The 63,608-nt window shown below is 48.1% G+C and overlaps 2 protein-coding genes across 4 annotated transcripts; both read right to left on the reverse strand.

Moving 5' to 3' along the window:
* Positions 1 to 8,568: 8,568 nt before the first annotated feature.
* LOC101400591 (cytochrome P450 4F3) lies at positions 8,569 to 26,042 on the reverse strand. The gene is made up of 13 exons (XM_087443667.1): positions 25,973 to 26,042; positions 25,273 to 25,471; positions 20,241 to 20,385; positions 18,824 to 18,877; positions 18,606 to 18,733; positions 16,656 to 16,777; positions 15,591 to 15,861; positions 14,456 to 14,522; positions 14,150 to 14,279; positions 9,699 to 9,832; positions 9,538 to 9,602; positions 9,279 to 9,361; positions 8,569 to 8,912 (listed from the first exon to the last, which is right to left on the reverse strand). Exons 2-13 carry the CDS (start codon positions 25,468 to 25,470, stop codon positions 8,735 to 8,737), a joined length of 1,575 nt encoding a protein of 524 aa, XP_087299793.1. The 5' UTR covers position 25,471; positions 25,973 to 26,042; the 3' UTR covers positions 8,569 to 8,734.
* A 13,031-nt stretch (positions 26,043 to 39,073) lies between these two features.
* On the reverse strand, positions 39,074 to 59,617 carry LOC101397141 (cytochrome P450 4F3-like). Of its 3 annotated transcripts, none has more exons than XM_087443668.1 (12): positions 58,978 to 59,617; positions 52,897 to 53,041; positions 51,181 to 51,342; positions 50,961 to 51,088; positions 49,458 to 49,579; positions 48,456 to 48,726; positions 48,046 to 48,112; positions 47,726 to 47,855; positions 40,866 to 40,999; positions 40,721 to 40,785; positions 40,486 to 40,568; positions 39,074 to 40,308 (listed from the first exon to the last, which is right to left on the reverse strand). In XM_087443668.1, the coding sequence occupies exons 1-12, from the start codon at positions 59,173 to 59,175 to the stop codon at positions 40,131 to 40,133; spliced, it is 1,683 nt and encodes a 560-aa protein (XP_087299794.1). In that variant the 5' UTR covers positions 59,176 to 59,617; the 3' UTR covers positions 39,074 to 40,130. The 3 variants fall into 3 exon arrangements, with proteins under 3 accessions (XP_087299794.1, XP_004443601.1, XP_004443596.2); XM_004443544.3 differs by lacking the exon at positions 52,897 to 53,041 and adding an exon at positions 54,642 to 54,803 and having other exon boundaries at positions 51,181 to 51,217; XM_004443539.3 differs by lacking the exon at positions 52,897 to 53,041 and adding an exon at positions 54,686 to 54,803 and having other exon boundaries at positions 51,181 to 51,285; positions 58,978 to 59,616.
* Positions 59,618 to 63,608: the final 3,991 nt, after the last annotated feature.

The following is a 63,608-nucleotide window of genomic DNA, read 5'->3' on the forward strand; positions in this document are numbered from 1 at the left end:
TGTATCGATGTTCATCAGTGATATTGGCCTGTAATTTTCTTTTTTGTGTTGTCCTTGTCTGGTTTTGGTATCAGGGTAATGTCGGCTTCATAGAATGAGTTAGGGAGCTTTCCCCTCCTCAATTTTTGGAAGAGTTTGAGAAGGATAGGTATTATGTCTTCTTTGAATGTTTGGTAGGAATTCACCAGGGAAGCCGTCTGGTCCTGGACTTTTATTTTTGGGGAGGTTTTTGAGTTACTGTTTCAATCTCCTGACTGGTGATTGGTCTATTCAAATTCTCTACTTCTTCTTGATCCAGTTTTGGAAGGTTGCATGATTCTAAGAATTTATCCATTTCTTCCAGATTGTCGAATTGGTTGGCATATAGCTTTTCATAGTATTCTCTTATAGTATAGTATAATCTTTTTGTATTTCTGAAGTGTCTGTTGTAATTTCTCCTCTTTCATTTTCTGATTTTACTTATTTGTGCCTTCTCTCTTTTTTCTTGAGTGAGTCTAGCTAAAGGTTTGTCAATTTTGTTGATCTTTTCAAAGAACCAGCTCTTGGTTTTATTAATTTTTTCTATTGTTTTTTGGTCTCTATTTCATTTATTTCTGCTCTGATTTTTATTATTTCCCTTCTACTGATTTTTGGGCTTTCTTTGTTCTTCTTTTTCCAGTTCCTTTAGATGCATTGTTAGATTGTTTATTTGAGATTTTTCCTGTTTTGTTGAGATAGGCCTATATTGCTATAAACTTCCCTCTCAGAATCGCTTTTGCTGTATTCCATAAATTCTGGTATGTCGTATTTTCATTTTCATTTTGTCTCCAGGTATTTTTGATTTCTTCTTTGATTTCTTCATTGACCCAGTCGTTGTTCAGTAGCGTTTTGTTTAATCTCCACGTATTTGTGGCTTTTCTGATTTTCTTCCTATAGTTGATTTCTAGTTTCCATACCGTTGTGGTCAGAAAAAGATGCTTGGTATTATTTCAATCTTCTTAAATTTATGGAGACTTGTTTTGTGGCCTAATATGTGATCAATCCTGGAGAATGTTCCATGTGCATTTGAAAAGAAGCGTGTATTCTTCGGTTTTTGGATGGAATGCTCTGTATATATCTACTAGGTCCATCTGTTCTAGTGTATCATTTAAGGCCAATGTTTCCTTATTGATCTTCTGTTTGGATGATCTATCCGTTGGTGTAAGTGGAGTGTTAAAGTCCCCTACTATTATTGTGTTACTGTCTATTTCTGTTTTTATGTCTGTTAATAATTGCTTTATATATTTAGGTGCACCTACATTGGGTGTGTAGATATTTACAAGTGTTGTATCCTCTTGTTGGATTGTTCCCTGGATCATTATGTAATGCCCTTCTTTGTCTCTTTTTACAGTTTTTGTTTTAAAGTCTATTTTGTCTGATATTAGTGCTGCTACCCCAGCTTTCTTTTCATTGCCCTTTGCATGGAGTATCTTTTTCCATCCCTTCACTTTCAGTTTGTGAGTATGTTTTAGGTCTGAAGTGTGTCTCTTGTATGCAGCATATATATGGGTCTTGTTTTTTTATCCAATCAGCCACCCTATGCCTTTTAATTGGAGCATTTAGTCCATTGGCGTTTAAAGTAGCTATTGATAAGTATGTACTTACTGCCATTTTTAACTTTTTCTTCTCAGTGTTTTAGTAGTCCTTCTCTGTTCCTTTCTTCTTCTATACAGAATTGATGGTCTCTTTAGTTTGACTTCTGTCTGAAAGCTCTACTCTTTAACTCCCCTCCTCCCTCCTTTTATGTTTTTGATATCATATCTAACCTCTTTTTACCCTCTTATCATGGAAATAGATAATTTTTCCTATTTGTGGTCTTCTCTTTTCCCCTTAAATCAGTCCCTTTAACATTTCTTGTAACACTGGTTTCTTGGTGACAAGCTCCTTTAATTTTTGCTTGTCTGGCAAATTTTTGATCTCTCCTTCCATTTTGAATGATAACCTTGCTGGGTAGAGTATTCTTGGCTATAAGTTTTTTCCTTTTAACACTTTAAATATGTCATGCCATTCTCTTCTTGCCTGTAAGGTTTCTGCTGAGAAGTCAGCTGATAGCCTTATGGGGTTTCCTTTGTATGTAACTTGACTTTCACTTGCAGCTTTTAGGATTCTCTCTTTATCTTTAATTCTGGACATTATGATTATGATGTGTCTTAGTGTGGGCCTCTTTGGGTTTACCTTGTTTGGGGCTCTCTGGGATTCCTGTACCTGGATGTCTGTTTCCTTCCTTAGGCTAAGGAAGTTTTCATCTATTATTTCTTGAAATAGATTCTCTGCCCCTTCGTCTCGCTCTTCTCCTTCCGGGACACCTATAACACGGATGTTAGTGCGCTTGATGTTGTCCCAGAGGTCTCTTAGACTGTCCTCACTCTTTTTAATTCTTTTCTCTTTTACCTGTTCACCTTGGGTAATTTCTTCTAGTCTTTCGTCCAGCTCACAGACCCGTCCTTCTGTATCCTCTACTCTGCTTTTTGTGTCCCTCTAGTGATTTTTCATTTCCAGTATTGTATTCTTCATTTCTGATTGGTTCTTTTTTATATCTTCCATTTCTTTGTTGACATTCTCACTGAGTTCATCTATTCTTCTCCCCAGATCAGTGAGCATCCTTAACACTCTTTGTTTGAACTCTCTGTCGGGTAGGTTGCTCATTTCTGTTTCACTTAGTTCCTTTTCTGGGGTTTTGTCCTGTTCCCTTACTTGGAATGTAAGGGACATTACATTCCTTTGCCTCCTCATTTTGCCTCTTTCCCTGTGCTTGTGTCTATGTATTAGGTAGGTCAGCTACGTCTCCTGCTCTTGGATAGGTGACCTTATGTAAGTGATGGCTTAGGAGGCCTGCAGTGTGCTTCCCTCAGTTCTCAATGTTCCAGGGGTGACCCCTATGTGGGCTACGTGTGTCCTAGTGTTGTGGCCTGTTTGCTCTCCCTGTAGGCGCCCAGGGAGGCCGAGTTATGCTCCTGGCCAGCTGTTGTAATGCTCAGCTGCTTGTAGTTGCTGTGGGCCCTTCAGTCTCTTTATCAGGTGTGGGGAGCCCCAGCACAGTTGGCTGCAAGTTCTAATATCACATTTGTGTTGCAGTATTTCTTTTAAGTGAGTAGGCCCCCAGCGTGGCAGGTTGTTAGGCTCAGGGTCTTACAATTGCTATAAGCCTCCAGCCTTTAGGTCTCTCGTCAGCTCTCTGAGGATTGCAGCTGGGTGGGGCTGGCCTCAGGCACGGGAGCACCCAATTGTTTCAGGCTTTGGAAGGTGGGGCAAACCCCCTATGTAGGTCTTTGAGAAGCACAAGTCTTCTGAAGCTTGACAAGCCCTGCCGCCCACTGGTCCACACACACAGTCAACACAGTCCTGCCCCGTGTGCGCGCCCCGACCTCCCCAAGTGCACCCAGTCTCTCCCCGGCAGGAGCCCCACACACTCCACCACCGCCCCACACTCTCCACCCGCTCCTTGTGCACGCCCTGCCCCACTGAAGTCGGTTCAGTTGCCAGGCTGCAGAGAATACAGTCACCAGTCTATGCAGGCCCACAAGTTGCCTGAGGGCTTGTTGTTGGGTGGGGCCAGTCTCTAGGGTGGGCTGCCTGCCCTGGCTGAGCTGGATTAAATCGGTGCTCTAGCGGGTGGGGCAGACCTGGACTAGCAGGCCTCAGGGAGAACTCCAATGGCGTCTGTGTCAGCACGCCCACACCAGGCCACAACCATGGCCGCCACCAATGTCCCAGCCCCTGCAGAGGTCTCACCTCTCACCGAGATGCACACAGGGCCTATTAGGTGAGTCTCTTTTCACCAAAGCACTGTGCACCTTTCTTTCTGGTGATTTTAGGTTGCTTTCTGAAACGGGTGAGTTTGCGCATGGGCACTTTAAGAGCCGGTTTTAGTTTCTTTGTGAACCAGCTTTTCTGGGGCTACTCCCCAATGTTTTAGTAGCAGGCAAAGTCAGATATTCTGCCACTCGTCTCGATTGTGCTGGGTCCACAAAATGCCCACAGCGGGGGCACTCCCCGGCTCAGGGCCCCACGCCTCCAGGGAGGGCTGCGTACCTGTGAGCTGCTCCCGGGTGGCCCTGAGGTGCTGCGGCTTGTGAAGGCGGCGTTTTTCCTCTCCAGAAGGGAGTTTCTGCCTCTTCTACCTCAGTTAGGATTGTCCGTTGTTGCAGGAGTTCCTCTTATCCAGTTTTCAGTTCTGTCTCAGGGTAATTTTCCACGAGTAGTTGTAAATTGGCTGTGTCCTTGGGGAGGAGGTGAGTTCAGAGTCTGCCTACGCCGCCATCTTGACTTCTTCTACTTAATAAACCTCTAATGGAAGAATTACTCCTAATATCACAGTGAATGTAATTGGGTCTTCACCAATTAAAAGAGTTCTTAGATTGATTAAGTAAGAAGGAAATATCTCACAGTATGGTGTATACAAGACACTCACTCAAAAGCGTAAGAATACCGAGAGGTTTATAGAAAGGGATAAGGAAAGGAGAGAGTGACTGCTTAATAGGTGCAGGGTCTCCTTTTGGGTGATGAACATGTTCTGGAACTAGACGGAGGTGATAGTTGCTCAACATTGTGAATGTGCTAAATGCCACAGAATTGTTCACTTTACAATTGTCGATTTTACGTTATGTGAATATCACTTTTTAAAAAAAAAATATGGAAAGTTGTAACCGACAAATATTAAACAAAATAAACCTGGGGTAGCAATCTCAATATTAAAATCTGATGAAACTAATGGAAAAAGCATCTTATGTTACAAATAAAGCTGTCTTGTACTTTTAAAGGGTCAAAACAGGTTGTAAATAGGCGCAAACTCAACATACATAAAGCAGTGAATGAAAATCCATAGCTATATCAACACAGCTACAACCGTACTGCGAGATTTTACCCCGATTTTTACTCGTAAAAATTGATAAATCAAGCACGCAATACTCATACTGAGAAATAGATGATCTAAATGCTACATCTTAAAAGTTTGAGATATTAAATATAGAAGAAATGTACACTCAGGAGAAACAAAAACATTTTTCCAAGCACACATGGAATATTTGTAAAAATTAATCACATCTCTGGCCCATAAAACATTCAATGAATTCCAAAGCAATCTACTAGCTATGTGTTTGACTGCATTGTGGTAAATTAAAGAACCAAAAATAGCTTTAAAAATGCACGTCTGGAGACTGAGTCAATGAAACCACTTTGAGGATCAGCAGAGGGGCAGGTCTGGGAGTGAAAATCAAGAATTTAGTTTGGACGTATTGAGTCTGAGATGGCTATCAGACTTCCAAATGGAGACAGCCATTGAGAGAGGTGAGTTCTTCTGTCTGCCAGGTTTCTGGTGGACGAGTCAGTGTCCCTCTGTCTCTGTCCCAAAGCATGATGGGAAGGTCAGGCATCCTCCTACCTCACTCTGTTGGTTTCACTGAAAATTTTGTTTCATTAGGAAACAATTTAGATTTCCTAGCTCTCTGGGTGTTTTGCGGTTTTTGTTTTTATTTGGTTTCCTTTCTCTTTTCCATATTTTTGTATTTGATATATTACATTTAAACCTTTTTGGTTTATTAATATATAAACCTGGTTAAAAAGAATTCAGAGCAGATGGATGGATAGATAAACTGTGGTACATCCAGACAATGGAATAGTGTTCAGCACTAAAAAGAAATGAGCTATGGAACCGTGAACAGACATGGAGGAAACTTAAAAGCATATTGCTAGGTGCAAGAAGCCAGTCTGAAAAGGCTACATACTGTGTGATTCCAACTACATGACATTCTGGAAAAGGTGAACCAGGAGACAGCAAAAAGATCCGTGGTTGCTGGGGGTTGGGGGAAGGATGAATAGGCAGGCGTAGGGGTTTTAGGGCAGTGAAATATTCTGTATGGTATTGTAATAATGGATACACATCTTTATCTATTTGTCAAAATCCATAGAATGTAGAATACCGAGTGAACTCCAATGTAAACTATGGACTTTGGGTGATAATGATGTGTCCATGTAGGTTCATCATTTGTTACAAATGTACCACTCTGATGCGAGATGTTGATAGTGGGGAAGGCTATGCATGTGGGAGACATGGGGTATATGGACAGGGGGCTGGCAGGCAGTCTGAATATCCCTTGCCAGGGCTGAATTTAGAGAGACTTCACTTGGGAGGCTGGAGTTTAAGTAGTATGCTCTTCTTTGTTCTATATTCTCTCTGTTCATCATGGAGATCTGGAGTGACCACAGGTTTGAATTCCTTCTCTCTCAGACTCCAATACCCATTGAAAGCACCCTCCCACAAAGAGACAGAGAGACAGAGAGAGAATCTGTCCTTTTGGAGGAATTCCTGGGTTTATCCCAGAAACAGCTTTCGCAACCTGCCTGGATGTGCTTTTAGGGGGTGGGGCCCACCTCTACCAGATGTTCCCAAGGAGGTTCTCTACTTAATTTACTGATGGGTACCACACTGCCCCTCCTATTCCTCCCATGGGCTGGCTTTAAGCTTACAAGTTCTGCAGGGCTTTATTTAGGCTCATAACTCCTAATTCTGTACCTCAGATCTGCATTCAAACCCCAGCTTCCCTCATGGGCTAGGAGACATGGGTCTCAATTTCCACTACACATTGTAGGGCTTGTGCATAGTAGACTTAGTAAATATTCAGCATCTTGCTTTACTTTCCCTGTTTGCAAAATAGTCCATACTTGGGCCCTTTTTCAAAACTCTCAGCCACATTAGAATTTTAAATGCTCTGAGAAGTTCTGCAGGAAATAAATCTATTCACCAGTGCTAAACTCAAGGGTTCCAAACTTCGGTAGCTGTGGCTCCACTTTTTATGCCCCAGAACAGCTACTGATGTGTTGTTTTGTGTGGCATGATGTATCTTACATGGCAGACCCTACCATCGAGATTTCTGAAATTTCGGTCTGGCGCTGAACCTTTTAACTGAGGTCAAAAGGATCACTGGGCCATTTATCCAGTTCTAGCTTTGGGCAGCTTAGCACCAAAAGCCCTTGCAGTTTCTCATGGAGGTAACTATAGATATTTTAACCCTGGTAAATATTCCACACGATTCACAAATAAGTTTATTTCAGATGATGATGAGACCTATGAGGGAAATAAATTGAGTAATGAGAGAGAAATTAACTGGGATGGGTGGTCCTGAAGCACTGAAGGAAGAAGCTCTACGAGGAGGTGACATTTCAGTTGAGTCCTGAATGATGAGACCCAATCACAAAAGGTCTGAGAGAAGAGCATCGCAAACAGAGGGGAACAGCCAGTGCAAAGGCCCTGAGGAGAGGAAAGACTGGGTACAATAGGAGATCAGAATGGAGGCCAGGGTGACTGAGTGCAGTGAGGGGCGGGATGAGCTGGAGAGGAGGTTCGAGGGAGCAGCAGGGGCTCAGGTGTGCAGAGTCCCTTTGGCTATGGAAGGAGATCAACGTTAAGTAGCAGGATGTTGCTTTGAGACATTAACTGAGGTTCCTCTCATTCTCCCACTTCCTCGCACTCCCAGGTGCCCCATGACTCTCAGAAGCAGTTGCTCCTATATGCATGGCCCACAGCGGGGGAGCTGATGCAGTGAGCACACATGCTAGAATGCTTGCCTTTGGATTCCAAGACACACTCCTCAAACTCATCCCAGAAACAACAGTCTTGAAAGGCTGACACACTTGAAGAGCCAGGCTTTCTGAGAGAAAAAGTAATAATGGCCACATTTATTGAGCACTTACTGTGCACCAGGCACAGCTCTAAGTCCTTCACGCGTAGTCCTTGCAACAACCCTGAGGCGGGCACTGCTGTTGTCTCCATTACATAGTTGAGGAAACCGATGCACAGAGTGGTGAGTAGACTAGCTCAAGTCACACAGCAGAGCCAAGACTTGAGCCCAAGCAATCTTGCCCCACAGCACACGATCTTGGGGGTGATCTTTGTTTCCAATGGTCTGGCTTTGAATCTCAAGAGTCATGGGATGACCCTGCCCCCCAGCCCACCCCAAGATGGGCCAGGGTGGCCTGTGATGGGAATGAAGGAGGAACCTTCATTCCCATCACAGAGATGGAGTGGGGATGATGGGGATGAGCCCTCTGACACCCTTGTGAGAGCGCCTGGCACACCGTGGGGGCTCAGCCAGTATCTGTTAGCCAGGCTGCCTGGGTGGCATCAGGGGTCCCAGAGAAGGAGAGAGAAGGGGTTTCCTGAAGGCAGGCAAGAGGTCACGAACGAGACCGACTGGGAGGGGCAGACACAGGAGTGGAGCCGTTAGCAAGAACAGAAATGGACCTCAGAGACCTGGACGGCTGCCGGCCCTCCTCGCCTGTGCCCTGGGCTGGCCAGCGGTCTCTGGCCTGAGAAGCACCCCCAGCCCACGAGAAAGAATCTGGCACCACAGGTTCTCCTCCTGGCTCAAGAGGGCCCCTTAAGCCCGTCCTTAACCTTGGTCCCTCTCCTGCTCAAACACCTGCCGTGACTCCCTGTTGCCCACGGTTTAAAAATCCATGATTCATTTCTAGAAGAATTCTCGATCAGCATGGGCGCGCTCTGGTCAGCTGGAGAGGCACTCAGGGTGTTGGACTCGCAGACACCAGCCCGCCTCCACCCAACCACGCCCCCTGGCCATCCTCCGCTGTCACCAGGCGCCCCCTGCTGGCTCTCGGTGAGGCTCGGGCACAGGTGACAGCACAGTTTTATTCCCGGGAATCTGCAAAGCTGTGTGAGGTGTGTGAGGTCAGGGTGGATCCCAGGCCAGGAGGCGGGGGGTCATTGCGGGCCCGCGCTCAGCGGCTCCACCCGCAGCCAAAGTCCGCCCTCGGCGCGCAGGATCAGCTCTGGCTTCCTGCGCGGCTCCTCCTCGTCCGGCAGGACGCGGAAGCGCAGCAGCGTGAGCGCCAGGACCACCTTCATCTCGGTCATGGCGAACGTCTGCCCGATGCAGTTCCTGCGGGCGGGAGTGGGGCTCTGACGGCGCCAGGAACCTGTCCCGGGACCCCCGTCCCTGCCCGCAGGAGAGAGGAGGGGGCTAACCGTGCCTGGGACCCCCACGTGGGCTTGCGTATTACCTGAGCCTAGCCCGGACTCCAGCCCCGAGCTCAGACCAGCAGGGGGCAGGGGCTCAGAGCACACCGCGGACCGCATTCCCCAGACCATCACCCCTTACCTCCGAGGGAGGGGAGGGAAGGAGAGCCCGAACTCTGACCACCTTCAGTTTTCGCCCCTCCCCGCCCCCACAGTCATGCCTGGGATCTCAGTCCCAGACCCCCGCCCCCATCATCCCATCCCCTCCTCAGATGCCCGCTGCCCTCACCTGGGCCCCGCCGAGAAGGGAATAAAAGCCAGAGGTGCCCTCTCCTTGATGTTTTCTGGGTCAAAGCGAAAGGGATCATAGACCTGGGGGCAAGGCCAAAACAGGGCTGCTGAGTGGGGTCTCCCAGGACCGCCAGCCTTGGAGAGGCAGATGTGTGTATGATGGGGGGAGGAGATGCCTGGTTTGCCAGGTCAGAACTGCACCTTCCCCTGGGTCCCCTTACGGGAGTGGACAAGGATGGGGGTCAGGGCGGCAGCACCTCAGGGTCTGGCCACACGGATGGGTTGTGGTGGGTCCCAAAAATACTGATGAGGCAGATAACACCTGTGGGAGAGGAGGGGCCAGTCAGGAAGCGATCCCGCCTGCCTGCCGGGCCCCTCTTCCTGCCCAGGATGCTCCTCCGTCTGACATTGTGGGCACCTTTGGGGACGACTCGGCCATCTGGGAGCACAATGTCCTGGGTGCAGCAGCGAGAGATGATTGTCACAGGGGGATGCAACCGCAGACTCTCCTTGATGCACATGGTCAGGAAGGGCAACTGGGCCAGGTCCTCCCTAAAGAAATCCCCCAACAATCATACAGAGAGCAAAAACAGAGACCCCTCAGCCCTCCTGCTGCCCCATGAGATCCTCTCTCCCTATAAAAAAAATAAATTCTAGATGGATCAAATATATCCAAAGTCATTAAGTTGTGTACATTAAATATGTACAGCTTTTTGTATGTCAGTCATACCTCAATAAAGTGGTTTACCTAAGAAAAGAAAGGAAGAAAAGAAAGGGAGGGAGGAAGGGAGGAAGGAAAGAAAGAAGGAAGGAAGATGGAAGGAAGGGAAGGAGGGAGGAAGGAAGGAAGGGAGGAAGGAAGGGAAGGAGGGAGAAAGGGAGGAAGGAAGAAAGGAAGGAAGAGAAGGGAGAAAGGGAAGGAGGGAGGAAGGAAGGAAGGAAGAAAAGGAAGGAAGGAAGGAAGGGAGTGAAGGAAGGAAGGAAGGAAGAAAGGAAGAGAGGAGAGAGAAAGAAAAGCAATATCACAGAAGTGCCAGACAGAGAAAATTAGTCAGATATTTTTAAAAGCTTTTCTGAGCAAAACACAACACCCAAACCAAACCATAAAAAGGTTTTCGAACTTGCATAAAAATAAAATAATATTTATGGCAAGAGAGCAAAATCAAAAGGCAAATGAATGATTAAGAAACAAAAGAAACAGATCCAATGTTTTACTCTTATTTATCACAGTATTAGAGATACCAGCTAATGCAATTAGACAAGGGAAAAAAGGAGAGTAATGCAACTTGAAATGTGAGGGTAAACATATCATTTTTGACAGAGAGTGATTTTGTGCTTAGAAAACACAAGAGAATGCACTGGAAAACTTTTTAAACATTGAAGATCCAGTAACAGGGCTAAATTCTTTTTCTTTAAGCCCCTTCTTTTGTGTGGTGTTTTAAATTTTTAATACCTGATACAGTTAACTGGTTCAAAATCAAAAAACTGTAAATCACCACCCCTATGGCACAATATCACTCATATTCCGTCCTCACAGTTCGCCCACATTATTATTTTTTATGTATCCTTCCAGAGTTATGTTTTTGCATCTTAAAAAAATTATAAAATAGCATATGATAGACTATAAACACTGTATCTTTTTGTGTGTGTGTGTGTGTGAGGAAGATCAGCCCTGAGCTGACATTCATGCCAATCCTCCTCTTTTTGCTGAGGAAGACCGGGTCTGAGCTAACATCTATTGCCAGTCCTCCTCCTTTTTTTCCCTTTTTCTCCCCAAAGCCCCAGTAGACAGTTGTATGTCATAGCTGCACATCCTTCTAGTTGCTGTCGTGGGGCGCCGCCTCAGCATGGCAGGAGAAGCGGTGCCCTGGTGCGCTGGGGATCAAACCCGGGCCGCCAGTAGCGGCGCGCGCGCACTTAAACGCTAAGCCATGGGGCCGGCCCCTCTGTATCTTTTTCATTTAACAATGTATCAATCTCTTCTTGTATATCTCCCTGGATTTGTGTCACAAATAGGGCCTCCCTACCCTGGAACTATAAAATAATTTTCCCATGGTCTGTAGAGCTTTTAAGACACCTTTGTTTTTTATCTTCAACTCATCTGCACGTTATCTTGTTATGAGACATGAGAAGCAAGTTGAATTAACTTTTTTCCAAGTAGCTTCCCAGTTGTTCCAAGAGCTTTATTAAGTGGTCTTGATTTTCCTATTGATCTGAGTCTCCCTCTTTGGCATTTACTATGTTGACTAGGCACAAAATTTATATCGTAAATTATTGGCTTTTCTATGTAGAATTAACAACCAGTTAGAAAAGATAATAAAAAGAAAAGATTATAATAATATAAAATATCTGGATTAAATTTAGCAAGAAATGTGAAATCTGTATGTTCCAAATGAACTTATCAACTTCTCTTAATCCAAATAGAAGATATGATTCACCATAACAACAAAAGTGTCTAAGGGTTAACTTAAACAAAATATGTGTAAGATCTCTATGCAAAAATTTTAGACTCTATTAAAAGACTAAAGATTATTTGAATATCCAGAAATGGATATCCATTCCAAACTCTGAGATAGTGTGTGTTAATATTATGAAGTAATCCGTTTTCCACAAGTCAGTCATATATTCAAGTCAACCAATAGAATATACTCAGTTAAAATGAAAATCTACTTGACTTTCTTAGAAACTTGATAAACTTACTCTAAAATTTTTTCTGGAAAAATAAAAGGTCATGAAGAGCTAGGTCAATTTAAAATTGAAAGACTAAAAAGAGGAAGAACTCTACCAGATATTAAGACCTATCAGAAAGATGCAAGAATAAAAAAAAATAGTGTGGCATCTCTGCTAGGACAGGAGAACAGAGCCACGGAACAGAAGAGAGAGCTCAGAGACAGGCATGTGAATAAGTGAAAACTTAACATCTGGTGAAGGAAGCCCACAAAACCCTATGATATAGGTGGATAGAATGGCTGCAAAAGAAAATTTGGACAAATTTGACTTCATAAAAATTAGCACTCCAAAAAGATGTAGCATTATAACATGGTGAGTACAGTTAACAATACTGTATTATGTATTTGAAACTTGCTAACAGAGTATATCTTAAAAGTTCTCATCACAAGAAAAAAAAAGTTTGTAACTATGTGTGGTGATGGATGTTAACTAAATTTATTGTGTCAAGGATAACCCTAGTCTTATCTGCAATGTCTCATTTAGTGCAATAATAACTTGCCCTTATCATTGTTTTTGTAATTCAAAACTACTTTTCCAGAGCTCATATTTTGAGCAAAAGTAAAGATCTCAGAGATGTATGTTTAATGTACAGACCTTAAATCCCAAAGAGAGAGAGGAATCATAAATGTGGGTATAAAGATAGATGTCTTCTAAAGGACACACAGGAAACCATTGATGGGAGTCACTCCTAGGGTGGGGACTAGGAAGGAAGGTCATTTTTATTATAAACCCTTTTGTACTCTTTTTTTTTTACCAAGTGCATAATTTTGTTTGAAGTCTTTGTTTTAAAAGCATAAAAGTGTTTCTCCACCTCACAGGACTGCTGTGCTGAGCAAAGACTTGGAGTGGAGAACACTTCCTCCAAAATGCCCGTCAAGTCCAACGCCTCCTCACCATCCCCCAGCCCCTGACCTGATCAGGCCTCAGAATCTCCTCCCTGGGCCCCCATTCTACAGGTTGTCCTCTCCAGTAGGTCCCCCACACAAGTGCTAGAAAGATTCTCTGGTGCCCAGATCTGACCTGTCTTCCTGTTCAAATACTTTCCGTGGCTCCCTATTGCCTTTGGCTTAAAATTGGAGCCATTGACATTGCAGTCAAAGTCTTCCACAACCAGACTCTGCTGCCATCTCCCCACCTCATCGTCTCACCATGAGTTAGGTGCTCCCTCGCTCCCCCACTCCCTTCACCCCTCCATCCCTCAGTCTCTCCCTCTCTTCCTCCCTCCTTTCCACTCCTTTCTCTCTCTCCCCTTCCTCCTCCTCCCTTCTCTCTCTCTCTCCCTCTCTTTCTCTCTCTTTATCTCTTCCTCCCTCCTTCCTTCCCTCTCCCTTCTCCCTCTCTCTCTCCATCTGCACCTCCCCTCCCCTTCACTTTTGCCCAGGCTATCTTCTTGATATAACTCCACCCCAACTACACCCAAATATCTACTGATCAGCATTCAAGGTCTCAGCTGAGACACTCTCTCCACCCTCAGCCTGGCCTATCTTACTCTGAACCCAGCCCTGCCCACGTGGACTGAGAGTGTCCTGACCCGGAACTATTGCCCCACCAGGCTGGGAGCTCCTGGAAGGCAAAGGCCAGGTCTGAGTCCTTCGCAAGTCTCCAGGACACAGGGTGGGGCTGGGAAGAACTGGAGATGGCACAGAATTGGGGATGGGAAGGCAGTGTGGCGGTGTCTGCCGAATGCGGACTGGATGGGTGAAGATGCAGGTGTTCCTGGACAAGAGCTGAATGACTTTAACCCCCAGGTGTCCTCTGTGAATCCTGGACTGCACAATGTGATAGGAATTAGGAGGCAGGAGACCAGCAGTCATTCAGGCAGTGAGGATGTTTGAAAAAACCTGATTTCAGAGAGACCAGTAAGGTAGCAGAGGGAAGGTCACTCACTGAATATGCCCTAAGGGGCACCATCTGCCCTCACACATTGTCACTAATTCTCTCAGCAGCCCAGATCTTTCTGTCCCAAAGGCTGTAACCTTTCCCCTGCTCTCCAGGCTGGGTACCAGACTCTGCCTGTGGGCTCTGTTCCTATTCCCACTAAGAAAAAATGACAGAATCGGCAAAAGATCTTCCCCTTCCCAGCTGGGGAGCAGAGCCAATGAGAGGGGTTGGGAACAGACCACGTGAACCCGCACTCACCACTCAATCTCCTTAGGCTCACGGTCCCTCAGGAGCTCTTGCACCTCCTGCCGGCAGCGCTCCTGGTACTCCGGGTGCTTCGCAAGGTTGTACAGGACCCAGGAGAGGCCGCTGGCTGTGGTGTCATGCCCTGAGAGGCAGGCAGACAGGCTTGGGTCTCTGGGCTGCTTCAGCACCGTAAGGTGGACAGCGCCCTCACATTAAGGCCCTCAGGGAGGACGGGGAGGATGGGGGTGAAGGAGTGGTCCAGGGCTCACCCACCAAGTCCCTGGGATAGAGAGACCCCTGCTCCCTCTGTAATCTCACCCCCAAACATAAAGGTGTCAGCCTCAGCTCGGATGTCCTCATCTGACAGTTCCTTCCCATCTTCATCCTGGAGAGAAAGCAAGATCCCCCAAATCACACCAGTTCCGAGGGCTCTGAGACAAGCTCGGAAGTGCCGTCATCCACTCAGAAACCCAAGCCCACCCTGCACTCCTGGACCTCCTTTGCTCCCTATCGCCAGAGGCCCCACCCCACAGGCCACCTCCTTGGCATCCTTGCCTCCTGTCTTGTCCCTGGTGGGAGGAATCAATGATCCATGAATATCTTCTTCTTTCTACATGATGACGGCTTTCTGAGAAAAATTTATTGGCAACCTGGGCTACAGGATGATTGACTGGTGCCTTGTCTTGGAAGTTAGAGATTGAGTATCACTCCAGACCCATTTACTCACATTCTAGGATAGTAAATTCAGAGATTCCTTACCTCCCCTGGAGATAAACCTACAGAACCTACACACTTTGTCTTCTCACTAAGATTTGTTTATACTCCAGCTTCTCTCTCCCTCTTTCTCTCTCTCACCGTAAGAAAGAAGGGGCAGCTGAGTCAGCTGTCCTATACAAGTTCCAAGATTCATAATGTGGAGGTACCACTCCTGTGATGCAAGCATGGCTGCAAGTACAGGTAAAAGCATCATGTCACCCTCAGAGGAATTTGGGAGTGTGGAACCAGAGCTACAGTTCTACTCTGGCTACTGTTACTGCTGAAAGTAATAAATGGGCTGGTCTGACCCAGCGTTCTGAGATGGATAGATAGATAGATAGATAGATAGATAGATAGATAGATAGATAGATAATAGACAGATAAATAGATAGATAGATACATATATACATACACACATACATACATATATATACACATATAGTCTAACATATGTATATGACTAACTTCTTAAGTAGAATAAAATTGCACACCCTTCACAGTTTCAGTTTTAGACTTAGCAGTCCCCTGGAGGCTGCATTCCAGTCATCTCTAAAACATATGCCTGAACTGTCCCTCCCTTCCTCAAGCACCTCCCATGGCTCCCCAGGACCCTCCAGATCGAGTCCAAGTTCTTTGATCTGACATTTGAAATCAAGGTCAATTCTACCTCTTGAACTCAGATCCCAGAGAAGCCCACCTTGGTCAGCAGGAGCACATCAATGAAGTCCAATGTCTTGACCTTAGCCTTGGCCTTGAGGAAGTCATCAAGACCCTGATCAGGAAGGGTACGGCGCCGCTCCTGGATGATGGCATCTGTGAAGTCGTGCACCAGGCGACAGGCCCTGCGGAAGCGTCGTCCATCAGGGGTGAGGTGGTACAGGAAGTCCACGTGCAGGAAGATCTGCTGGTGCCGTTTTGTCACAAGGGCACTGAGCTCCAAGATGGCAGCGATATACTCACTAGGCTTCCTGCAGGATGAGGGTATAAAGGGAGGCGACAATTTAGCTCACCTGAAGCCCAAGAAACACGTCCCACTGGAAGCCAGGAGCTACCTCCCATGAGGAAACTGAGTATCCAGGAACAGATGGCCCCACAGATACATGGTGGGGATGATCCAGGAGCCACAACTCTCCAGACACTCTTCTCTCCCTGGCTCCTGTCTCCGTGAGCTGCCTCCATGCCCCAGGTACCCAGGGCACAGCTTAGACATCACGCCTCTCTCCTCTCTCTCCTACACAGTGTCTGCCCCTTCTCCTTCCCACAACTGTCCACGCAGCTCACACCTTGTCCTCTCCCAACTGATCAATGGACCCAGCCCCTCCCTGGTCTCCTTGCATCCAGTGTCAACATCACCTGTGCCTACATGACAGTCGGTCTTTTCTAGAGTCAGATGTCCAACTTGAGCTTTGACCATGACCCTCATCTGCTCAAACACCTTCCATGGCTCCCTGGAAACCTCAGGATAAAGTTCATATCCCTTTGCCTGGCTTTTGAATGTCATTAAGCTCTACCCCTCCAACCTCATTTCCCAGGCGTCTCCTCATTGTTGCACACGCTCTGCTCATCCTAGCCTCCTGGCCTTTAGCAAACATTTATACCTACCTGAAAGGATTGCTCTTTCTCTTTCCCCTTCCCCGTCCTTCACTGTCCATCTCTGATTCTTCTCCTTCAGAAAGGCCCTTCTGAGTGCCCTTGTCAGTTCTCCCCCCATCTACCCCGTGGGTCTATGGCCCATGTTCCCAGGCCCTGGGCAAGGACTCACTCCTGGCAATTGCTGTTGAAACTGAAGACACATTTCTGCAGACTGTCCAGGGTCATGAGGCTGATGTGTTCAAACATGTCCAGATGGGCGCTGCCCTCCAAGGCCAGGCGCTTCCACTTGGCCTGGACAGAGAAGAGGGAAGAGCTGGGGCTGGGACCTGCCTCCCTTGAGACCTTCCCCAACCCCAACCACCAGGATAGGGTCTCCCAGATCCAGCCTCTTGGCTCCCGGCACCCGTCCCCTGGGATAATCAGGCTTGAGCGGGAGTGGAAACTGTTACTACTAGGACATGAAGACCCCATGGCTGGGAGTCCGGGGACCTGGGCTCAAATCCTGGCTCTGCCTCCTACACTCCATGTGCCCTTGGTCAGCTCAATGCCCTCCTCTGGGCTCTGCTTGTTAAGTCCACAGTAGCAGTTAAGATGACCTACTTTGGCGTCAGACAAACCAGACAGGTGTCCCAGCTCCACTTATTAGTTCACTTGCCAGCTGTGTGAACTCAGGCAAGCTCCCTAACCTCTCTGTGCCTCAGTTTCATCATCTGTAATGGGGAAAAATCATCTCTACCTTATAGGATTGTGAAAATTAACTTAGACAACGTATGTCATGGAATTGACGGGGAGCTTCTGGCATATAGAAAGTGCTCAATAAACATTAGCTTTCATCATCTTTATTGTTATAAATATTTAGGTAAATATCTCCTATGTTGGTCGTGGTAGTCCTCCATGGGCCCTGAGCACCCCTTCACATTCTGCTGGGTATGCCAAAAAATGCAAGGCCCTGATGTTCTTTACCTGGGACATTTCTCAGAGTTGTGTTTGCAACAAACAATGTTGAGGGATGAGGTAATGCCTCCCCCTGGACAAATATAAGGCTTGCTTCTAATTGCTATAAAAGTCATACGGTCCCTAAACCTAGTGCTCCTCCCCTGCAATGCAACACACCGCATGAGCAGGCATCCATTGAAGCCCACCTGTGTCATCCTCATGGGATTTAGTGACTTGGAGAAAGAATGCAAACCAACAAGAGGCATGAGCCACTTGTTTTGCCATGAGTATTAAGCTATCCTCTGTCTCTGACCCAGGAGTCTCGTGTCTTCCGGCAGAATCCACAAAACAGTAACGAGCTTACTTGTCAGCTTGCAAGTATGGAAAAACACCAGGCACTTCACAAATCCCTGACCTCCAATGCTTCACTTCCCTACATCCACATCCTCTGCAATGTGACTGAAACCTTCCATGAGGAGGTGGAGCCTACTTCACCACCCTTTCATTCTGGCTGGCCTTTTGACTTGCTTTGGCCAATGTGGTAAAAATGATGAGGTGATCATCCTAAACCTAGACCTCAAGAGGCAGTGTGGCTTCCTCCCAGTCTCTTGGAACCCTGCCTCTGCCCTGTGAACAAGCCTGAAATGCCTTCTGGAGGGAGAGAAACTCATGAGAGGATTGTCCCAGCTGAGGTCGCCTTGGTCAGCCAGCCACGTCCCAAACGTGAGAGGACTGAGCCCAGATCAGCAAGGTACTGACCCACAGCTGATCACAGATACATGAGTGACCCCATCTGCGTCCAGAAGAACCAGCCAACTGACTCATAGACTTGTTAGCAATAGTAAACCCCTATTATTTTGAAGTGGTTTGTTACTCAACATTCAATATGAAATATTCATCACTGTCATCAACTGTGTCTCAGGATTCCAAGGCTTCTGTGAGGGAAACATAGAAACTAACACGTGAGCGCCTACTATGTGCCAGGAACATGACTCCATTACATCATTTGACCACTCTGCAATGTGAGGCTCATTATCCCCAGTTTACAGCTGAGGAAACTGGGGCTCAGAAAGGAAAAGCAACAGTCCCAACCACCCAGAAGACCCAGAATTCCAGACAAGATGTCTGTGAGCCCCCATCGCCCCCAAGGCTCTAGCTGGGACCTTGGGCTCAGGAGACTCACGTGCATGATGTTCACACTGTCATTGAAAATCTTCACGTAGGGCTTCAGGATGCTGAAGTGGAAGGCGGGCGTCAGCATGCGGCGGTGCCTGCTCCACTTGTCACCAGCACTCAGCAGGAGCCCATCCCCTAGTAGGGGCAGCCACAGAGAGTGAGCAAGGGCAGCACCTCCCCCTGCCCCCAAGGTTGTCTCCAATCCCTTCACAAGCTGTTACTCACCCAGCCAGGGCTTCAGGAAGCTGTAGAAGACCGCGTCCTTGGGTGCGATGGCAGCTGACATGAATGACGACCATCGGGGACCATGGAGAGGGGGAATGGAGGGACTTTTGATGCGAGGTGGAGCCCAGCCAGGAGTCTGCATTCCCCCTCCAAGCCCAGCATAGCGGGAGTGGGGCCAAGAGCAAAGGAAGCGAGAGGAGGGGGGAGGTGAAGGGTAACCAGACCAGGTTGCAGCACAGAGTAGAGCAAAGGCAGAGCCCACAGACACACCCCCACGTGCTTAGATGCACCCCAACATGGCACAATATGTCCCAGCGCATGTTGACATGGCTCCTACATGGTCCAACATGTTCTAAACACCCAAGGACAGCCCAGCACTCAACAAAACACCTTTACAGGGACCTGGGACACCACATCTGCCCAGCACTCTCTGACATCTCCTGGGACATCTGACATGGCCCCACCATGTGTTAACATGTCCTGTCACGAAACAACGTGCATGACACACCCTGACACGACACAACATACTCTGACATGGACCCAAAGACATGACCTCAACATGTCCCGCAGACAGGACTTAAATGCAGTCCCATTAACGTCACATACATGGACCAGGCGTGACCCAGAAATATCCTAAGACCTGCCTCAGACCAGACTCACATAAGGTCTCAGGCATTCTCAGAGGGACCCTGGGTCCCAGACCTGAGACAAACACCTAATGTGACCCAGACATGAACAGCAGGAGACCTAGACAATCTCAAGTGGAATCAGACAAGACCTGGACAGACTCGGACATGCCTCAAATATCCTTGGCCACAGCCGAGCCCCAGACGTGACTGGGACTATCTCCATTTGATCCAAGTCTAAACATACACCAGCTGTAACCAAGTGTAACATATACCAGATGTAACCAGTGTAACATACCAGCTGTAACCAGTGTAACATACCAGCTATAACCAAGTATAACATATACCAGGTGTAACCAAGTGTAACACATACCAGCTCTAACGAAGTGTAACATATACCAGTTGTAACCAAGTGTAACATATACCAGCTGTAACCAAGTGTTACATACTTGTGTAACCAAGTATAACATATACCAGGTGTAACGAAGTGTAACATACTGGTGTAACCAAGTGTAACATATACCAGGTATAACCAAGTATAACGTATACCAAGTGTAACCAGGACCCAGAAACACAAACGTGACCAGACATGGCCATACAGCAGATACCACGCAGACAGGCCCTCAGCGTGAGCAGACACAACCAGAGATCGAGCAAGTAGGGATCCAGGTAAGACAGAGGCAGTGGCATCTCTGCCACAGCCCCTCCTGTCCACACGCAGGTCACCCACCCAGCTGGAGGCAGCACAAAGACCTCAGCAGCAGGCAAGCTGTGGCCAGTGGGGTGTCTACCTGGAGCAAAGAGCACCGGCTTGATGCAGGTGGGGTGGAAGATGCGGATGACTGCATGCCAGGGCCCCACCCACCAGCAGCACACATCCCCATAGGTGCTCGCCAGGCCCTGTGTGTACAGGAGACCTTCCTCCGAGCTCCGAATCTGGAGAGGAACAAAGAGGAACCAAATCACTCTTCCAGGTGGCCAGAGGGAAGGACTTGCAGGGCAGAGACCCGGACCTGAGCCCCATGAATCCCATCCAACAGCTCATCCTCCCCCTGGGGTCCCTCCCCACACTCTCAATGCACAACAATTGGGATCCCTCAGCTACAGGGACAGAAAACGTCCTTCCCCATTTGGATCCCAAACACCACGTTCACCTGGCTTCTCTTCTATCCCCATTATCCAGATAAGGAGACCAAGCCTCTGAACGATAGAGTCACTTGCTCACAGCCTCCCAGGTCGTTAAGTGGCATACCTGAGATCCGAGGCCAGGTCTGTCTCAATCGACGGCCTCAGTTCTTAACCATCAAACTGCTTTGAACCCCAAAACAATAGCTCTGAGAACCCTATGACAGCCAAGACTCGGCAATCAGAGTCACAGTGACTGGATGAGGAACTGGTCTTGGACCTAAGCCAGGAAAATTAAAGCAAATCCTGAAACTTTTCCTGGAACTGTTGGGAAGGAGCTCACTCTTCCACGGAAGTCGAGCTTCTGGGACTCATCTTTACCAGCATGAGAGTGAAGCCATCACAGAGGAACACAGAACTGAAAAACAGAGACTGATTCCTGATGACATTTTTTGAGACCTGGATCCAGCCGTGCCTGAAGACAACGTCCCTGGACTTGACAGTCAGTCGATTCCCTTTCTTTGCTTAGACCATACAGGGTTGAGTTTCCACCACTCACAACTGAAAAGGACCTCAGCAGCCAGAGAGGGCTGGGGACCGGCCAGAGTCACTCAGCATTTTGGTGTTGGAGCCAAGGTCTCTGTCAGATTCTAGCTTTTCCCCTGTTCAGCCTGGTCTTTTCTGAAGTGAGAAAGGTAGAGAGCAACAGAAGGGAGCCAAGCTGGAGTGGGGACTCCTTGAGGTGGGGCCTGGAGCAGGAGGGTGATAAACTTGAAGTGGACAAGCCACCAGAGGGAGTAGAAGGAGTCAACTCATCAAAGGTGCACATCACGAAAATAGCAGCCCAGCGGCCAGCCGGTGGCATAGTGGTTAAGTTTGCACGCTCCGCTTTGGCGGCCCGGGGTTCACAGGTTCAGATCCCTGGTGTGGACCTATGCACCGCTCATCAAGCCATGCTGTGGCAGCGTCCCATATAAAGTAGAGGATGATGGGCACGGATGTTAGCTCAGGGCCAATCTTCCTCAGCAAAAAGAGGGATTGGCAACAGATGTTGCTCTGGGCTAGTCTTCCTCACCAAAAAGAACAAAAAGGAAAGAAAATAGCAGCCCAGCTCTTCCACCACTCTGAAGCCCTCCTTGCTCTGGGCCTGGGGATGGGTGGGGCTGAGGCCAGGCCTGGCAGGGGTCTCCAATGCCATCTTGCTCACTGCATCCCTCTGTCTTCTGCTTTAAAAAATTTCTGCTCGTTGTTTCAGACCGAGTTCCAGCAACTCCTCCTCCAGTAAGCCCTGCAGCCTGCCCCAGCAGAGCCCTTGCTTCTCCTCTGGGCTGCCTCACTCCTCTCCCTCTGGCCCACTCCTGACCACACCAGGTCGGGGATCTCTCTCTCTAGACCTGTCTTCCCAAGATTGGGGGTCCCCCAGGACAAGGTCCTGGATTGAGGCCTCTTGGGGCCCCAGTGGTACCCAGGACAGCAGGGCAGGGGTCAGACAGCAGGGGTCTCCCTCAGACATCTGAGGGAGAAGAGGGGCAGAGGGCTGGGTCCTGCAGGGGCCGCACAGAAGCTTGGCAGGGAGGAGCTAGAAGCCCTCAGATGTGCCACGGCGCCCACCACCACAGCTCTGTGTGGGTACCTGAGGCACTGAGGACAGTCTGGACTATGTCGGGGTGGCAGAGAGTGACAAGGGGGATGGTGGGGCCCAGCCAGATCACAAATCCCTGAGGGTAGGTGGCCACCAGCTGAGTTGCATCCCTCAAGCCCAGCTCCATTGGGGGAAACTGCAAGCAAAGCAGAGACCATCGCTCCCCAGAAGGAGCCATGACACGTCCCCATACAGCCTCTGCAGTGGACAGTGTGTCCAGATTCTGCACAGACGGAGGAATCTCTGCTTCCTCCTGCTCCTTCCCTCTCGGGGCAGGAGGGTCCTTGAGGCTGCTCCAAGTCCCAAGGGGACATCCCAGGACAGGGAGAAGACATGCTCTCTGACCACAGAAGCCAACCTTGGCTCAAGAAGACTGATTTTTCTCATCCTGGAGTGGTTCCAGCCTTGGGGGCAGCCACAGGATGCCCCCAAGAGGGGGCACAGGAGGTCCTCACGGGGGAAATTTTCGCGCAACACGGTGGCCTCAGGACCTGTCCCTGGGGCTCATTCTCACATCCTGTCATGTCGGGACCTATCCACATGGCCTCTGGTATCTCAAAGGTGAAGGGTCTGCAGCCCCAGGACCATCTGCTCAAGCAGACCTTAGGGGATAGACGTGATCTCTGCCCGTCAATCAGGAGGGCAACTCCCATCTATGAGCCCATTCTGCAGAGCCCACCCTCTGCATACTGCATGCTGTCTGTCTATCTATCTCTCATAATTCATCTGGTCTCTGTATCACTGACAATGTGTCCTGCCAATCTATCTCTCAAGCATCCTGTCTATCTCTCTGTCTTTCATAGTGCATCCTATCTGTCTCTCTATCTCTCACAGTGCATCCTGTCCGTCTCTCTGTCTCTCACAGTGCATCCTGTCTGTCTCTCTATCTCTCACAGTGCATCCTGTCCGTCTCTCTGTCTCTCACAGTGCATCCTGTCCGTCTCTCTGTCTCTCACAGTGCATCCTGTCCGTGTCTCTGTCTCTCACAGTGCGTCCTGTCCGTGTCTCTATCTCTCACAGTGCATCCTGTCTGTCTCTCTGTCTCTCACAGTGCATCCTGTCTTTCTCTCTGTCTCTCATAGTATGTCCTGTCCGTCTCTCTGTCTCTCACAGTGCGTCCTGTCTGTCTCTCTATCTCTCACAGTGCGTCCTGTCCGTCTCTCTGTCTCTCACAGTGCGTCCTGTCCGTGTCTCTGTCTCTCACAGTGCGTCCTGTCCGTCTCTCTGTCTCTCACAGTGCATCCTGTCCGTCTCTCTGTCTCTCACAGTGCATCCTGTCCGTCTCTCTGTCTCTCCACGGTGCATCCTGTCCGTCTCTCTGTCTCTCACAGTGCATCCTGTCCGTCTCTCTGTCTCTCACAGTGCGTCCTGTCCCTGTCTCTATCTCTCACAGTGCGTCCTGTCCGTGTCTCTATCTCTCACAGTGCATCCTGTCTGTCTCTCTGTCTCTCACAGTGCATCCTGTCTTTCTCTCTGTCTCTCATAGTATGTCCTGTCCATCTCTCTGTCTCTCACAGTGCGTCCTGTCTGTCTCTTTGTCTCTCACAGTGCGTCCTGTCTGTCTCTCTATCTCTCACAGTGCATCCTTTCTGTCCATCTATCTCTCACAGTGCGTCCTGTCTGTGTGTGTATCTCTCACAGCGTCCTGTCTGTTGTTCCTCAACCTACATACACACCCACAAATTGTTCCAAAAACTGGTGCAGATATTGAGATTCATCCTTTAAAATGTAAAGGAAGTCAGTCCACCTCCTCTGTGGTATGTTATGCAGTGCCTCCTGATGCCTTATCCAAGCCTGGAAAATACACCCAGATGTTCCAGGCAGGTAAACATAAGTCCTTTTCACCTTGTGACCCCCTTCTTGCTCCCCAAGAATCATGAGATTAGGATTCAAGACACTTGAAGAAATTGACAGGAGAGAGAGAGTGACTCAGCCAAGAACACGGCAAGAGGAACTGGAGGAGAGAAGAGTGACCCAGACCAGCCCCCACGGCTACGCCCTCAGAGGACAAGGCAGAACCGCAGTGACTGTAACATTGCCCTGCCTCCAGGGCTCACTGAGAACATTCCAAGACCCAGAATCTCAGGGACCCTCACAATGAGCTTTGGAATGTCCCCGTTCTGAACTTTGCCACACTGGAAAGTAAAATCGCAGGAAATCCTCCCCCAGGCTGTAGCTCTCACCGCAGGAAGGAAAGGAAAGCTGTGCTCATCCCTCAGCTGGTCTAGGGGGTAGGAGGAGCTGGACGCTCATCTCTTTGGCCTTGACGGAGAGAGGTGATGGCACGTTCACCACCGAGGTTATCAAACATGTATTTTGAGTGCCTGCTGTATACCAGCCCCTGGGCTGGGCCTTGCAGTGTGCTCCCCAGAGCTACTATCAAGTTGGAGAGATAGACAATAGGTAATTGGAGAATTAACGTTTAATTAAGCAGGAGCAGGGCCAAGTGAATGGTCAAGGTCTGGGGTGTGGGCAGGCCATGGAGGAAGGCTTCTGAAAGGGGAGTGAGTGGCCCAGTTTATCCAGGTTGGGCAACGGGGCCCATTGGGACATCTTAGGCGGAAGAGCCAGATGAGAGGAAGGTGTGTCAGGAAGGGGGGGTGGGGGGCTGTGCCCTGTGGGTGGGGGTGGGGAGGTCATAGCTAATTCCTGTGGGAAACTGCAGCCCAGAGTGAGCAGACACAAGGAAATGAGCCAGACAGGGAGTGGACCCTGGACAGTGCCCCTGAGGCCTTCTCATACTCAGTGGTGGAGACTGGGAATGTCAGGGAGTCCGGCTCTGTGCACCCCAGCCTGGGAGCCCCTCAGAGGTGCAGTAATGTGGGGAAGACGGGCAGGAAGTGGATCCAATGCAGGCTTGGGGTGGGGCACACGGATGTGGGAAAGGCCTGGGATGGCAGAGCAGAGGATGAGTGAGTGAGGAAAGAGGGGCCCCCTGCGTCCCTCTCACTTCTCCACAGTCCTAGACCCCAGCCCAACCCTGGAGCCCCATTCCCAACCCCTCAGGAAGTCCATCCCCTCTGATGACCCAGACCCTTCCTGCTGCCCACACTCACCAGGCCCAGGTGACCCAAGAACCAGTTCCGTTTGGGGGGCTGCGGGAAACACCTGAGGCGGCAGCAGTTGTCATAGAAGGTGTAGGTCCAGGCCAGCACGCGGGCCAGGACCCAGGAGGCCCCGACCATCAGCAGGAGCAGCCACAGGGAGGCTGCCAGCGGCCCGAGTCCCAGCCAGGACAGGCTCAGCTGCGGCATCCTGCAGGGCAGAGGGGGTGGAGGGTGAGCTCCTGAGGCCCAGGAAAGGCGTGGTATTGGTGAGCTTGAAACAGAGACGGACAGCTCACGAAGACAGGGAGAAGACCAAGGGTGTGAGGGACGGGGCCAGGGAGGGGCAGGGACGGTGGGTGCTGGAGACAGGGCAGGGAGGGCTCAGAGAGGGGAGGGGGATCCAGGGAAGTCCAGAGGAAGAGGGAGACATACAGAGAGACAGAGAGAGAGAGACAGAAAAACAGAGAGACAGAGAGAGAGAGACACAGAGAGACAGAGATAAAGAGAAACATAAAGAAAGAGAGAAAAGAGAAAGAGAGAGACTAATGAAGAAACACCCAAACTGAATCAGTGGACGGTTGCCAGAGGCTCCAGTTATGAGGAAACCACCAGCCCCTGGCCAGGCTGCTCCCTGGAGCCTCCCTTGTGCTGGGCAGCACCCCTCCCCACCCCAGGCCAGACCTCCAGCCCCTCAACCCCAGCCTGGCACCTTCTGTCTGGAGCAGCACACAACCTCCTCTCCCCTGCTCCTGGGAAGTCTTTGCCCCTGGGCCCTGACCTCGGGGAGGCTGGCAGGCGCCAGGCTAAGCCAGCCAATCCCCGCACAGCTGCTTACCTCCTCCCAACCCAGCAGCTGGCGCAAAGGGAGGGTGGGGGGAGGGGGCTCCAGTGTTGTCAAGAGAGGCCTACAAACAAGCTCAGGGTCACACAGTGTGGATGCTGTATCCTCAGGTCTCAGCACCTCCCACATGGGTGGTAGGGCAAGATGGGAGGTGGGCAAAGGTGACTCTGGACCCCAAGTTTACAGCTGCCCCTGCCTTTCCGAGGCCAGGGTGTGGCATGTAAAAGCTTGAACTTGAGGGTTCAGGTGCCAGGTGAGCAGGGCCAGGCCAAGCTTTTTCCCCAAACATCTCCCAGGCTCCTGTCCACGTGGGGCCCAGGAGGGCATCATGCACCATTTCTCAGTGCAGAATCAGGAAGCTCAGAGACAGGAAGCCTCTGGCCTCTGGGGCCGCACAGCCTGGCAGGAGTTCAAGACCAGCCTCCAGGCAGCCCAGGGGCTGAGTTGAGACACGACTGCTGGGAGCAGGAACAAAGATGCCAGCCTGGGTGGGGATTACCCGCATCAGACTCTGGGGGTAAGGAGCCCAGTCAGACGAGGGCACCTGGAGGAGTGGGGGTGAGGCTGCAGGCGGCGATGAGAGCACGGGGTCCAGACAGGGGAGGGCAGAGCTGGGAGACCCTGAGTGGAGTCCTGCCTGTCCTCGCTCTGACTGTGGGCTGTGCCAGCCCTCTCTGGGCTCAGTCTTCCATCTTGGAAATGGGACGTCAGATGAGGGCCCGAGATGGAGACAGAGGAGGGTTCCACAGGAAGGTGGAAAGGACCAGGAGCCCCAAAAAAGATGGAATGAAGGGAAAGGGCTGGTACCTAGTTCTTGTGGTGCTGTGTGCCAATAATCCACATAAGTAGACCTACTCCATGCAGAGAAGTAAATTGTGCCTGCTGTGTGCTGGGTACCTCAAAAAGTGTCCATACAGCATCTCAGGAACTCTACATAAAGCACGCCTACTGTGTGTCAGGTGCTCTAAAGTGTGCCTACTATGCGCCAGGTACACTATATAAAGTGCATGTACTGTGTGCCAGGTACTCTCCACAAAGTGTACCTACTGTGTGCCAAGTACACTACATAAATCCTACCTACTGTATGTCAGCTGTTCTACATAAAGCATGCCTACTGAGTGCCATGCTTATTACATAAAGAGCACTAGCTATGTACTGAGTACTCAATGTGATACATGCCTACTGTGTGTCAGATGTTCTACATAAAGCAAAGCTACTCTGGGCAAAGTACTTTACATGAAGCACTTCTACTGTGTGCTGGGTGCTCTGTGTAAAGTATGCCTACTATATGCCAGGTACTCTACATAAAATGTACCTACTCTGTGTCAAGTACTCTACATAAATCCTGTCTACTGTATGCCAGGTGTTCTACATAAAGCATGCCTACTGAGTACCAGGTATACTGCATAAAGAGCACCTCCTGTGTGCTGGGTACTCTACATGAAGCAGGCCTACTGTGTGCGGGGCACAGTACAAAAAATGCTCCTTCTATGTGTCGGGTGATCTACATAAAGTAAACCTACTGTGTGCCAGATCTCCTGCCAGCAAGATAATGCATCACATTCCCCTCAGCTCTCTAGGCCAGCGTCCTGGAATCAGGCAGAGACCCAGGTGATGGCATCTGTAGGAGGGAAGATACCTCTTTAACAGAAGAGCAAACTGAGGTGCAGAGAGGGCAAGCCTCTAGCCCAAGTTGCAGAACTGGTCATACTCCCAAGCCCAAGCCTTTCCCTCTACTCTGCTGCTCCACCCCCACTCATACGGGCCAATGCGCTATTAATCCAGGGACATTCATAATGGTGGAATCTCAGGCAATGTGGTGACCCAGGGTGGGAACATCTTGAGGCCCTTGTGTCGCCACGTGGATCATCCTCCCACATCCAGGATGCGCCACCCAATGGATCTAGTGCTCCCCTCTTGGCCCTCCCTTGGTCCTGTCTAGAACCGCCCTGTGGGATGGTCTTAGGTGAGAGACCTTGAAGGAGGGGCTCCTGACAGAGCTACTGAGCAGGAGAGGGGGGGAAAGACAGTCCTCCTGACCCTAGTAGGATGTTGGGAAGACCCCACACCTCCCTCTCCCCCATCCCACTGGCTGGGGGATTCAGGTCCTAAAGCCCTCAATGGGGTGGGTGCACCCTCCCCCAGAATCTCCTCCCCCTCCACTGGGGCAGACCACCTGCTGGCAGGTCCACCCATGTCAGGGTCGGGGGCAAAGCCAGACTATGATAAACCAGGAAGAGTCCTGGGACACACAGGAGAAAGAGCCCGCAGTGCGCAGAGGGGCTCAGCTCACTGCGGACCTACTGTGTGCCAGGAATGGGCGATCAGCCTGGAGCAGGAACGGTGGCCACTGCCAGCATTTCCCAACACGAGCCACAGAAGCTGTTTTAAGTCCTTTAGGTATCTTAACCATTTTCTTTCATTTTACAGATGAGGAAACTGAGGCTGAAAACTATTTGAATGACCTGCCCAAAGTCACACAGCTGGTGGAGTCACACTGGGTGCCCTGAACCACTAAGTTGTGCTCCTTCATGTCTATCAATGGGCATTTCGTTAGTGCCACCTCCCAAGATGTGGGCATTATTGAAAGAGACAATGCATGTAAAACATACAGGACAGATGAAGGGCTTTATAAGTGCTAGTCATTGTTATTGCTGTTGTTGTTGTTGTGTAATCATCCCACAGCTCTGCAATATTGTGTTCACAAGCCCGTTTTTACGGAAGAGGAACCAGAGGCTCAGAGAGGAGGAGCAACTTGCTCCAGCTGCATAGCAAGTCAGGTAAATATGACATTAGGGGTGACAGCAAAGCCTGGCACATAGGTGCTCATTAAACAACCAGGGAAGAAAGAAAGGTTTGCAGACCTGAGCTGTAAGGCTCTAAGTCTCCTCAAAGTGTGGTCCTCGGAACTCCGCCAACCCTATCACCTGAGAGCTTGCAGGAAATGCAGAATCTCATGCCTCCACCCAGAATACTGACTCAGAATTGCATCTAAATAGATTCACAGGGGAATTGTGTACACTCCTTCCAGTTTTAAGAAGTGTTAGTTTAAGACCCTTGAGTCCAGTTCTGCAAGGGATGTGGGGAGGGGAGTGCCTTCACCTCTCGGATTCTCAGAGGTTTCTTTCAGTTATAAAATAAGGATAAATATCTATACCTCCGGGGCTGTTCACGCATGTGGTTCTATGTTTATTGAACACCTATTGTGTGCTACGCAGTGGGGATGCAGCCATGAGCATGGCAGACACTGTCCCTGCTGTCAAGGGGCTCACGTCTAGTGGGGAGTCAGGCACCAATCAAATAAATGATCAACGTATCAGACAGGAATTTGTGATGTGGCTAGGGAAGGGGTCCTACCTTAGGCCAGGGGTCAGTGTGAGCAAAGGCCTGAAAAAGGGGGGAGAGCCTCCCAGGGCAGGCATGGGGTGGGACACCCAGGCTGCATGAGAAGACAAGTGGGCTCTTGTTCTCTTGACACTGGGGCTGAGAGCACTAACATGTGAGGACTGCAACCAAACTGCAGATTTCAGCAGTAGGAGCAGTGTGCCCTGACCTGAGGTCTCAAAAAGCACACCAGTGGGCACCAGTGACCAGAGAATGCAGGACCGGCAACTACGCTTGTGTCTTAGCCCCTTCTCCTCCCCCAGCAGTGGCAGGAGGCACCAGTGACCTAAGGCTTCAGGAACCACAGCAGAACCTGAGACCCATCCCCCAGTGGTGGTACCCCCAACACTGGCTCTACCAGCAACAGGGGCTACATACAAGACCCTGGCCCCTGAGAGCAACAGCAACACCTGTGAACCCAGTGCTCCTTGCAGTGGTGCTGCCAACCCCCCCGCAGATGACCCAAGAGCAGCAGCTTAGGTGGTGCACGTGGCAGCAGCACCTGAGCCTGTGGAGAGTGCACAGAGAGCAAGTGGGAGAACATGAGACCAAGGTGACCCCAGGAGCAACAGAAGTGGTCACAGCCTGGTGACCCCAGTGGCAACACCAGAAACTGTAGTGACATCAAAAGCACTCTGGTACCAGCAACCTCAGAGGCACAAGCAGCACAAAGAGGGCACTGGCAACTCCTCTAGCAGAGGCAGTGGAGGGTGGAAACTGCATGCTCTCAAATACAACCAGAAGCAGCTCAGATCCAAAGTAACCAAAGCTGTACCCAAATAAGAAAGGTGATTACTATCACAAATGTGCTGGCAGAGGATTGATTCATCAAACACCATGAGGAAACTACAGTAAAACAGCAGAACAGAAAGAGAATGACAGCTCTCCAGAAACCAAAGTTGAAGTCAAAAAAGATTACAACCTAACTGACAGAGAATTCAAGCCAGCTGTCATAAAGAAACTCAATGAATTACAAGAAAACTCAGAAAGACAGTTCAATGAGCTTAGGAATAAAATGAATGAACAAAGGAATACTTGACCAAAGAGATTGAAGCTCTAAAAAAACCAAAGAGAAATTTGGAAGATAAAGAACACAAGTAATGAGATTTTAAAAATAATGTAGAAAGCATAAAAGATAGAGCAGACCTTAGGGGGAGAGATTCAGTGAGCTCGAAGATAGAAACCTAGAAATGATCCAAGTGGAGGAAGAGAGAGAGCTAAGACTTTTGTGTGTCTGTGTGAAGACGATCAGCCCTGAGCTAACATCTGATGCCAATCCTCCTCTTTTTTGCTGAGGAAGATTGGCCCTGGGCTAACATCTATGTCCATCTTCCTCTACTTTATACAGGACGCTGCCACAGCATGGCTTGACAAGTGGTGCATCAGTGCACACCAGGGATCCAAACCTGTGAACCCCAGGCCGCCGAAGTGGAGCGCATGCACTTAACCACTTGCACCACTGGGCCGGCCCCTAAGACTTTTTTTAAATGAAGAAATTCTTGGAGAAATATCTGACTCAATTAGGAGAAGTAACATAAGAATTATAGGTCCCAGAGGGAGAAGTGAGGAAGAAAGGAGCAGAGAGCTTATTCAAAGAAATAATAGCTGAGGAATTCCCAAACCTGGGGAAGGAACTGGACATGCAAGTACATGAAGCTAATAGAAATCCTAATTACATCAATGCATAAAGACCTTCTCCAAGGCATATGATATTAAAACTGTCAAAAGTCAATGACAAAGAAAAAATATTAAGGGCAGCAAGAGAGAAGAAAATAACCTACAAAGGAACCCCCATCAGGTTTTCAGCAATTTCTCAGCAGAAACCTTACAGGCTAGGAGAGAGTGGAATGATACATTCAGAATACTGAGAGACAAAAACTATCAGCCAAGAAAACTCTATCAAGCAAAATTATCCTTCATATATGATGAAGAAATTAAAGCTTTCCCAGACAAACAGAAGCTGAGGGAGTTCATCGCCACTGGACCTGGATTACAAGAAATAATGAAGGGAGCTCTCTTACCTGAAACAAAAAAGCAAAGGTTTACAAAGCCTTGAGAATGGAGATAAATAGATAGACAAAATCAGAAAATTGAAGCTGTCTATCAGAATAGGTTAGCAAACACTTAATTATAACATAAAGGATAAAGGGAAGGAAAGCATCAAAAATAACTATAACCACCTCAATTTGTTCAAAAGCTCACAACACAAAAAAGAATAATTTGTGAAAACAAAAACATAGAAGGGGAAGAGGAAAGGGATGGAACCTGCATAGGCTAATGGAGATAAGAGGCTATCAGAAAATGGCATATCTCATCTACAAGATCTTTTATACAAACCTCATGGTAACCACAAAACAAAAAATCAGAGCAGAGTCACAAATCACAAACAAAGAGAAAACTGAGAAAACCACCAAACTGAAATGACAGTGAGAAACATAAGGAGAAAGAAACAATGATAATAGAGAACAACCAGAAAAGTAGAAATAAAATGGCAGTATTAAGCTCTCATAAATCAATAATCACTCTAAATGTAAATGGATTGAATTCTCCAATCAAAAGACACAGAGTGGTGGGATGGCTTAAAAAACATGACCCAACAATATGCTGCCTCCAGGAAACACATATCAGCTCTAAAGACAAACACAGGCTCAGAGTGAAGGGATGGGAGATGATGCTCCAAGCAAATGGCAAGCAAAAGAAAGCAGGTGTCACTATACTTATATCAGACAAAGTAGACTTCAAGATAAAAAAGACAATGAGAGACAAAGAACAGCAGTATACAATGATAAAAGGGACACTCCACCAAGAGTACATAACAATTATAAATATATATGCACCTAATACAGGAGCACCAAAGTACATAAAGCAACTAGTAAGAGAACTAAATGGAGAAATTGACAGCAACACAATAGTAGTAGGGGAGCTTAACACCTCACTTAAGTCAATGGAAAGATCATCCACACAGAAAGTCAACAAGGAAATAGTGGCCTTAAATGAAACATTAGATCAGATTGACTTAATAGATATATAGAGAACATCCCATCCCAAAACAGCATAATATGTTTTCTTCTCAAGTGCACACAGAACATTCTCAAAGATATACCATGTGCTGGAAAACAAGGCAAGTCTCAATAAATTTAAGAAGATTGAAATCACAGCAAGCATCTTTTCTGACCACAGTGCAATGAAACTAGAAATCAACTACATGAAGAAAGCTGGAAAATTCACAAATATGTGAAGACTAAGCAACATGCTACTGAACCACTGCTGGTTCAAAGAAGAAATCAAAGGAGAAGTTAAAAAATACCTAGAGATAAATGAAAATGAAAACATGACATACCAAAACTTACGGGATGCGCAAAAGTGGTACTAAGAGGGAAATTTATAGCAATACAGGCCTACCTCAACAAACAAGAAAAATCACAAATAAACAAGCTTACTGTATATCTAAAAGAAGTAGAAAAAGAAGAACAAAGCCCAAAGTCAGTAGAAGGAAGGAAATAATAAATATCAGAGCAGAAAAAAAAGAAATAGAGGGGCCTGCCCAGTGGCGCAAGCAGTTAGTGCAAGCGCTCCGCTGCAGCGGCCCGAGGTTCGTCAGTTCAGATCCCCGGCGTGCACTGATGCGCTGCTTGGCAAGCCATGCTGTGGCAGTGTCCCATATAAAGTGGAGGAAGACGGGCATGGATGTTAGCCCAGGGACAGTCTTCCTCAGCAAAAAAAGAGGAGGATTGGCAGATGTTAGCACAGGGCTGATCTCCTCACCAAAAAAGAAAAGAAAAGGAAAGGAAAGGAAAGGAAAGGAAAGGAAGGAAGGAAGGAAGGAAGGAAGGAAGGAAGGAAGGAAGGAAGGAAGGAAGGAGGGAGGGAGGGAGGGAGGGAGGGAGGGAGGGAGGGAGGGAGGAGAGAGAGAGAGAGAGAGAGAGAGAGAAAGAAAGAAAGAAAGAAAGAAAGAAAGAAAGAAAGAAAGAAAGAAAGAAAAAAAAAAAGAAAGAAAGAAAGAAAAAGAAAGAAAGAAAGAAAGAAAGAAAGAAAAAGAAAGAAACAGAGACTGAAAAAATAATAGAAAGGATCAATGAAACTGAGAGCTGGTTCTTTGAGAAGATAAACAAAACTGACAAACCCTTAGCCAGACTCACTAAGAAAAAAAGAGAGAAGACTCAAATAAATAAAATCAGAAAGAAAAGAGGAGAAATTACAACAGACACCACAGAAATGCAAAGGATTATAAGAGAATACTGTGAAAAACTATACACCAACAAACTGGATAACCTAGTAGAAATGGATGAATTCTTAGAATCATACAACCTCCCAACACAGAACCAAGAAGAAATAGAGAATCTGAACAGACCAATCATGAGCAAAATATTGAAACAGTAATAAAAACCTCCCAAAAAACAAAAGTCCAGGATCAGGCAGCTGCACTGGTGAATTCTACCAAACATTCAAAGAAGATTTAATTCCTATCCTTCGCAAACTATTCTGAAAAATTGAAGAGGATGGGATGCTTCCTAACTCATTTTATGAGGCCAACATTACCCTGATACCAAAACCAGACAAGGACAACACACAAAAAAAGAAAATTACAGGCCAATATCACTGATGAACATAGATGCACAAATCCCCAACAAAATATTAGCAGATCAAATACGATACATTAAAAGGATCATACACGATGATCAAGAGGGATTTATTACAGGGATGCGTATGGTACAACATCCACAAATCAATCAATGTGATACATGTTAACAAAATGAGGAATAAAAATCACAAGATCATCTCAATAGATGCAGAGAAAGCATTTGACAAGATCTAACATCCATTTACAATAAAAACTCTCAATAAAATGGGTATAGAATGCAAGTACCTCAACATAATAGAGGCCATATATGACAAACCCACATGCAACATCATACTCAATGGTGAAAAACTGAAAGCCATTTCTCTGAGAACAGGAACAAGACAAGGGTGCCCAGCCTCACCATTCTTATTCAGCTTAGTACTGGAAGTTTTAGCCAGAGCAATTAGGCAAGAAAAAGAAATAAAAGGTATCCAAATTGGAAAGAAAGAAGTAAAACTCTCACTGTGTGCAGATGATATGATCCTATATATAGAAAACACTAAAGAATCTACCAGAAAGCTATTAGAAATACTGAACAACTACAGCAAAGTTGCAGGGTACAGAATCAACATACAAAAATCAGTTGCATTTCTATACACTAATAATGAACTAGGAGAAGGAGAAGTCAAGAATACAATCCCACTTACGATCACAGCAAAAGACAAAAATACCTAGAAATAAATTTAACCAATCTGGTGAAGGACCTATACACTGAAAATGGCAAGACATTATTGAAAGAAATTGAAGAAAATGTAAAGAAATGGAAAGATATTCCATGCTCATGGATTGGAAGAATAATCATAGTTAAAATGTCCATATTACCTAAAGCAATCTACACATTCAATGCAATCCCAATCAAAATCCCAGTGACAGTCTTCATGGAAATAGAACAAAGAATCCTAAAATTTATATGGAACAACAAAAGACCCTGAATAGCGAAGGCAAACCTGAGAAAAAAGAACAAAGCTGGAGGCATCACAATCCTTGACTTCAAAATATATTACAAAGCTATGGTAATCAAAACAGCATGACTGGTATAAAAACAGACACACAGATCAATGGAACAGAGTTGAAAGCCCAGAAATGAAACCACACATCTCTGGACAGCTAATCTTCAACAAAGGAGACAAAAACATACAGTGGAGAAAGGAAAGTGTCTTCAAAAAATGATGTTGGGGAAACCAGACAGCCACATGCAAAAGAATGAAAGTAGACCATTATCTTGCACCATACACAAAAATTAACTCAAAATGGATTAAAGACTTGCATGTAAGACATGAAACCACTAAACTCCTAGAAGAAATATAGGCAGTACACTCTTTGACATCAGTCTTAGCATTATCTTTTCAAATACCACGTCGACTCAGGCATGGGAAACAAAAGAAAAAATAAACAAATGGGACTACATCAGACAAAAGAGCTTCTGCAGGGCAAAGGAAACCAAAATAAAACGAAAAGACAACCTACCAACTGGGAGAAAATATTTGCAAATCATACATCTGACAAGGGGTTAATCTCCAATATATATAAAGAACGCATACAACTCAACAACAAAAAAATGAACAACCTGATCAAAAAATGGGCAGAGGATATGAACAGACATTTTGCCAAAGAAGATATACAAGTGGCCAACAGGCACATGAAAAGATGTTCAACATCACTAATCATTAGGGAAATGCAAATCGAAACTACAATGAGATATCACCTTACACCTGTTAGAATGGCTATAATTAACAAGACAAAAAATAACAAATGTTGGAGAGGATGTGGAGAAAAGAGAACCCTCATACACTGCTGGTGGGAATGCAAACTGGTGCAGCCACTATGGAAAACAGTATGGAGATTTCTCAAAAAATTAAAAATAGAAATACCATATGATCCAGCTATCCCACTACTCGGTATTTATCCAAAGAACACAAAATCAACAATACAAAGAGATCTATGCACCCCTATGTTCACTGCAGCATTATTCACAATAGCCAAGACATGGAAGCAACCTAAGTGTCCCTCGACTGATGAATGGATAAAGAAGATGTGGTATATATATAATGGAATACTACTCAGCCATAATAAAAGACAAAATCGTCCCATTTGCAGCAACATGGATGGACCTTGAGGGTATTATGTTAAGCGAAATAAGCCAGACAGAGAAAGACAAACACCATGTGATTTCACTCATATGTGGAAAGTAAACAAACACATGGATAAAGAGAACAGATTAGTGGTTACCAGGGGGGAAGAGGGTGGGGGGAGGGTGAAAGGGGTAAAAGGGCACATATGTATGGTGACAAATAAAAATTAGACTATTGGTGGTGAGTATGACAGTCTGTACAGAAACTGATATATAATAATGTACACCTGAAATTACACAATGTTATAAACCAATATGACAATAACATAAAAAAATAAAAAATAAATTTAAAAAATTATGGAGATGAATGGTGGTGCTGGTTGCAAAATAATGTGAATGTACTTAATGTCTCTGAACTATACACGTAAAAATTGTTAAAATGGTAAATTTTATGTTGTATCTATTTTACAACAATAAAAAATTAGTGCACAAAAAAATTGAATAAATAAATAAATAAAAAGTGGCTTGACACAACACTTAAAGATTTTAAATACGCCAAGATGATGATTTTTATGTCATGGAAAGATAACGTAATGTCATAGAAAGATTTGCACAGTATACTATTATATGAAAAACCCAGATTAACAAATATATACATATATATATAACAAATATATATATTATAAAACAGCAGTTTCTTGGTTGAGGTAAAATTCATGTAACATAAAATTCACCATTTCAGCCATTACAATGTGTACAATTCTGTGCATTTAGTACATTCACAGTGTTGTGCAACCACTACCTCTATCTAGCTGTAAGACATTTTCATCACCAGAAAATGAAACCTCATCCCTGTGAGCAGTCATTTCTTATTCCCCCTCCTCCAGCACCTGACACCCACCAATCCACTTTCTGTCTCTATGGGTTTGCCTGTTCTGGACATTTCATATAAATGGAGTCATACAATATGTGACCTTTTGTGTCTGGCTCCTTTCACATAATGTTTTCAATGTTCATCCATGCTGTAGCATGTGTCATTGCTTCATTCCTTTTTATGGCTGAATAATATTCCTTTGTGTGGATGGACCATATTTTGTTTATCCATTCATCTGTTAATGGATATTTGGATTGTTTCCCAAATATTCAACTTTTGGCAATTGTGAATAGTGCCACTATGAACATTCATGTACAAATTTTTGTTAGAACACCTGTTTTCAATTCTTTTGGGTATGTACCTAGGCATTGGTCATGTGGTAATTCTAGGTTTAATTTATTGAGGAACCACCAAATTGTTTTCCACCATGGCTGCACCATTTTAAATTCCCACCAGCAGTGTATGAGGGTTCCAATTACTCCAATACTTGCTGTTTTCCCTTTTTCAGATTCTTGCTATCCTAGTGGCTGTGAAGTGGTATCACATTGTGGCATTGATTTGCATTTCCCTAATAACTAATGATGAGCATCTTTCCACATGCTTGTTAACCAGTGATCCTCCAGGCCCTCGGTCTGTGGGCCCCTGAAAGGCTCTGGGACATTGACTCTGTGCCCTGGGACTGGCTACAGCCAGCAAGGAGGGAGTCCTGGGGCGGCCGCTGTACCAGGTGCTGGAGGAAGCGGCCCCACCCCACCCCCTCCACCTTCCTCTCACTATTGTGGACTCGCATGGCCTCCACTTCCTGGAACATCCAGGAGAAAATGAAGTCCGGATCATGCTTCTCTGGCAAAAAAAAAAAAAATTTCAGTTCCCAGCTTCAGGCCAGCTTTGCATCAAAGGCCCTTGTAATTTCTCAGATGTACCTATGGATATTTTGAACTTACCGAATCTTCTGATACTTTTCTTCAACAGACGGTTGCCACATTTACCAAAATTTAAATTTAACTTTCACGACTTTAAAACATTTTAAATTTTAGGACGTGATGCAAAAAGAAGGGAGAAGAGAGGAAATTAACCCTCACTGAGGACTGATGCTACCAGATATTGACTCAGTCGTGTTGCACATGCTTGCTCATTCAGTCTCCACAAGAGTGCAATAAGGTGGCTACTAGCATACAGTAAAGGAACTGAGGCTCAGAGAGAGAAACAATTCTCCCCAAGCCAAACAGCTGCTAAATAGCAAACTGAGATTGTGCGGTTGTGAGGACAACTCCAGGGTGTGGTGGGTCCAGGGTCACCGGCCCTGACTGCATCGAGCTATCTGCTCCACCTTCCCTAGAGAGTGTCTTGTCCTCAAGATCCAAGATGGAGCTCCAGGGACCACAACAGCGGTCCAAGCAACAGGAAGGAGGAAGGGGGAAGACTGGACAGGGAGAGAGTCCCAGGTTTCTCTTAAAGAAGTTTTTGAGAATTACCATGTAATCTTTGACTTCTCCATGTGGGACAGGGTACAGTGCTTTAACCAATCTAGCTTCAAGAAAAGCTTTCAAATATAATGTGAATTTCAGCCTGCCATGCACTTACCTAAAAATTAAGGATTCTAAGAGGGCAAAAATGCACATCAGGATACACAATTAGCAGTCTCTGATGCAATCCATCCCGTTGACTACCAAAACATCCAATGTGTACCCTTCTTCATATACAAGGAACACACTTACAACATCCCCAAGGGAGACAACCCCAAAGTCCACCTGCTCCCTCCATTCAGCCCAAAGATCCGGTTCTGGGTGATGTGGAGTCCTCTCCCTTAAACCCTGATGTGGGCTTTTGTGGTCTAGAAATCTATCCACTTAAAGGCAATCATCATTCCTAATACATCCAAGAGTGGAGTAATAACTGGACAACAACCATTTAAAATCCCAATTGATATTTCCTTTTTCCATGAATGGCAAGTTAGGTTATTCAAATTAAGCTTTCACCTTTTAAAAACAACTCTCAAAGCTGGATACTTTTCCAGTTTCTTTAATGAATAAAAGACCGAAAAGACAGTAAAGAATTACAAAGACACTACTCAAATGAAAACAGAAACCTGGAGATAAAATGAACATGAATTATGCTTTTGCCCCAGAGGTATTTCTGTTTTGATGGCCGCGTGAGGAGGTGGAGAAAATCAGAGCCCAGGGAGATGCCAGGAGGGGAAATTGTAAGGAGACCCCCCTCACATAGGTGGAGACCTCAAAAAGCTACACCCCTCAGGATGACTGCAGACTAAAGTGGAGGAGACTGCAAGTGTGACTTCAACTTGAATTTAAACTGCCTTAGTGACCTTGGGCACCATGAGCCTTGAACTACATTTAACATGACCTCAACCAGCAGGGCTCCAAGGACTCCTCTTAAAGAAAGCTGCCTTCTTCAAATTTGGCAAGTGTTATTTCAAATGTGGTAGCCACTACTCAGACAATGATAAGCAGGCACACAGGAACGCTGACCCCTGCGAGTGAAAACCAGCAAACAGACAATATAACAGGGACAAATATCACAACACCCTATAAAGCATCCAGGCTTGTTATCTTTATGTAAACATAGCAGCATAGTAACCATAGAAACCTAGTGAAGGATTAGGAGCTGAGGAAAGATTGGGTATATTAGGAGATCCGAACCAAGGTCAGGGTAGTCAGAGCACAGTGCCACACTGCGGGTTCTCCTCTATGACTCAGAACCTCAGGAAGGCCCCTTAAGCCCGTCCTTAACCTTGGTCCCTCTCCTGCTCAAACACCTGCCGTGACTCCCTGTTGCCCACGGTTTAAAAATCCATGATTCATTTCTAGAAGAATTCTCGATCAGCATGGGCGCGCTCTGGTCAGCTGGAGAGGCACTCAGGGTGTTGGACTCGCAGACACCAGCCCCGCCTCCACCCAACCACGCCCCCTGGCCATCCTCCGCTGTCACCAGGCGCCCCCTGCTGGCTCTCGGTGAGGCTCGGGCACAGGTGACAGCACAGTTTTATTCCCGGGAATCTGCAAAGCTGTGTGAGGTGTGTGAGGTCAGGGTGGATCCCAGGCCAGGAGGCGGGGGGTCATTGCGGGCCCGCGCTCAGCGGCTCCACCCGCAGCCAAAGTCCGCCCTCGGCGCGCAGGATCAGCTCTGGCTTCCTGCGCGGCTCCTCCTCGTCCGGCAGGACGCGGAAGCGCAGCAGCGTGAGCGCCAGGACCACCTTCATCTCGGTCATGGCGAACGTCTGCCCGATGCAGTTCCTGCGGGCGGGAGTGGGGCTCTGACGGCGCCAGGAACCTGTCCCGGGACCCCCGTCCCTGCCCGCAGGAGAGAGGAGGGGGCTAACCGTGCCTGGGACCCCCACGTGGGCTTGCGTATCCTTTGAGTGCCCCCACCACCCTCACCCCATCCTCGCCTCAGACGTCCTCTGGCCTCACCTGGGCCCTGCCGAGAAGGGAATAAAGGCAAGAGGTGACCTCTTCTGGAGGCTTTCTGGGTCGAAGCGGAAAGGATTGTATACCTAGGGGCAGAGAGAGGCAAGGCTGCTCGTTGGGGTTTCTCAGGACACCCAGAAGCCCCCAAAAAGACAGATGCGGATACAGTGGAGGGGGAGTGTCAGGACTGCGCCCCCGCACCAGGTCCTGGGCATGGAGAAGGGGGGAAGGGCAGCACCTCTGGGTCCGGCCAGACTGACGGGTTGTGATGAATCCCAAAGATGCTGATGACACACATGTTCCCTATTGGGGAAGAGTGAGTGGTCAGGACCAGGTCTCCACTGATGGGACCACCACCCTCCTCCCCCTGACATTGTAGGCACCTTTGGGGATGACCCGGCCATCTGGGAGCACAACGTCCTGGGTGCACCGGCGGGAGATGGCTGTGACTGGGGGATGCAACCGCAGACTCTCCTTGATGCATGTGGTCAGGAAGGGCAACTGGGCCAGGTCCTCCCTAAGGAAAGCCCCCAACAGTTATCCTGGGAGCAAAAACAGAGACCCCTCTGTCCTCCTGCTGCCCCATGAGATCCTCTCTCCACCTTCCTCTGACCCTCACTCCTATAACAAAATAAATTCCAGATAGACCAAGGATTGAAGCATTAGAAAATAAAAACAACAAAAGTTACTAGAAGAAAACTTATCCTAGTATTTTTAGAAGCATTTCTGAGCAAAACACAACATTCACAGGGTATCCTTAAAAGTGTCAATACATTTGCATAAAAAAGCTTTTGAATTGTATAATTAGGTAAAAAAGCAAAAATATAGTAACCTCTATAATGGGTTTATAAGGTTATTTGAATGAATAAGATCCACTCCACACTCTAAGGTGGGATGACCTAATATTATAAAGGTATCAAGTCTTTCTAAATTAATCAATATATTCAATGCAAGCCAATAAAAATCTAGCTAGTTTTTTTTTTTTTTTTTTTGGAACTTGGTAATCTTATTCAATTTGAAAGGAGTAAAGTTCATCAAGAGGTAGGTCAATGTGAAAATAAAAGGTCAAAGAAAGAGAACTCAGCCTACCAGATATTAAGACCTATTACAAAAGTGCAGTAATAAAAAATAGTGTGGTATTGTCACAACTACAGGAAGACAGGCCCATGGAACACAACAGAGAGCTCAGATACTGCATGTGAGTAGGTGAAAACTTAGCATCTGGTAAAGGAGGCCCCACAAACGCCTGGATGGATGGATAGTTTGGTAGAAGGTGTTCCTACAACTGGTGATGTGGAAACAAAAAGAACTAGATCCTCACCCTACTCCATATACAGGGTGGAGGCTCCTCTCGTATGTGAAAGGTAAAACCATAAAGTTAAAAGAAGACAACGTAGGAGACATCTTCCTGACCTAAGAGTAGGAAGGAATTCTTAAATAAAACCCCAAAAGCACAAACTGGAAGACCAAAAAAAGGGATAAATATGTATCAAAATTAAGGATTTCTGTTTAATAAAAGACACTATGGATCAAAAAAACATTCAGATGAGAGAGTCACAGATGATATCAGCAACAAATATATAGATCTAGAACAATATCTTGAATACACAAGATATTGTGTATTGATTGCAGAAATTCCTGCAAATCAACAAGAGAGATGACAGATGTGACTGAAGAGAAAAGTAGGCAGAGGATATGATCTAGGAATTCACAGAAGTTCAAACACAAGAGATTTAAAACATGAAGAGATATTCAAAGTCATTGGTTATCAGAGAGATGGAAATTATATAGAAATGAGATGTTACTTCACATCCATTCGAGGCAAGAATTAATAAGGTGGGTAATGACAAGGAGGGGCTGAGGCATGGGGATAGAGGGACCTCATGTACTGAGAGTGGAGGTATGGACAAGGGCCACCACACTGGAGGGCATCAGCATGGTCAAGGAAAGGCAATGTGTATTTTATGACCCAGCAAGCCGGCTCCCAGGTATAGATCCCAGAGAGATTCTCTGACAGGTAAATAGAGACACATGCACAAAGATTTTCATTGCAGCGATGAGATGGAAGCAGCCTGAATATTCAACTGTAAGGGATGGGAGAGAGAAGTACTATATGATGGTGCACAGCAATAATCTATGTGTACATAGATACATGGATAATAAAATCTAATGAAATCGTGGTGCTACATTTCTGAAAAAGGTAAAAACCAGCATGAGATCTGTGGCATAACACATATTTGTGAATTTTAAAATACATCCACCCAAAACAAGAAATTATACAAGTAAAAGGATAGGGCTGTCTGGAATCATACTGGTGGACAACTGGAAGTGGAGAGTCGGGATGGAGGGGAACGAATAAGTATTGCACAGAAAAATGATGATGATTATTCAGCAAGACCACGTCCTTGGCAACTGAGGTCAAAAAAACTAATTACTTAAAATTTTCAAGAGTATTTTTCAAACTACCCAACCCAATCATGGAGTTCAAATGGAAAAATAAGAATGCAAGATAACAATTTGCAAAAGCAAAGTAATAAGATGGGACCAACTTTATCAAGCATGAAAATGTTTTTAAAAGTATGATAATGAACACTGCTTAGTGCTTATGTATGAATATATAAATAAATAGAAGAGAATAGTGTCCAGAAATAAACACAAATATATGAATGAATTTAGTTTATCATGAAGCTGCTATTATTGAAAATCCTAAGACAAATACAAAATATTCATTAAATTCTGTTGGGACAATTATTTAGCCACTTGGAGAAAAAAATAGATTCCTACCTCAGTACTTATACCAATATGGATTTCACATGGAACAAAGTATTAAATATAAAAAAATATTAAATAAAATTAAATTTTTAATAAAATATTTTTAAAAATAAATATGCCCATTAGAAGAAAACAAACGAGAGTTTTATGTTTTAGTGTCAGAGTGTGAGTGGCTTTTCCAAGCATGATTAAGAAAGAAAAAGCAGCTCTAAAAGCAAAAAGTGAACAGATGTGATACAAAAAATGAACCAAAACCAAAACTAAAGTCAAAAGACAATCTGCAGAAGAATTTTTGCATAACAGAAAAAGAACTAATTTTCTTTTCATTTAAAGAATTCTTATAAATCAATCAGAAAAAAACTAGAGAAAAGCTCGATGTAAAAAGGCAAACTGACACTTCACAAAAAAAGAAATGCATGGCTGATCAACATGTGAACACAGTGCTCAACTTTACCTATACTTAAAGTGATGCTCAATAAAATAACAAAATATTATATTTCACCTATCAGATTGGCAAAAGTTTTAAAGTTTTATAATGCACACTGTCGGTGAGGATGCAAGAAAACAGGCACTCTCAAAATCTGTTTGTAGGAGTGGATTTGCCATGAGCTGTTAAATTGAAAATCTCAAATGGTCATTGATTCAGCAATGCCACTTCTAAGAATCTGTCCTGGAGAGACATCCACACATGTAAGCTAAAGTCAGCATATGCAGATGTTCACTACGTCATGTTTGTTATAGCAAAAGGCCCAAAACTATACAAATGTCCATCAGTGGGGAAATGTTTAGATAAATTATGGTACATCCATATGATAGAATACTATACAGCTATCAAAAAAGAGGAAATAGGGAGATGAGGAGAGTGATGTCAGCATCACGGCAGAGTGAGCGCTCCCCTTAGACTCTCCTCCCCTAAGATACAACAAAAAGGACATTTGTATACCAACAGAGGACATTCACACAATACAAAAGATGTCTGAGAGACCCATGCAGCCATACATCTGAAGGTGGAGGTGCTAGACCCCCTGGAGGAAGTGGAAGGAGTAAGGAGAACTCCTCTCCATCCCCAACAGCAGCAACCATGGGACTGCTCAGCTCTCTGGGAGAGAGGGGGGAGGGGCAGCCCTCTGCTGGGAAAACCTTTGCTCTCCAAGTTCCCTCCCAGCCCGTGGGAAACTCCCACATGGAGGTGATTGAACAGCTGCAGGGGTGTCTTCATCAAGCTGGCACCCCAGGAGAGCAGATATCAAGGGAAGAGAGAGAAGCCCCGGGATCAGGGGTGAAAGAAAGCGCCTCTCCCCCTGCCCAGCACGTTAGCTCAGCCAGTGGGCCAGAGCATCTGCAGATCACAGCAGGCTCAGAATACACAGCTCTTGACCCCCACCTAGTGGCAGCAGATGGAAGCTGTGACCAGATAATATTATTATAGGAAAAACAAAAAAAGGTATGATGTTAAGCGAAACAAGCCAGACAGAGAAAGACAAACACCGCATGATTTCATTCATATGTGGAAGATAAACTAACACACGGACAGAGAGAGAACAGTTTGGTGGTTACCAGGGGGAAAGGGATTGGGGACTGGGCACAAGGGTGAAGGGGCGCATTTATATGGTGACTGACAAATAATAATGTACAACTAAAAGTTCACAACTAAAAGTTCACAATGATATAAACTATTATGACATCAATAAAAAAATAAAAATTTAGATGAAATACCAACAGCTCAAATCAATCAATATATAAAAAGAATAGTACTCGTGATCAAGTAAGATTAATTTCAAAAATACAAGGATAATATAACATTAGCAAATTGGTTGATACTAATAAACTATGTTTCATAGATCAAAAAAAAAGAGGAAATAGGGATCACTTGTCCTATCACACACTGTAGGGTAAATTAATACAGAGATGCCAAAAGGCCTTTTGGCAATATCCGTTATAATTACAAATGTTTTCATAAATATCACCAACAGAGGAGTGAGCCAAGTAAACTGTGTAGCTCTCAGAAGAAGGAGCTCTAAGACACACTACTGAGTGAAAAAACAAGTGACCAAATGTGTGTGCATGAGTGTATTTATATTAAACTGTATCTATATATACATATATACATGAGAAAAGAAAGGTCTGAAACGACAAATGACAAACTGATGTCTCTAGAGACCCCTCAGGAGACAGAGAAGGAATTAGGCTTGGGGGGAGGGCAACAAAGGTGAACCTAATCTTCTCCATAATGTTTCATTTTGTGGACAAAAAAAAAAGACTTCTTCTCATTATTGATTTTGCAATTCAAAATTAATTTTCCAAAATTTATATTCTGTAAAAAAAAAAGGATCTTAAAATTATATTTTCAATGTGCATGCCTGAATGCCCTATGTATACGTTCACTTGTAGAGAGACAAGACAGAATGAATGAGCATAGTGAGAGAGACTGTGAACAGATAAGTATGGTTATAGACTGAACACTGTCTGAAGGACACAGGAAACCACTGACGGCAGGGACGGGATTGGGGCGCCAGCCTAAGAGACAGGCGTATATGAGGGGATGGATGTGTTAACTAACCTATTGTAATCATTTAACAATCTACACGTGCATCAAATCATCATGTTGTATACCTTGAACTTATACAACGTTACATATCAATTATATCTCAATAAAGTTGGGAGGGAAAAAAAGAGGGAGGCTTAAATTCATTGTAAACCATTTTGTACTATTTAAATTTTTACCAAGTACATAATTTTTTGAAGGTGGGAGAAGCACGAAAACATTTCTCCACCTCACAGGACTGCTGTGCTGAGCAAATGTTTGAAGCTGAGGGCACTACCTCCAAAGTGTGTCCAGTCCAACACCTCCTCTCCATCCTTCAGCCCTTGGCCCAGAATCTGCCCCCTGGTCCCCAAGGCCCCAGCTCATCCCCTCCAGTTTGCCCCTGTAGATGCAGAGAGATATTTCTAATACCCACATCTGACCTGTCCCTCCCCTGCTCAAACATCTCCATGGCTCCCCATTGTCCTCTTATGTTAGTCGTGGATCTCCCTTCCAAAAAGAATTTGCTCTACAGCTGCAAGGAGTGCTTTTAGCTGACAGCCTCCAGCTATAGGGTCTCCAGGCCCTGCTGCAGCGTTCCAGGCGAGACCACACTTACCTGGGCAGCCCCTGGCCAATGACTGAACACGGTGGCCACTACTGCCTGACCATTTCTGCCCAATGTGAGACTTCCCTAATGGCAGCATCCCTGCCTGCTTTTATCTTTTATCCAGTATCAGCTTTTCAAAGGACTTGAACTGACAGGTTTGGAAACTCTTAACATGGTTTCCAAAGCATTCCAAGAGGGGCTTCCACTTCCAGCTCCAGCCTCATTGGGAGCCCCTCTGGTTCCTCACAGTGTAAATTTCACAAGGATCCAGCCACATTTACTTCCTTTCAAACATGCCCGGCTCACTCCTGCATCCTTCCGTCCTGGTCGTTGCACAAGCCATCCCCTTGGCCCAGAGCACTGCCTGCTACCCACTCCCAGAGTGGTGAATTTGTGTTCACTGTTTCACTAACCAGCCTCACCCCCTTTCCTCTCTGCCCCGGCCCTGCCCAGGGAGGACTAGAGTGGGACTGGACACTGAGTTGGGAAAGGGCAGGCAGCGTGGACATGTTTACTAAACGAGGAGATGGATGATTTTTTACCCCCAAAGATCTCTTGTGAATCCCTGGAATAGATTATTAGGTGGAAATTAGAGAAAAGAGTAAAAATTAAGGGGAGTTAGGGTCTTTGGGGAAAAAAATGCAACATCAGGCAGAAAAATAAGGGAGGGGAGAAGTTCATTTACTGAATACATTCTGGGTGGCATCTGTTGTACACACATTGTTGCAATTCTCGAAGCAGCGCGGTTGGGGAGAGATTCTCCACTCTCCCTACCAATTTACAGAGGAGAAAAGTGGCATTGAGAAAAGAAAACTGAGGGGCCGGGAGGGGCCGGGAGGGGCCGGCCCCATGGCATAGAGGTTAAGTGCACGAGCTCTGCTGCTGGCGGCCCGAGGTTCAGAACCCCGGGCACACACTGAGCCACCACTTGTCAGGCCACGCTGTGGCGGCGTCCCGTATAAAGTTGAGGAAGATAGGCATAGATGTTAGCCTAGGGCCAGTCTTCCTCAGCAAAAAGAGGAGGATTGGCACGGATGTTAGTGCAGGGCTGATCTTCCTCACAGAAAAATAATAGAAAAGAAAAGAGAACTGATTTTATTAAAGTCACATAGCAAGTTAGTGGGGCAATAAATGTGGACACTCAGATATTTCTGTCTCAAAAATCTGCAAACCTTCTCCTGCTGTCCAGACTGGGTACCAGACCCTGCCTGTGGGCTCTGTTCCTATTCCCACTAAGAAAAAATGACAGAATCAGCAAAAAGATCTTCCCCCTTCCCAGCTGGGGAGCAGAGCCAATGAGAGGGGTTCGGGAACAGACCACGTGAACCCGCACTCACCACTCAATCTCCTTAGGCTCAAGGTCCCTCAGGAGCTCTTGCACCTCCTGCCGGCAGCGCTCCTGGTACTCCGGGTGCTTCGCAAGGTTGTACAGGACCCAGGAGAGGCCGCTGGCTGTGGTGTCATGCCCTGAGAGGCAGGCAGACAGGCTTGGGTCTCTGGGCTGCTTCAGCACCATAAGGTGGACAGCGCCCTCACATTAAGGCCCTCAGGGAGGACGGGGAGGATGGGGGTGAAGGAGTGGTCCAGGGCCCACCCACCAAGTCCCTGGGATAGAGAGACCCCTGCTGCCTCTGTAGGCCCACACTGGGACCCTCACCTGCAAACATGAAAGTGTCAGCTTCAGCTCGGATGTCCTCATCTGACAGTTCCTTCCCATTTTCATCCTGGAGAAAGGGCAAGACCCTTTGAATCACACCACCTCTAAGAGCGCCTGAGTCTAACCTGAACAATCCCTGAAGTACTTGCATCATCCAAGCAGGATTCTTCCCTCATCATCTCCAGGGCCCACCCCACAAGCCTCCTCCCTGGTCTGCTGCCTCCTTCTTACTCCTTCCAGGCAGCCTTCTACAGATTCATGCCTAAAACTTATCTCTGACCTGTCCCTCTCTTCCTCAGGCATCTTCCATGGCTCCCTAGCACCCTCTGCATCAAATCCAAGTTCTCTCATCTGACATTTCAAATTAAGATCCATTCTAACTCTTGAATTCAGATCCCAGAGAAGCCCACCTTGGCCAGCAGGAGCACATCAATGAAGTCCAAAGTCTTGGCCTTAGCCTTGGCCTTGAGGAAGTCATGGGAACCTTGGCTAATGAGGGTGTGACGCCGCTTCTGGATGACATTGCCTGTGAAGTCATGTACTAGGTTGCAGGCCCTACAGAAGCGCTGCCCATCAGGGGTGAGGTAGTATAGGAAGTCCATGTGCAGGAAGATCTGCTGGTGCCGTTTTGTCACAAGAGCACTGAGCTCCAAGATGGCGGCAATATATTCACTGGGATTCCTGCATGGCCAGGCCAGAGAGAGCCTTATGAAGCAGCTTAATGCATATGAAACCCCGGGAGCACCTCCCAGCCGGAAACCCAGCACAAGGTCCCATCCATAAAAGAGTGCCCTCCATCATGCTTCTCTCTGCCTCCCATCTCTTATGAGCTGCTTCATGTCCTAGATACCTGCACAGAGCATGGGAATCCCATTCATCTCCTCCCTCTCCTACACGACATCTGGCCCTGCCCATTCTTCCTCACTTTCTCCCAAAAATGCCCCATTTTCTCCACCAAGCTCAGGCCTACTCCTCTCCATGATCTCCTCGCATCCTGTGTCTACACAACAGTCTTCTCTAGAGTCAGATGTCCAAGTTCAGCTTTGACCACGACCTTCATCTGCTCAAACACCTTCCATGGCTCCCTGGAAACCTCAGGATAAAGTTCATATCCCTTTGCCTGACTTTGGAATGTCATTAAGATCTACCCCTCCCTACCCCTCCAACCTCATTTCCCAGGCGTCTCCTCATTGCTGCATGTGCTCTGCTCTTCCTAACCTCTGGCCTTTAGGAAACATTTCTACCTACCTGAAAGGATTTTTCTTTCTCTTTCTCCTTCCTTGTCCTTCAATGTCCATCTCTGACCCTTCTCCTCCAGGAAAGCCCTTCTGATTGCCCTGGTCAGTCCTCCCTCCATCTGCTCCCTTGGGAGTAGATGTTCCCATGTCCCCAGGCCCTGGACAAGGACTCACTCCTGGCAATTGCTGTTGAAACTGAAGACACATTTCTGCAGACTGTCCAGGGTCATGAGGCTGATGTGCTCAAACATGTCCAGATGGGCGCTGCCCTCCAAGGCCAGGCGCCTCCACTTGGCCTGGACAGAGAAGGGAGCAGAGCTGGGGCTGGGACCTGCCTCACTTGAGACCCTCCCCAACCCCAACCATCTGGATGGACTGACCCAGACCCAGCCTCTTGGTCCTCTGCCCCAGGCACCCATCCCCTGGGATGATCAGGTTTGTATGGGAGTGGAAGCTGTTACTATTAGGACATGAAGACCCCATGGCTGGGAGTCAAGAGACCTGGGTTCAAGGTCTAGCTCTGCCTCTTATGCTCTGTGTGACTTTGGTCAGCTCATTGCCCTCCTCTGGGCTCCACCTCTCAAATCTTCAGTAATAGTTAAGATGACTTGCTTTGGTGTCAGAGAAACTAGGTTAGAATCCCTGCTCCACCACTCATAGTTCACTTACTAGCTATGTAAACTCAGGCAAGCTTCCTAACCTCTCTGACCTTCCGTTTAATCATCTATAATGTGGCAACAATAATCATCTCTACCTCACAGCGTTGTGAAAATTAGACAACAAATGCCATGGAATTGGAACATCATTTCTGATATACAGTAAGCTCTAAATAACCTCTAGCTATCATCATCATCTTCATCATTATCATAGTGGTAGTTGACTGCAAACATGTCCCCATTTCTTTGTCCCTCCCCATATCCTATCTCTTTGCAATGAGACTCTGCACCTCTTCCACTGGAGGTGGAACCTCTTTCTCCACCTCTTGAATCTGAGCTGGATATTAGACTTGCTTCAGCCAACAGAAAAAGGTGGAAATCCTGGTGTGCTAGTTCAGAAACAAGGCTTCAAGAGGTACTGCATCTTTCGCTCACTCTCTTAGATCCCAGTCTCCACCATGCGATTGAGCCCAGGCTAGCCTACTGGAAGGTGAGGGACAAATGCAGGAGTCCAGTTGTCCCACCAAGGCCATCCTTGACCAACCAACAGCCAGTCAAGCCTCAAACGTGTATTAGAGCTGAGCCTGGATCAGCAGAGCTGTCTACCAAACCCACCCATGACCATAGACAGATGAGTGATTGCAGCCAAGACAAGAAGACTCGACTGACCCATCATCTCATGAGCAATAACAAACACTAATTCCTCCAAGCCCATGGGTTTTAAGGTGGTACGTTATGCAGAAAGAGCTACTATGCAATCTTCATCATTACTACCTTGAATATACAGAGCTTCAGCGAGGCAGACTAAAAACTAAAGCCTTCTGAGCACCTACTACATGCCAGGAACACGAATCCATTATATCTTCTTGACCACCCTTTAAGAAGGTATTATTATCTCCATTTTACAGATGAGGAAACGAGTCTTGGAGAGAAAAAGCCATCTAGCAGAGCCAGGACTCCAGACCATGTGTGTCCCCCTTTCCCAAGGCTCCACTTGGGACCCTGGGCTCAAGGAACTCACATGCATGATGTCTGCACTCGTGTTGAAAATCTTCAAATAGGACTTCAAGATTTCGAAGTGGAAGGCAGGTGTCAGCAAGCGGCGGTGGTGGCTCCACTTGTTACCAGCACTCAGCAGGAGCCCATCCCCTAGTAGAGGCAGCCACAGGGAACGGCCAAAGACAGTGCCTTCCCCTGTCCCCCAAGGTTGTCCCCAGTCCCCTTCACTCATAGTTACTCACCAAGCCAGGGCTTCAGGAAGCTGTAGAAATACATATCCTTGGGCACGACGGCAGCTGACATGAGAGATAAGCCATCAGGGGCCATGGAGAGGAGAAGAGGAGGGACTTTTGCTGCGAGGTGGAGCCCCAGCCAGGGGTCTGCATTCCCCCTCCAAGCCCAGCATAGCAGAAGTGGGGCCAAGGGCAGAGGAATCCGGGAGGAGGCGGAGGTGAAGGGGGACCAGACCAGGCTGCAGCTCAGAGTAGAGCAAAGGCAGAGCCCACAGACACACCCCCACGTGCTTAGATGCACCCCAACATGGCACAACACCTCCCAGCACACATTGATATGGCTCCTACATGTTCCACCATGTTCTGAACACCCGAGGACAGCCAAGCACTCTACAAAACACCTCTACAAGGACCTAGGACACTGTGTCTGCCCCAGCACTCTCTTGACATCTGGGACATCTGACATGGCCCTACCATGCGTTAACATGCCTTGACATGGCTTCAACATGCATGACATTCCATGACATGACACAGCATGCTCTGACATGGGCCTGAGACAATCTGACATGACCTCAGTGTATCCTACAGACGGGCCCCAGACAGGACTTAAGTATGGTCCCATTAACGTCCCAGACATGGCCCCATTGTGACCCAGACTTCCTCAGTATCCTCCTCCACACTATACTCAGTATTAAGTGCTTCGGCTCAAGGGCTCTTCTGTCTTTTAAAAAAACAGAGCATGCTGCCCCCCTCAGATGCTGAGCTCCACCCACCATGAAGAGCTGCACCGCTCCCTCCAGCCTCTAGACCAGCCCCCAGGGCCAAGCAGACAAAGTTGACCAACCTGGAGTCTGGTGGATCTTCCCCCACAATACTCTGGCCATCTCCCTGCCCCAAATCACCTTCCAGCTTAGGGTCCCTCTCATCAAAAGCAGACAGGGCAGCTGAGAACATATAGAACTAAGAAGGAAGCTTCAGCATGCTATGTGGCCTTGAGAAACCATTATGCCTCCCTGAGCTTCAGTTTCCTCACCCAGGAAATGCCCTCCTAGCAAGGATGCTAGTGGATGGACATCTGTGGTATCTGCCTGTCCAGCGTCCATACCCTCTCCTGGAACCGGCACCCCATAGCTCCTCCACTCTCAATCCACGCAGTTAGAAGGGTGGCCATGCCACTCCAGAGCTGGGCATATGACTCTTAGCCTTGTCAATCAAGTTGCAGTGATTAGATGAGGAATTGGTCCCTGTGACCCAGGCCAGGCCAGGCCAATTTCAGGGAATCCTGCAACTTTTCCTGGGTCTGTGAGGAATGAGCTCACTTTTCCATGGGGGTTAAGCTTCTGGGACTCATCTTTACCAGCATGAGAGTGAAACCATCACAGAGGAACACAGAACTACGAGATGAAGACAGATTCCCAATGGCATTGTTTGAAGACCTGGATCCAGCTGTGCCTGAAGACAACTCTCCCTGAGCTTTTTGATCAATATATTCTCTTTCTTTACTTAGACCAACAATGTTGAGTTTCCAACACTCAAAACTGAAAGAGATTTTGGCAATCAGAGAGAGCCAAGGATCTGCCCAGAATCACCTAGCAGGTTAATGGCAGAGCTGGGTCTGTGTCGACGCTGCCCATTCCCTTGCTCAGCCTGGTCTGTCCAGGGGTGGGAACGGCTGGGAGCAAGGGCAGGGGAGAGGCTGGATTTGGAGGCTCCCGGAAAAGATACCTGGGGCCTGGAGCAGGGGGGCAACAAACTTAGGGTGGACGAGCCTCAGGATGGGGTAGAAGGGCCCCATCCACCAGAGGTGGACGTCACGGAAATAGTGGCCAAGATCCTCCACCAGCCGCAAGCCATCCTCATTGCTCTTCACCTGGGGATAGGTGTGGATGAGGCCAGGTCTGGCAGGGGCCTCAGAAACTGCAACTGCCCACTGTACCTTCCCTACCCACCACAACCTTACTCACTCCCTTCTCATGTTCTGCCTGGATTATTGGCCTACACCTCTCTCCATCTCACTAAATCAGCTTCTATCTGTTGGTCTCTGTCTTTTTTTGTGTCTATATATCTATGTGCCTCTCTTATCCCCTCACTGTCTACATCTCTCTGTTTCTTAGATAGATAGATTGATAGATAGATTAGATAGATAGATAGGTAGATGATGGATGGATAGACGGATGGATGGATAGATAGATAGCTAGATAGATGGATAGATAGAAAGATAGATGATGGATGAATGGATGGATGGATGGATAGATGGTTAGATGATGGATGGATAAATAGATAGATAAACAGATAACGTATGGGTGGATAGATGATCACTAGATGATAGATGAATAAATGATGGATGAATGGATAGATAGATAGACATAGAGAGGTAGATAGATAGATAGACAGATAGATAGATAGATATGTTTCTATCTGTGTATATACATGCTTCTTTTACTCTTTCTCTCTCTCTCTCTCTGTGTCCTCTCTGTCTCTCTCCCTCACTCTTTCTCTGTATCTCTCTTTCTCTGACCCTGTTTCCATGTCCATCTTTCCAACTACCCGTTTCTCCTCATCTCCACGTCCCCCATGGCTCCCATCGCCCTCAGAATCAACCTCCTCCCCCTAGGCGGTCTTGAAGCTCTGCTCGCTCTGCTTTCCTCTCTACCTTTTCTCTGCCTCTCATCTGGATCACTCCACCTGCACTGAACTCCTTCTCACTGCTCAAAAGCAGGTGCTTTCTCTCTCACCTCCAGGCCTTTGAGTGGGTTCTTCCTCTCCACAGAATATACTTTCTCTTCTTTGCTTAAAAAAATCCTACTCACCATTCCAGACCCACTTGCAACAACTCCTCCTCCTAGAAGCCCTCTGGCCTGCCCAAATGGCAGAAGCCTTGCTTCCACTCTGGGCTCCCCCAACCCCTGTCTTTCTCCCTCAGACCCATCCTGACAACACAAGATTGGAGGTGTCTGGGCCGGCCCCGTGGCTTAGCAGTTAAGTGCGCGCGCTCCACTACTGGTGGCCCGGGTTCGGATCCCGGGGGCACACCGACACACCGCTTCTCCGGCCATGCTGAGGCCACGTCCCACATACAGCAACTAGAAAGATGTGCAACTATGACATACAACTATCTGCTGGGGCTTTGGGGGGAAAAAAGGAGGAGGATTGGCGATGGATGTTAGCTCAGGGCTGATCTTTCTCACACAAAAAAAAATTAAAAAAAAAAAAGATTGGAGGTGACTCTGTGCAGTTCTGTGTACTCAAGTTCGGGGGTTCCTCCAGGGAAGAGCATGGGGCTGAGTCTCCCCAAGGATCCCCAAGCAGTGTCCAGAACTCCAGAATGGAGGGTGGCAAATAAACAAAAGAAGGGAAAGATGACCAAGAGCAGGAGAGCAGGAGGGGCCTTGGAACCTGCGGGGACCGCACAGAAGCTTGCCAGGGAGGGGCTCGCAGCCCTTGAATGATGCCATAGTGCCCACCATCACATGTTTAATGTGGGAATCTGTGGTGTTGGTAACATACCAGGCACTGTGGGGGTGGCAGAGAATGCCAAGAGGGATGGTGGGACCCAGCCAGGTCATAAATTCCTGGGGGGAGGTGGCCACCAGCTGAATTATGACCTTCAAGTCATGTTTGGTGAGGGTGAACTTCAAGCAAGGCAGGGACCATCACTCCCCAGAAGGAGCCACGGCACGTCCCCCTGCAGCCTCTGCAGTGGACAGTGTGTCCAGATTCTGCACTGATGGAGGCATCTCTGCTTCTTCCCGCTCCTTCCCTCTCGGGGCTGGGGAGTCGTTGAGGCCTCTCCAAGTCCCAAGGGTGCATGCCAGGGAACAGGGAGAGGACATGCTCTCTGCCTACAGAGAAGCCGAACTTGGCTCAAAAAGACAGATTTTTGTCACGCTAGGAATGGTTCCAGCCTTGGGGGCAGTCACAGGAGGAGGTCCTCATGGGGAAAGTTTTTGTGCAGCATGGTGGCCTCAGGACCTGTCCCTGGGGCTCATTCTCACAACCTTTCATGTTGGGACCTATCCACATGGCCTCTGGTTCCTCAAAGGTGAAGGGTCTGCAGCCCCAGAACCTTCCAGCCCAGGGACACCCCAGGGGACATACATGAACTCTACCCATCAATGAGGATGGAGGCTTGCACCTAACTGCCCCTTCTGCCAGACACACTCTGTGCATACAGTATCCTCTCTGTCTCTCTATCTCTCACAGTGTGTCCTGTCTGTCTCTCCATCTCTCACAGTGCGTCCTGTCCATTTCTCTGTCTCTCAGAGCGCGTCCTGTCCGTCTCTCTGTCTCTCACAGCGCGTCCTGTCTGTCTCTCTGTCTCTCACAGCGCGTCCTGTCCGTCTCTCTGTCTCTCACAGTGCGTCCTGTCTGTCTCTCTGTCTCTCACAGTGCGTCCTGTCCGTCTCTCTGTCTCTCACAGTGCATCCTGTCTGTCTCTCTGTCTCTCACAGTGCATCCTGTCTGTCTCTCTCTCACACAGTGCATCCTGTCTCTCTATCTCTCACAGTGCGTTCTGTCCACCTCTCTGTCTCTCACAGCACGTCCTGTCTGTCTCTCTGTCTCTCACAGTGTGTCCTGTCTCTCTATCTCTCACAATGCATCCCATCTGTCTCTCTATCTCTCACAGTGCATCCTGTCTGTCTCTCTATCTCTCACAGTGCATCCTGTCTGTCTGTCTACCCCACAGAGTGTGTCCTGTCTATCTCTCACAGTTTGTCCTGTCTATCCGTCTGTCTCTCTAGCACCCATCAACATGCCCACCAATCATTCCATTTCCACATGAGGAAACTGAGACCACATCCTCCAAAACGGGAAGGAGGGCAGGTCACCTCCTGGTGATGTATCCTCTCTCATTCCTCGGGCTGCCCATGCAAGTCTGACCAATATCCCAGGTGCTCCAGGCAGGTGAACCTAGGTCATTTTCACCTTGTGACCCCCTCCATACTCCCTGAGGATCCTGACACTAGGGTTCAAGGCACTGATGAGACCACTCCAGAAAGAGAGAGTGACTCAGCCAACATCACACAGCAAGAAGGTTTGGAGGAGGGAAGAGTGACCAAGACCAGCCTCCACAGTCGAGCCATTGGAGGGGGAAGAAGATCTGCAGTAACTTTGTAACCTTCCCGCTGCCTCCAGCGCTCACTGAGAACATTCCAAGACCCAGAATCTCAGGAACGCTTCACGATAAACTTGGGACATCCTGTTCTGTGATGAGCTGGTCTGGGGGAGGGCGTTGGGAGGAGCTGGACGCTCGTACATTTGGGTTGGATTACCAACAGAGGCAAAGGTAAGTTTACCCAGGCCTAGGGCATGGCCTTAACCACAACATCATCAAACATTAATTGCCTACTGTATGTCAGCTCCTGGGCTGGACACTGTAGATATCGTGTCTGTTCCCGGCACTACCATCTAGTTGGAGAGACAAATAATAAACAAATAATTGGACAATTAACTGTTAAAGCATGAGTAGGGCCAAGTCATAGGTCAAGGTCTCGGGGCATCCAGGAAGGCTTATAAAAGGCAGTTACATGGGAGCTGAAAATGGGAGGATAAGGAGGAATCAACCAGGTGACCGCAGGAAGGGAAGCCCTTCCAGGCAAAAAAGCAGCAGAAGCAAAGGCCCTGAGGTGGGAAGGGCTTGGTTCACTGAGGAGATAAAGCAGGAGCTCGGAGTGTCCAGGGTGTACATGGAGCTGGGGGGTGCAACAGGACCCAGCCAGGCAACATTTAGTCTTTGTCCTCAGAGCAACTGGCAGTCATTGAATGGTTTTCAGCCAAGAGATGGCGTGATCTACACTAAATTTCAGAAAAATCTCTCCAGGTCTAAAGAGAGAGTGGGCAATAGGGGACAAGTGTGGCAATAAGGAGACCAGAGAGGAAGCCGGGAGAGGCTTCCGGGAGAAGGATGACAATGGATGGAGCCAGGGGTGGCAGCAGGATGCAGAGAGGGGACGGAATGAGGAGGGGCTTGGAGGCAGCACAGCCAGACGTGCTGAAGGACCAGTTATGCTAATGAGAGAAGAGGGGGGACAGGGAGCCCCAAATTATAGGACGTGGGCAATCAGAAGGATGGGCTAGATGGACAACGGGGGCAGGATTGGGGAGGCAGCCGTGAGTCCCAATTCTGATTTGGTGGAATGAGGTGTGTGAGAGACCCCCACATGAGGAGGGGAGGATACAGCTGGACACACAGCTTTGGGCTCAGGAGAGATGTGAACGTGAATTCACTTATGGAGGGAACTGATGGTCCACACAGCAGTTGGAGCCCTGGATAAGGAGGTGGCCTCAGGAGAGAGGAGAGGGAGGAAGGGTTAGGACCCTGAGGGATCCCCACATGGAAAGGTGGGTGAAGGAGGAGCAAAGACTGGAGACAGAGGGGCCACAGGGAGGTAGGGGGACACCAGAGGAGGGTGGCATCCTGGAACCAAGAGAAAAAGGAGGTTCTGAGAGGCTGGGGTGATCAGCAATGTCAGAGAGCTGCTGGGAGGTGAATGAGATGGAATTTAGGGACCTGGGGCTCATGGTCATCTTGTAGGTGTTTGAAGGGGGTGGGGACCAGGCTGGAGCAGGTGAGGAGTGAGAGGGAAATGGAGGCAACAAGTGAAGACAAGTTTTGTCCACGAAGAGACAGCAGAGCAAGCCGACTGGAGGTCTGGGTGCGGAATGAGGTGCTCTGGAGGTGGGCAGATGGGGATTTACATGTCACCCCTCTGTCCTGTTTTGTGACCTTCTCTAGCATCATCGTGGAGAAGAGCTCAGAGGACTTGAGTGGTTGAGCTCCAACAGGTTTTCCAAAAGGCCATGAAGGAAAGACCAGTTGGCAAGAGACTTCAGCCCACGTGCAAAGGATGGGAATCTAAGCTGGATGTATCCAAGGATGTAGGGTCGGAAGGAAGCTGTTGGACCGGGATGTAGAGAAGACTGGACATCCTGGCAGAGTCCCAAATGGGTAAAAAAAAAAAAGCTGGAAGGAAGAGGAGGTTAGAGTCAGAGAATGCAACACTCAGATCAGTTGCTTTGGAGGTGGTGCCTTTACTGGTGATGACAAAATCCAAACTGTGAATGTGGCAAGAGGGGGCTGACGTAGCATGGAGGAAGGTCCTCTGAGGATGAGGCTGGGATGCCGGGCCAGGACCCGCCGCCCAGGAAGTCTGGCCATTAAGGCAGAGGCCAGAGGGATTCCTTCTGAAAGGGTAAGTGGTCAACTTTTATCCAAGTTTGGCAGTGGGGCCCACTGATATTTCCTCGGGGTACAAGGCAGGACAAGAACAAGAAGGCACCTGAGGAAGGGAGGGCAAGGAGAGACTGCCCACACCTCTCCTCTGGCCCAGCTGTGCCCCTGAGGGGGGAAGGGAGGCTGAGGTCATAGTTCATTCCTGTGGGGAAGTGGAAGCCCAGAGAGGAGAGACACTGGCCTGAGGCCAACAGAGACAGGGCAGGCAGGGAGTGGACCCTGGACAGAGGCCCTGAAGAGGCCTCAAGACCAGCGGCGGAGACTGTGGGGACATGAGGGGACCCGGCTCTGTGCAATCCACCCTGGGAGCCCCTCAGAGGTGCACTCATGTGGGGAAGACAGGCAGGAACATGCCCTAAAGCAGGCTTGGGGTGAGGAAGGGGGAGAAGGAGAAGGGCGTTGGGGCCTGGAGTGGACAGAGGAGAACAGTGGACCTGGTCAGGGAGTGAGGAAGAGGCCTCCCCTGGCTTCTCCACTGTTCTAGAGCCCAGCCCAACCCGGAGCCCCAGTCCTGACCTCTCGGGGCTCCAGCCACCCTGATGCCCCAGGCCCTTCCTGCTGCCCACACTCACCAGGCCCAGGTGACCCCAAAACCAGTTCCGTTTGGGGGGCTGCGGGAAACATCTGAGGCGGCAGCAGTTGTCATAGAAGGTGTAGGTCCAGGCCAGCATGCGGGCCAGGACCCAGGAGGCCCCGACCATCAGCAGGAGCAGCCACGGGGAGGCTGCCAGCGGCCCGAGTCCCAGCCAGGACAGGCTCAGCTGCGGCATCCTGCAGGGCAGAGGGGGTGGAGGGTGAGCTCCTGAGGCCCAGGAAAGGCGTGGTATTGGTGAGCTTGAAACAGAGACGGACAGCTCACGAAGACAGGGAGAGGACCAAGGGTGTGAGGGACGGGGCCAGGGAGGGGCAGGGACGGTGGGTGCTGGAGACAGGGCAGGGAGGGCTCAGAGAGGGGAGGGGGATCCAGGGAAGTCCAGAGGAAGAGGAAGACATACAGAGAGACAGAGAGAGAGAGAGACAGAGAGACAGAGATAAAGAGAAACATAAAGAAAGAGAGAAAAGAGAAAGAGAAAGAGAGACTAATGAAGAAACACCCAAACTGAATCAGTGGACGGTTGCCAGAGGCTCCAGTTATGAGGAAACCACCATCCCCCGCCAGCTCGCTCCCTGGAGCCTCCCTTGCGTTGGGCAGTGCCCCTCCCCACCCTGAACCAGAACGCTTGGCCCTGCCAACTCCAGCCTGGCACCTTCTGTCTAGAGCAACTTATCCCACACAACTTCCTGTTTGCTCCTGGGAAGTCTTTGTCCCACCCAGCCTCCGAAGTGGGGGAGGCTGGGCTTGCTGGGTCAGCCAATCCCCGCAAGCCTGACTGCCTCCTCCCCACCTGGCGGCCACCCAAGACAGAAAAGCAGAGCTAGCTGGGTCCAGAGAGGAACCTGCTCAGCCACAAGGCCTAGGTACTGGATCCTCAGGTCTCAGCACCTCCCACATGGGTGGTAGGGCAAGATGGGAGGTGGGCAAAGGTGACTCTGGACCCCAAGTTTACAGCCACCCCTGCCCTTCTGAGGCCATGGTGTGGCAGGTGAAAGGTTGAACTTGAGGGTTCAGGTGCCAGGTGAGCAGGGCCAGGCCAAGCTTTGTCCCCAAACATCTCCCAGGCTCCTGTCCACGTGGGGCCCAGGAGGGCATCATGCACCATTTCTCGGTGCAGAATCAGGAAGCTCAGAGACAGGAAGCCTCTGGCCTCTGGGGCCGCACAGCCTGGCAGGAGTTCAAGACCAGCCTCCAGGCAGCCCAGGGGCTGAGTTGAGACACGACTGCTGGGAGCAGGAACAAAGACGCCAGCCTGGCTGGGGATTACCCGCATCAGACTCTGGGGGTAAGGAGCCCAGTCAGACGAGGGCACCTGGAGGAGTGGGGGTGAGGCTGCAGGCGGCGATGAGAGCACGGGGTCCAGACAGGGGAGGGCAGAGCTGGGAGACCCTGAGTGGAGTCCTGCCTGTCCTCGCTCTGACTGTGGGCTGTGCCAGCCCTCTCTGGGCTCAGTCTTCCATCTGGGAAATGGGGTGTCGGATGAGGGCCTGAGAAGGGGTACATCTTGTCCAGATCCTGCCCTGAACTTCCCTGTGACGTGGTGTCAGCCCCTATGAGGTCTCCCCATGATCAGAGGAGGGTGTTCATGAAGCATATAGCTGCTCAGTGAGAAGATTGGGACAGACATTCCTCCTGGAACTGACAGAATGTTGGAGAAATGCCCAAACTTTCCTCCCCCCGCCCTACATTCCTTCCAGCCCTGCAGATCCCGCTCCAGGTGACTGGTCCTGGAGCTCTCAGCAGGTCAGGACACACTACCCTCGATTCCCCTCTCTGCTGGGGCGGATGCACCTACTGAAGGTCCATCCAGAGAAGAGCTATGGCAGGCGGGGTACATGAGAGGCCCCAGGGCTCAGCAGATAGGTCTGGGGAGAAGCAGGAGGAACAAAGAGGAAACAGAAGTTCAGAGAGGTGCAGTAACTCACTCCAGCCACTCAGCAAAGTAATTCAACATGACAGCACACGTGAAAGTGACTCCTGGCACATAGTGGGTGCTCATTAAGTATTTAGGGAAGAAAGGGACTTTTGTAGCCATGAGCTCTAAGAACTTGCTACTCAAAATGTGGTCCTCAGACCAGCAGCACGGGCCTTACCAGCAGCATCTTGGAAATGCAGGGTTTCAGGCCCTAACCCAGACCCACAAAGGTGAGGGCTGCAAATTTCTTACCATTGTCTCCAATAAGAGCAGGAGTTTATTTCCCTTTCCTTGAATCTGGTCTGGCCTGGGACTGCCTAACCAATAGAGTGTGGCAGAGGTGGTGCTGCGCCAGGTACGGGTGGTGAGGAGGGCTTGCAGCATACACTTACATTTGCTCATGCAGCATGTCCCCTCAGAACACAGTTGCCGTGATGTAAGGAAGCCCAAGCCACGTGGAAAGGCCTCCCTCATAAAAAGCTCTGATCAACAGCCCTGCTGATTTCCCAGCCAACAGCCAGTATCAGCTGCAGCCGCCTGAGGGAGCCATTTGGACGTTCCAGCCCAGCTGAGCCTCCAGATGGCCACAGCCCGGACGACATCACGTGGTACAGAAGAACCACCTGGCTGAGCCCAGCTGACACACAGAATCATAGGAGGAAATAAAGTGGTCAGTGTTTGAAGCCACTAAGCTTTGGGGGCTGTTTGTTATGCAGCAGCAGATCATCCATACACCTTCTCCATCAGGATTGACGCTTGGACCAGACCCCCAGAGACTCAAACACAGGTCACAGTCTGAGAGGTGCTGCAGGGTGTCTCAGATATCCCCTGCCTGTCCCCCAGTTTTTTCATTGGCAAAATGAGGAGAAAAATTGATAATTGCCAGGGCTGTGTGTTTATCGAGAACCCACCACGTGCTGAGCACTATTCTGGATGCTGGGGGTGCAGCCGTGAGCACAGCAGATGCCGTCCCTGCTGTCAAGGGGCTCACGTCTAGTCGGCAGACGGGCAATGATCGAACAAATGAGCAAGAATGTATCAGACAGTGACAGTGACACGAGGGCTTCCAGGAGGAGGTGACCTTTGAGCAGGACCCAAATGAAGAAGGGAAAGGGGCTGTTTTGTTGAAAGGGCCCCACGGACATGGGTGATGTGTCCAGCAGCGGGTACAAGCGAGTGAATTCTTGTTCCTTCGACATCTGCACCATGATTACACTCAGTGTGTCCCAAGGGGAACCAGCCAAGGCGGCAAAATTTGGTCCAACATTCAATCTAGTAGCAGATATTGAAGATTCCTTCACCACAACCAAGAACTCAAATCCCAGCAGACCTCAGGGGACATGGAAGGACAGAATCCATCGGTGGGGGCCCCCGGCTTCCTGGATCAGGTGGCAGGAAGCAGACAAGGAGCCAGCATGGAAGGCAGGAAGCCTTGTGTGGGTGTTTCTGTTCTGAGCCTGAGGATGCTGAAGCATCCCCAATGGTTTCATATCCAACAAGGAACATCTCAGCTGCCCGATCACACCAGCGTGGCTTATGGAATGTCCTCCAGCCAGTGGTGGAGAGGGGAGCCACGCACAGAAAGACAGAGGCTGGTCCTTCTCCAGGGTCCTTCCACCCCCACCCAGAGTCGAGCAGTGGGCAAGCATGTGTCAGACTAGTGGTGGTGGTCACTCTGTGAGTCACCAGCCTCAGGCATGGCCTGTCACCTCTGTCCCCCTCTGAGCTGCAGTCTCCACATCTGTAAAATGAGCCTGATAAAACCTCAGTGTCGCAAGTGTTCTATCAGACACAAGCAGAGAGAGTAGGGAAAGCACGTTTCAAAGTGAATGTCAGTAATGTTCCCATCTACATATTAAACTTCTGAGTGTGTGCGCGCGTTCCTGTGTGTGCACATGTCTGCATATGCGTTGAAAATTCCAGAAGAACCCACAGGTCACCAGCTGGCATTGGAGGAAGTAGAATTGGAGTCTTGATCCTTTTAACTTGTTACGTGTTTCTAATCCTTTTTTCCCTCCACACTGAGCTGCTATAACTTTTATCACTAAAACACAATTTTAAGAAGAAACAGGGATTTGTCACAGTGGGGGGCACATAGCTGGCACACAAAACAGATGAGTTCTTATTTTGTGTCACCATGAAGACACACCTCCCGGGAATGGGTCTGGGGTCTCTCAGGAACAGGCATGCAGGGGCCTGCTGGCTGGAGTTTCGCCTTTTCTTTCCTTGGCCACTGGGAAGGAACAAGTTCTAGATTCAGCCAGAACTGAGTTCAAATCCCAAATCTGCTACTCACTGGCTGTGTGATTTTGAGCAAGTCGCTTGCCTTCTCTGAGCCTCATGTCCTCCTCAGTAAAATGGAGAGGTGGATTTATACCTCCCAGGTAATTCACCCCTCAACAGCAAACTGTACTTGAGCACCTACTGTGCACCAGGCACCATGCTGGACCCAGGACCTGGGATAAACAAGATAGATGAGGTCTCTGGATCATGGTGCTCCTGTGTGATGGGGGAAGCCAACAGGAAATAAAACTAAGTCAGATGGTGGCAGTAATGAAGGAAATTAACAGGGTGAGACATACTAGAAAGTGACCAAGGGGGCTCTTCTGGACAGAGCAATCACGGATGGCCTCGCTGAGGAGGCGACCTTTGAGCAGACCTGAGTGGGCCATGAATAAGGACCACCCCCTGAG

Source organism: Ceratotherium simum, chromosome 18 (genome assembly GCF_057802395.1).
Source record: "Ceratotherium simum simum isolate JZ-2026a chromosome 18, ASM5780239v1, whole genome shotgun sequence".
NCBI classification, from domain to species: domain Eukaryota; kingdom Metazoa; phylum Chordata; class Mammalia; order Perissodactyla; family Rhinocerotidae; genus Ceratotherium; species Ceratotherium simum.

Coding starts and splice junctions, on each gene's coding strand:
- LOC101397141 (XM_087443668.1), bottom strand. CDS start 59,175: ATGCCGCAGCTGAGCCTGTCCTGGCTGGGACTCGGGCCGCTGGCAGCC. Junction 51,343..52,896: donor CCCCCTGCTCCAGGCCCCAG/GTATCTTTTCCG, acceptor CACTTCTGCTAT/GCTGGGCTTGGAGGGGGAAT. Junction 49,580..50,960: donor CGAGTGCAGACATCATGCAT/GTGAGTTCCTTG, acceptor TTCTCTGTCCAG/GCCAAGTGGAGGCGCCTGGC.
- LOC101400591 (XM_087443667.1), bottom strand. CDS start 25,470: ATGCCGCAGCTGAGCCTGTCCTGGCTGGGACTCGGGCCGCTGGCAGCC. Junction 18,878..20,240: donor GCCGGTGCTCTTTGCTCCAG/GTAGACACCCCA, acceptor CATTCATGTCAG/CTGCCATCGCACCCAAGGAC. Junction 18,734..18,823: donor CTTCCTGAAGCCCTGGCTGG/GTGAGTAACAGC, acceptor TGCCCCTACTAG/GGGATGGGCTCCTGCTGAGT.